The sequence below is a fragment of the Phragmites australis genome, chromosome 2 (genome assembly GCF_958298935.1).
Source record: "Phragmites australis chromosome 2, lpPhrAust1.1, whole genome shotgun sequence".
NCBI classification, from domain to species: domain Eukaryota; kingdom Viridiplantae; phylum Streptophyta; class Magnoliopsida; order Poales; family Poaceae; genus Phragmites; species Phragmites australis.
In genome coordinates this window covers 17328974-17399999 of record NC_084922.1, presented here as the reverse complement: position 1 = coordinate 17399999, position 71026 = coordinate 17328974, and the positions used below count along the sequence as shown (strand labels likewise).

The following is a 71026-nucleotide window of genomic DNA, read 5'->3' as shown; positions in this document are numbered from 1 at the left end:
CCGAATCGGTGTTCCGAGGAGGATTCCTGGCACGCTAAACACAACACGGAGGAGCACAATCACAAAGTCTTCCTGTGATACTCCCCCTATCCTGGTCCATATTTTTACTATCAATACATTAGTGGTGTTCCTTCCTCTCTGCCCTGTGATGAGCAATGTTGGCCTGATCTTCCGATAGGTAGCGATAAGTCGATGGGTGGAGAACTCGACGTTGATGATCCAAAGGCTTCGACCCGAACAGATCGTCTCCCTTGCAATCACTACACCACAGCTCCGATGGTTATCAACCGTGTCGCGCGGTTGACCTCGCCAAGAAGGCTCAATCCCTGCAAGCGTACCGAGAACACAAGCAAGAACGTAGAAGATGCAATCTGAAATATTGCGAATTGAATTCAAGCACTCGAAGTCGGGGTTCCACAAACACTCGCGGCGGCCTAGTCGGTCCGGAACAAGAGCGAAAATCTCACAACTGTGTGTAGATCAATATCTAAGCAAAATCCAACCCTAATTAGGGTGGCGGCTACTATATATAAAAGACTAGGGTCGGCCAAGGACCCCTGGATGCATCACTAATGGACTCCAACACGATACACGGCCCAACGGCCCAAAAGATGATGGCGCAGCACCCTGACAGATTCTGAATATCCACTTGTTTCAACAATTCCTGTTGACTCAGAAAGCATTTGGATATGGGACCAGTCCCGTTGGAAAGCTTGTCTCCTTAGCTTTCCAACCATGTGTAGAACGTCAAAAACGGAGTCTGTATACGTCCTGGGCGACGATTTTAGTGCAGGCTGGTCCTGGACTCCAAAACGGACTCGAACTTGATTGGACCTCCACCTTGGCTTGGGCGCCCTTGCTGTTCTTCTCCCGTGTTCCTAAGTAACAATACATCACAATTATTCAGTAGCATCCCATCCTCATCAAAATATAAAGGAACACTAAGGAACGAGCTCACCTCATGATTTAGTTGACGTGCACGAGCTCGTGTCAATGGACCTATTGTTGGAGGAATACTCGGTGTGTGTGTATCCGAAAGAGTGATGTCCTCATCACCCTGATCATCTGCAAAGCGATACAACAACGAGGGGGGCACGGGGCAAACAAATCATCCTTGCTATAACCGGCAGAGGGAGCTCTGGCTACGCTTCGAAATGGTAGTGACGAGACTACGCAAGCGAGGTGCACCACATTGGAGCAACTAACATCCATCGACAGGCCCCCGAATCGACCGACGCCCCTGTGACATTCACCATCAACGACTCTGAGGGGTGAAATTTCCCAACTCTGATACCCTGGTCATCTCAGCCAACATCGCCGATGTCGAGGTCCGGAGAATACTTGTCAATGGAGGCAGCTCGGTGGACCTCCTATTTATACATGCATTTGACCAGCTCAGAATCCCGTGAAGCCGGCTCTCGCTGGGCCTTAGACCCCTCTAGGGGTTCAATGGCCCCCCCATCGATGCCCTAGGCCAGATAGAACTCCCAATCATCTTCGGTGAATGCCCTGCAACACGGACAAAAGTAATCACCTTGGATGTTGTGGGCGTGCCTTACGCCTACAATGCCATTTTGGGATGAGGAACCCTAAACAACTTCGGAGCCGTACTCAATCACAATTACCTCTGCATGAAAATGCCTAGACCCCAGGGACTGATAGCCATCCATAGCGACCAAGACCTGGCTAGGCGCATCGAGTACAGATACCCTGCTCCACTCCCCGATCGCCACATCCATGTAGTAACCCAGGAGGGCTCCAAGGATCCTTCGTCCGCATATCCCGGGCACCACAGACCTCCGAGGCCACAACTAGAGGGAGACATAAAGCATGTCCCAATAAATCCAAACCAACCTGATCAGGCCTTCCAAATCAGGGTCGACCTCACCTCCGAGCAGGAAGCCTAGCTCCTAGCCATCCTACACCGTAACCTCGACACATTCGCATGGTCACCGCAGGACCTCCCGGGAGTCGACCGCATTATCAAACACTCTCTACAGGTCGACCCGAAGGCCCGACCCATATGCCAGGGGCTTCGCAAACTCTCCCCAGAGCGGGCAAAGGCCGCAAAAGAGGAGGTCCAGAAGCTACTAAAGGTCGCTGTTATCTGAGAGGTAATCCACTCTGATTGGCTCTCCAACACCGTCCTGGTCAAGAAACACAGCGTTAAGTGGTGTATGTGCATCGATTTCACATCGCTAAACAACGTGTGCCCTAGGGACCCGTACCCCCTTCCTCGCATTGACTAGCTAGTAGATTCCACAACCGGCTGCGAGCTGCTAAGCTTCTTAGATGCCAACTTCGGGTACACCAGGTGAGGTTGGCGATGAAGGATGAGAGAGACTAGCTTCATTACCCCATTCAGGGTATACTGCTACGTCCGGATGCCTTGCGATCTTCAAAATGCTAGGGCCACCTTATCTCGCCTAGTGCACAAGGTACTGCAACAGCAACTGGCCCGTAATGTTGAAGCTTACATGGACGATATCGTGGTAAAAAGTCGGCTCGAAACTAACCACGTCGCCAACCTACAAGAAACATTTGATAGCCTCCAGGCTGGAGCCATACGGCTGAACCAGGAGAAGTGCATATTCGGCGCCAAGGTAGGAAAGATGCTGGGATATCTCTTCTCCCGGATAGGCATCGAGGCCAACACTGGCAAGATTCGTGCCATCGTAGAGATGTCACCTCCCACCAATCCAAAAGAAGTACAATGCTTAGCTGGTCGCCTCGCAGCCTTTAGTCGCTTCCTCACCAAATTTGCTGAGCATAGCCTCCCCTTCTTCAAAACGCTGAGGAGCTCTGAACTGTTCAGCTGACTTCATAGTGCCAAGCGGCATTCGAGGCCCTCAAGACCCACCTTTCCCACTTTGAAACACTCGCAATGCCCCTCTCCAGCGAAGTGCTGCTCCTATACTTGTCCGCCTCTGCCTCAGTTGTTAGCGCCGCCCTGGTACGGGAGGAGAAGAGTGACAATCACTCTGCTCAGAGGGCCGTATACTATGTCTCGGAGGCCTTAGCTGGGTCCAAGACGGACTACACCGAGCTCAAAAAAAAAATAGCATACGCCCTACTGATGGCCTCACGCAAACTCCGCCACTACTTCCTTGCCTACAACATCAGTGTCCCAACCTCTTACCCACTTGGCGACATGTTTCTCAACCGGGAGGCGACGGGACACGTCGCCAAATGGGCAGTAGAGCTAGCCCCCTTTGTGGTAAGGTTTGTGGCCCACACCGCTATCAAATCCCAAATCTTGGCAGACTTCATCGCCGAATGGACTCCGGCGCCCGTCCAACCCACCACTACCCCTCCCTAAGACATCTCGACTATCTACCCCGACGGAGCATATGGATCCATGGTGCGATCCTCATCTCCCCCACATGCCAGCAAGTCCAGTTTGTTCCTCGTCTGGATTTCAAAACAACTAACAACATAGTCAAATACGAAGACATCCTCTTGGGCCTCCGGAAGGCCCAAGCATTGGGGGCATCCAGAGTCATCATCCGGACTAACTCCCAGATTGTTACTAGCCACATCGACAGAAGTTTCTAAGTTTGACATCTGGACATGGCAAGATACCTCGAAGCCATTCGCAAAGTCAAATCACACTTTCACAGCATATCAATATGCAACATACCACGAACGGACAATGGCTAGGCAGACATCCTAACAAAAGCTACCGCCATGGGCAAAGACCCACCGTTGGGCACCTTCCTTGAGACTCTACACCAGTCGGCTGCTAAAACTCTTGACGAGATAGCCACCACCATTCTCACCATCGAAACCACCGACTAGAGAGCTCCCATCTTATCCTTCCTCGGTGGAATAGAAGAGCCGGAAGACCCAATTGCGCTCCACCGCATTCAGAATTGCGCCAGGGGCTACCATCTCATAGAAGGTGCCATTTACAAAATAGGTGTCTACGCTCCCCTCCTTTGTTGCATCACCAGACAAGAAGGGGCCAACCTCATCCGGAAGATACATGAGGCCCTTTGCGGCAACCATTTGGCGCCTCACGCCATAGCCGGTAAGGCCCTCCGCTAGGGGCTCCACTGGCCTACAATCATGTCCGATGCAGAAGACCTCGTCCACACCTGCAAAGGATGCCAATGGATGGGACGACGAAGGCACTAGGCCCCCAGCTCCCCTACAACCAATCGCTCTTGTGTGGCCCCTGGCTCGTTGGGGCATGGACCTAATTGGTCCATTCTCCCATGCCAAAGGCCACCTTTAGTACGCAGTGGTAGCATTGGAGTACTTCTCCAAATGGATCAGGGCTGAACCCCTCACGATGATCACATCGAAGAATGTCCAGAAATTCTTCTTAAAAACATAATCTGCCACTTCGGCGTCCTACGACCGCTCACGGTTGACAACGGCACACAATTGACTATGGGCCTTTCAGACAATTCTACGATGACCTCAGCATCAAATTATGCTTCGCTGCAGTTCGACATCCTTAGTCCAATGGGCCTGTCGAATAAGCCAACAACAACATTCTCTTTGGCTTAAACCGCTAACTCATCGGCCTAGCTCGAGGCCTCTGGGTCGAGGAACTCCTCAAGGTTTTATGGTCCCTCCGCACCACTGTCATGCGAGCCACAGGGTTCACCCCTTTCTGCCTCCTATATGGTGACAAAGCCATGACCCCCACCGAGGTCAAGGGATGCTCGCTTCGGGTGTAACTTCCACAAACTACCGGCGAATGAGAACTCTCCGTCGATCTCACTGATGGAAAGCAACTCCGTGCCATCCAAAACCTCGATCACTACATCACGAAAACCAAGGCCTGGTACGATCCTAAGGTCGCGCCACAAAACTTAGAACCTGGCGACCTAGTACTTCGACATGCCGTGGCTCCGAAAAAATTGCACAACAAATAGGAAGGCCCATACCTAATCCTCAGGTCTAATAGGCTCAGCTCCTACCGCCTAGCCGACACAGAAGGAACCCCCCTCCCACACAGTTGGAACGCGGAGACCCTCCGCAAATTCTATGTATAGAGGCCCCCAGGCTCCGCCCTCTCCAAAGGTCCAAGACAAATAAAATCATAGATTACCCATCCATACAACCTTACCTAGAGGTATCAACTCCCAGAAAACACTACCCTGCAAAAGCAAACCCACACAAAGCCTACGAAGACCCTCCGGTATCTTGAAGGCACTGCCTCCGTGCTGAAGGGGTAAAACCCTCCGGCATCTTTAAGGCACTGCCTCCGTGCCAAGAGAACAAAATCCCTTCAGCATCTTGAAGGCAGTGCCTCCGTGCCAGAGAAGTATATCCCTCTGCCATCTTTAAGGCCTAGCTGACCTACGTGGCGGTGAGGCAAAGACCACTCCAGCATCTTGAAGGCTTAAGCCTGCGTGCTAGACAGGCATATATCCATCCACCATCTTTAAGGTCTAGCTAACTTACGTGGTGGAGAGGAAAAGACCGTTCTGACATCTTGAAGGCATTGCCTCCGTGGCAGACAGCCGTAAGACCCTCCGTCATCTTTAAGGCCTGGCTGCACTATATGGCGAAGGGATAACCTCCCCAGCATCTTGAAGGCCTAGCCTCAGTGCCAAAAAGGATTCATACAAAGTATTGATCCTCCGGCACCTTGAAGACTAAAAGTCTCCGTGCCAAAATCATGTCACCCCTACGGTATCTTCCCTGCTCACACCTAATGCTACGCTATACCCCTCGGATCTCGCACCCGGCGGCCACTAACAAACCACAAAATGCGAAGGGGCTGGGATAGGGGGCACAGGTGAAGCGTTGATACAATAACAAAGCATTGATGTGATAAATTATAAAAACACCAAAAGACAAGGCATACAAAGACTTTGCATTCAGCTAACCACTGTACATCAAATCTATGCCTAGCAAACTTGCTAAACTGTTATGCCTCCCCGGAACACTACATGAGGACGAGGGTGCTCGACCACCATGCCTCCTAGAAATACCATGGGACCTAGAGGATTGAACCTGGTAACTACGCACAGAGGGTTGACGCGAATCCCCTCCACGGAGGGAACCATTGCTTAAAGCGGAGCCCCTTTGGCCTCGAGAAGATGAAGGATCCGCTGGGAAGGGATACAAGTCAAAGGCTAAGAAGGAGCTCATCCTCGTCCTACTCTTTCGGTGGGGACTCTATAGCCTGCACCTCCTCCACCTTCACCTCGGCCAGGATATGCTCAAGGATTTCCAAAGGCACCCTTCAATCAGAATCCCAGGGGAGGAAAAAGCACTAAAAGAAGCGTGAACTGGCAACCTCCTGAGCTGTTCGAGCTACACACCTGTTGTCCTTTGCAAAAAAAAATACATCCGGGTAGACACAAGGGGGTCCACCGACTCGACCTTGACTAAGACATCGATGGCCACCTTCAGATCCACGCGCCCCACAGAATCACGAGGCATAACAAAGCAACTTCGTCATCAGGCAGATGGAGTGGCCCCAGACGCTCAGGACATACTCGATCCCTCCCTGGAGGCACCATCCCAGATACGAGTGAGGCCCCCTCCGGCTTCGGGCTGCCGCACCTATACACACAGATCGGACTCAAGTTAGCCTCAAAGGCACGAACACTCCAGAACAACATAGGCGAACCACAAGAAGGCAGACATGACTCCATTTAGATAAGAAAAAGCCCAAATACATAAAGCACAAGGGGGTAGTCAACATACTAAGACTTTGTGATGAGTAATGTTGGCCTGATCTTCCGATAGGTTGTGATAAGTCGGTGGGTGGAGAACTCGACGTTGATGATCCAAAGGCTTCGACCCGAACAGATCGTCTCTCTTGCAATCACTACACCACAGCTCCGATGGTTATCAACCGTGTCGCGCGGTTGACCTCGCCAAGAAGGCTCAATCCCTGCAAGCGTACCGAGAACACAAGCAAGAACGTAGAAGATGCAATCTGAAATATTGCAAATAGAATTCAAGCACTCGAAGTTGGGGTTCCACAAACACTTGCGGCGGCCTAGTCGGTCCGGAACAAGAGCGAAAATCTCACAACTGTGTGTAGATCAATATCTAAGCAAAACCCAACCCTAATTAGGGTGGTGGCTACTGTACATAAAAGACTAGGGTTGGCTAAGGACCCCTGGACGCGTCTCTAATGGACTCTAACACGATACACGGTCCAATGGCCCAAAAGATGGTGGCGCAGCACCCTGACAGATTCTAGATGTCCACTTGTTTCGACGATTTCTGTTGACTCAAAAAGAATTTGGATGTGGGACTAGTCCCGTTGGAAATCTTATCTCCTTAGCTTTCCAACCATGTGTAGAACGTCGAAAACGGAGTCCGTATGCATCCTGGGCAATGATTTTAGTGCAGGCTGGTCTGAAACGGACTCGAACTTGATTGGACCTCCACCTTGGCTTGGGCGCCCTTGCTGTTCTTCTCCCGTGTTCCTAAGTAACAATACATCACAATTATTCAGTAGCATCCCATCCTCATCAAAATATAAAGGAACACTAAGGAACGAGCTCACCTCATGATTTAGTTGACGTGCACGAGCTCGTGTCAATGGACCTATTGTTGGAGGAATACTCGGTGTGTGTGTATCCGAAAGAGTGATGTCCTCATCATCCTCCCCCTCTTGAATTGGAGTCGTTCTCGATGCAATGTCATCTTCTTCTCCCAAGTAAGACTTTAAATCTGAAATGTTAAATGTGGGACTAACCCCATAATCTGCAGGCAACTCAAGCTTATATGCATTATCATTGATCTTTTCCACAATTTTAAAAGGACCATCAGCTCGAGGCAGCAATTTAGACTTTCTCATATCAGGAAACCTATCTTTGCGCAAATGTAACCACACAAGATCAGCAATTTCAAAAGTAATATGTTTCCGACCTTGGCTACCATAAGTTCTATACTTCTCATTCATCTTTTCAATATTTTTCTTAGTCAACTCATGCATTTTCAGAATCAAATCAGCACGTGTCTTAGCATCAAAATTCAATTTCTCAGATGTTGGTAAAGGAAGTAAATCAATAGGGGCACGGGGGTTAAAACCATACACTACATGAAACGGACTTACCTTGGTGGTGGAGTGAACTGATCTGTTGTAAGCGAACTCAATATGGGGTAGACACTCTTCCCACATCCTCAAATTTTTCTTCAAAACAGCTCGCAACATGGTGGATAATGTGCGGTTCACAACCTCCGTTTGTCCGTCGGTTTGAGGGTGACATGTCGTCGAAAACAGCAGCTTTGTCCCAAGTTTATTCCAAAGTGTCCTCCAAAAGTGGCTCAAAAATTTTGCATCACGATCTGAAACAATGGTGTTAGGCACTCCATGCAAGCGAATGATTTCCCTGAAAAATAAATCAGCTATGATTGTAGCATCATCGCTCTTGTGACAAGGTATAAAATGTGCCATTTTTGAAAAACGATCCACAACGACAAATATACTATCCCTCCTCCTCTTGGTCCTAGGCAATCCTAAAACAAAATCCATAGAAATATCCTCCCAAGATACACTAGGAACAGGAAGAGGCATATAAAGTCCATGTGGGTTCAAGCGAGACTTAGCTTTATTGCAAGTAGTGCAGCGTGCCATGTAGCGCTCAACGTCGCGCCTCATCTTAGGCCAAAAGAAGTGAGTAGCCAGTACATCCTCGGTCTTCTTCACTCCAAAATGTCCCATCAAACCACCTCCATACGCTTCCTGCAAGAACAATAGGCGAATAGAGCTAGCTGGGATGCATAGCCTGTTAGCACGGTATAGTAATCCATCATTTAGCACATATTTATTCCAAGTTCTTCCTTCTTTACAATGTTCGAAAGTATCTTTAAAGTCCAAATCAGTAGCATATAATCCTTTAATTGTTTCTAAACCAAAAATCTTATGATCGAGTTGGGACAACATGGTATAATGTCTAGATAACGCATCTGCAATGACATTGTCTTTACCTTTCTTGTGTTTAATGATATAAGGAAAAGACTCTATAAATTCAACCCATTTAGCATGACGTTTGTTCAGTTTGGCTTGGCTTCTAATATGTTTCAAAGCTTCATGATCAGAATGAATAATAAACTCCTTGGGCCAAAGATAATGTTGCCATGTTTCTAAAACTCGCACTAAAGCATACAACTCCTTATCATAAGTCGAATAATTAAGAGATGATCCATTCAATTTCTCACTAAAATAAGCAACGGGTTTACCTCTTTGTAGTAGCACTCCTCCAATTCCAATGCCGCTAGCATCACATTCTAACTCAAAAGTCTTACCAAAGTTCGGAAGTTGGAGTAGAGGTGCATGCGTAAGCTTATCTTTCAACGTATTAAAAGCTTGTTCTTGTGCTGGCCCCCATTGGAACGGAACGTCCTTCTTTGTCAACTCATTGAGTGGGGCAGCAATGGTGCTGAAATCTCTCACAAAACGCCGATAGAACCCTGCAAGGCCATGAAAGCTTCTCACCTGTGTGATAGTCCCAGGGGTCGGTCAGCTCTTGATGGCTTCAATTTTAGCTTCATCAACTTCAATTCCCTGTGGAGTAACAACATAGCCAAGAAAAGCAACTCTATTCGTGCAAAAGGTGCACTTGTCAAGGTTAGCAAACAAACGTGCCTCTCTCAAAGCAGTAAAAACAGCACGTAGATGATCAATGTGTTCTTCATGTGACTTGCTATAGATCAAAATATCATCAAAGTACACCACCACAAATCTTCCTATGAAAGCACGTAAAACCTCATTCATCAATCTCATGAAAGTGCTAGGTGCATTAGTTAAACCAAAAGGCATCACTAACCACTCATATAGACCGAACTTAGTTTTGAAAGCAGTTTTCCATTCATCTCCCAATTTCATTCTTATTTGGTGGTAACCACTACGCAAGTCAATCTTCGTGAAAATAATAGAACCACTCAACTCATCAAGCATGTCGTCTAGCCTAGGAATAGGGTGACAATACCTTATTGTGATATTATTAATGGCTCTACAATCAACACACATGCGCCATGTACCATCTTCCTTAGGAACCAAAAGAACAGGAACAGCACAAGGACTAAGGCTCTCTCGTACGTACCCACGGTCCAAAAGGTCTTGGACTTGTCACTGAATTTTCTTAGTCTCCTCCGGATTGGTCCTATATGCAGCACGGTTTGGCAAAGTTGCTCCCGGGATCAAATCTATTTGGTGCTCTATCCCTCTCAATGGTGGTAGCCCCGGGGGTATCTCAGCTGGAAAGACATCCTTATACTCCTGCAAAAGGTTAGTGACAGCAGCAGGCAAAGAGCTAGGTATATCATCAATTGAAAATAAAATCTGTTTGCATACGAAAGCATAGCACAAAGTATCATTATCTTGAATTTCAGCAAGGTCAGATTTAGTAGCAAGCATAACACCACCCTTTAACTTAATGCCTTCGGACCTAGGTGTGTTCTTCTCTTTCTTAGGTGGAAAAACAGATTGAGCTACTTGCTGATTTTCAGATTCCAAAACATGTTCTTTCTTTTCTTTTTCAGCTAAAGCTTTATCACATTGCACAATTTCAGCAGGTGTCAAAGGAAGCAAAGAGATTTTTTTTCCCTTGTGCATGAGAGAGTATTTATTACTTCTACCATGGTGTGTAGCATCGGTATCAAATTCCCAAGGACGGCCTAACAAAAGTGAACATGCTTGCATAGGCACTACATCAAAATCAGCATAATCATGGTAGGAACCAATAGAAAAATGTACTATCGCAGATTGTGTTACCTTAACCTTACCGCTGTTATTGAACCATTGAATGTAGTATGGATGAGGATGTGCACGTGTTGGCAAGGAAAGATTCCTCACAAGATCGGAGCTCAAGAGGTTGTTGCAACTCCCGCCATCAATTATGGTACGAACACGTGCATCTTTGACAATGAAGAATGTCTGGAATAGATTATGGCGTTGTAGCTGCTCTGCTTGCCCCATTTGAGAACTCAAAACTCGCTTCACAATGAAGGTGCGTGCTGCATAACTCTCCGTGGCAGCGCATAACTCTCCGTGGCAGCGGTACCACTAATCTCCTCCCCCTCACTATCCATGTCATGATCGGCTGCAAGATTAGCTTCAAATGCATATTCTTCCTCGACATCACTATGACTAACATATCCACCATCTGCTGTTGCGGAGTATGCTCGCTGGCTTGGGAAATCCTTCATGACGTGGCCAATACCTTGGCAGCGACGGCACACAATGCCCGTTGTACGACCCGTGGTAGCTGCACCTGAAGAAGAGCGTGGCATTGGATCCTGCGAAACAGTAGATTTACTCACCTCACGTGATGGTTGTGGTGCTCCTGCTGAACGCGCCCGAGTGTTGGAGGAGGGGGCAGCAGATCGTGTAGATGTAGAAGAAAATGTTGTTGCTTGTACCAGTGGTACTCGTGAAGTAGATGTACTCCCAAAATTGTTCCACAATTTCTGCACCTGTTGTCGACCCTGCAGTTCTTTTTCTGCCAAGATAGCAAAATGGAACAACCTATTGGTAGTATTGTAATCTTTATAATCAACAAGGTCCTGAATTTCACGTCTCAACCCGGAGTAAAAACGAATCATAGTATCCTCATCATCCTCTTGTATACTACAACGAAGCATAACAATTTGAAGCTCTTGATAGTAATCATGCACAGATTTAGAACCTTGATTTAAGCGCTGCAATTTCTTTTTCAATTCATGTGTATAATCAGGAGGAATAAATCTATTGCGCATGGCACGCTTTAGTCTAGGCCATGATTCAGGTTCTAAGCCACTAGAAACTAGACCATTCCACCAAATAATAGCATAATTCGTGAACTCACAAGTGGCTAGTCGAACTCTATGCATTTCAGGAACCATATGAGAACTATACTTTTGATCAACCGTCATTTCCCAATTCAAATAAGCATCAGCATCATATGCACCATCAAAAGGAGGCATTGAAAACTTAATCTTAGAATAAGGATCATCGCGACCGTTGCGAGTAACATTATTACCTCCATTACCTTGACGACGTTGTTGTTGGTCACGACGTAATTGTTCAGCACGAGGACGTTGCTCAGCACGCGCATCTTGCCCAACAAAAACCTCACCATCTTCTTGGTCACCATTATTAGTATCATCATCATCATCATGTGAATGGTCATCATCCTGTGGTGGCTGTCGCAACTCAAGGTCGTTGACTCGCGTGACGAGGTTAGCAATGCTTGTTCTAATGTCTGTCAATAGCCTAGTATGATCCTGCAAGGCTTTGTTGAGTTCTTCCTTGGACACACAATCCTTAAAATCTGACGGAGAGCCATCACCTGACATGGTTAGTAGAAAACAAAGGACAACAAATATTATCCCTATCAACTACTAGGTTGTGGAAGGTGGAATCACACACACTCAAGCGTCTTACCACGCTCTTACAAATATTCTTACCAACGCAGCAAGGACGAACAACCGGTGACGAGTCTGGAAGCGTGAGATGATTGCAAGAGTGAACCTGTTCGGATCAAAGGAGGTGGAGCTTGGAAGGCACAATATGGTAGCAAGGATTAGCAATAACTGTAATCAGAGGGGCAAAGCTAAATAAGTGTCCAAAGTATGAATCACAGTTGCTGGTCTATCACGTGTCCCTAGTCCTAGCACAACAGCTGAAACAAAGCTAAAAAGGATGATCAGAGAAAGATACAGCAAATAGCACAATGATCTGAGTGTTCTCTGTGCTTCACTTTTTTGTCTTTTATCACTAGTAGGAATTACGAATTTTTTTTTCATATTTTTCTGATATTTTTTCTGAACTGGGAGCACACAAGCAACAACCACAGAAATTTTCAGCTCAAACGGATGCAAAATGTGGCCTATAGAAAATCAAGCACGTTCTCTAAAAAGCGTGCGGAAACTTCGCGGCTCGAATACTCAATCTTCCGAGCCGAATTTGGGAAAAAAATTTCGGCGGAACCCAGCAAAGCAGGGGAGCAACGGATGTAACTTTTTTTGTAGATGTCCGTGAAAAAATTTTTGCCTGATTCCGAGTCCGTATGAGAAAGTTATGGCCGTTTTACTGAACCCGTGTCGAGTTAGGGTTTTTTTTTCAAGCAACTCTTGCAGAAATTGACCTCTTTAAGGTATTGTAAGCAATAGGATCGCGAGATGAACAAGGCTGGCAGCGGTGGCAGGGCACTTGATACAAGGCGGCTTGCGACCTATCTAGGGTTGGCGTGGCGGAAAGTAACACAAGGCGGCTCGTGGTGGCAAATCGAGTAATGTGGTGGCTCGACTTGTTGGTGGGGATGGTGGCGATAGGATAGCGGCGTGATCAAAATAGCACGGAGCATTGACTAAAAACCAAGAACACGACTCTAAAACCAGCAACAAGACTCGACCACAAACACAAACTCAACAACGCGCAACTGAAAACAAAAATTACAAAGGCACAAAGGGTTCTAGGGCAGCGGAAATTGACGGAATTTTTTTGGCTTTTTCTAGACTCTAGGTAATGAAAAACAGACTAATCTAAAGGGGAAAACGAAATTATTTAACGGGCAACCTGAAAATCTGATACCAGTTGATGAGTAATGTTGGCCTGATCTTCCGATAGGTAGTGATAAGTCGGTGGGTGGAGAACTCGACGTTGATGATCCAAAGGCTTCGACCTGAACAGATCGTCTCCCTTGCAATCACTACACCACAGCTCCGATGGTTATCAACCGTGTCGCGCGGTTGACCTCGCCAAGAAGGCTCAATCCCTGCAAGCGTACCGAGAACACAAGCAAGAACGTAGAAGATGCAATCTGAAATATTGCGAATAGAATTCAAGCACTCGAAGTTGGGGTTCCACAAACACTTGCGGCGGCCTAGTCGATCCGGAACAAGAGCAAAAATCTCACAACTGTGTCTAGATCAATATCTAAGCAAAAGCCAACCCTAATTAGAGCGGTGGCTACTGTATATAAAAGACTAGGGTCGGCCAAGGACCCCTGGACGCGTCCCTAATGGACTCCAACACGATACACGGCCCAACGGCCCAAAAGATGGTGGCGCAGCACCCTGATAGATTCTGGATGTCCACTTGTTTCGACGATTCATGTTGACTCAGAAATAATTTGGATGTGGGACCAGTCCCGTTGGAAAGCTTATCTCCTTAGCTTTCCAACCATGTGTAGAACGTCGAAAACGGAGTCCGTATACATCCTGGGCGATGATTTTAGTGCAGGCTGGTCCTGGACTCCGAAACGGACTCGAACTTGATTGGACCTCCACCTTGGCTTGGGCGCCCTTGCTGTTCTTCTCCCGTGTTCCTAAGTAACAATACATCATAATTATTCAGTAGCATCCCATCCTCATCAAAATATAAAGGAACACTAAGGAACGAGCTCACCTCATGATTTAGTTGACGTGCACGAGCTCGTGTCAATGGACCTATTGTTGGAGGAATACTCGGTGTGTGTGTGTATCCGAAAGAGTGATGTCCTCATCACTTTGACCCCCTTCAGAAAGAAAGAAGGCAAAAAACAGATAGTCTGTAATAGAGCTACACCTCTGGGGCATCCACACACGAAGACTGCTCCTGCGAAGCAACAGCGTGAAGCGAGAGGCCTCTAGAGGGCCGCAGCGTGCCTGCAGGCTCTGGATGAAGGGCCGGACCTCTTGATGAAGAACACAGACGAAGAACTCCCGTGGCACCTGGAGTCACCTGACCTGCCATGTAGCGCAGCGTCACACCCCGGCCGTGCCTTGCCCATAATTTATGACGGATGTTCTCCAGAGCCACACGAATCTCCACCGGACGTACCTCGAGCCGAAAACCCTCGATCACGGAGTCCGGTACCTGCTACTCCAGTACTTCGAGAGGACTAACCCCCGCTTGGTGCAGCAGGGTCAGCTAGAGCGTCGCGGCCACACATGCGCTGGACCTCGTGTATGTCTCCGCATCTCTAACCATGACCTTCGCGGTAGACAGAAGCCAGAAGAGCAACATCACCGGCGCCCCCGAGTTAGAAGGTAGCGGCGGACACCTGGCCCTAAGGCCGCTCAGGGCGTCGGAGGTGATCCGGGCAACCTCCAATGCAAGTGCAGCTAACCGCTAGCACTCCGAGTGCAGTGCTCCCTCCGATGCTTGAGCCTCCTTCAGCTCTCGCCACACCTCGCCCACCGCGGCCCGAAGGTTCTCAACATCACCTTCGACTGACACCCGGGCCGCATTGGCCGCATTGGCGAACTCTTTTGCCTACCAAAGGTCTTTAGCAGCCTTTAGCTCTTGAGCCTCCACGCGCTCGCGCTTCAAAACCTCCTCCCGCCGGAGACCCTCCTCACGCTCACGGAGCGCCATCTCCTCCTGAAGACGACCCTCCGAAGACTCCACCTGCTTCCGGGCCTCCTCCAAGGCCTGATGAAGGCCGTCAACCTCGTCACGGGCTGCGGCAAAGGCCTGGTGCCACCCATCTCCCAGTGCCCTCGTCAAAAATATACTTGCTATGAGGGACAACAGAAGAAGGAAAAGACAAAATAAGCTACTCAAAACCAGACACCGGACCCAGTAAATCATGACTAACTACTGACCTGCAGGGCTGCCGCTACCAGACGTGCCTCCTCCAAAGGACGATGGGCCAATGATCACTCGACCTCTCTACTCCAAAGAAGAGAAGTGGACACGACAAAGGCCCTTGACACCTCCGGGCAAAGTACGAAGTCATCCAAAGTCAATACCCCAAGGCCGGGGCCCCCCTCGGCTGCGTAGAGGGAGCCCCGGTGGAGGGCACAGTGCCCCTAGCACCGACCGTCCGGGCCAAGTCACCAACCGGCTCGGGACTCCACGGAGATGAGGCCACGTCCCCCAAGGCAGCCTTCAGGGACACCTCCGGAGGAGTCCCTAGCCCCTATCAGAGCTCCCCAGCCTCTGAGGGAGGAGTCGAAGACACATCCACCTCAGTTGATGAGGACATCACTCCCTCGGATACATACAATGATCCTCCATTGAACTTTCAAGGTCCAATCACAAGAGCTCGCGCACGACAATTAAATTTAGAGGTGAGCTCGTTCCTAAGCAACTCTTTATATAATTTTGAGAATAGATTACTACCTAATGATTATGTGTTGCTTAGGAATCATGGAGAGGACAAGGAGACACATAGAGGAAGGCTTGGAGGCGTGGAGGAGCAGCTAGGATGTCCAACAACAGCAGGAGGTCTAGTCCAACTCGAGTCCGAATCAGTCTCGACCTCCAGGACCAGCGAGCAGTAAAACGGACGCCCAGGACGCATCCGGACTCCGTTTTCGACGATTCATATATGGTTGGAAAGATAATTTCATAAGGAAACCAATGGTGTTGGTTTGAGGTCCAAATTCCTTCTGAGTCAACGGGAAACGTCGAAACAAGTTAGCGTCTAGAATCTGTCCCGGTGCTGCGTCACCGTTTTTGGTCCGTTGGGCCATGTATTGTGTTGGAGTCCATTAGGGACGCGTCCAGGGGTCCTTGGCCGACCCTAATCCTTTATATACAGTAGCCGCCGCCCTAATTAGGGTTGGGTTTTGCTTAGATTATTCTGTCAAGAATAGTTTCGCCATTTCGTCAGTTTGTGAGACCCCAACTCGTGAGATTAATCATTCATCTGCAAGTTGGTTGCATTCTTTCTTGTTCTTGCTTGTGTTCTTCGATTCGCAGGCAAGGTTTTTAGCCTTCTTGGCGAGGTCAACCGTGCAACGCCGATTGATAACCAGAGGAGACGTGGTGCTGCGATTGCGGGGTTTCGGATCGTGTTGTTCGGAAGCCGGATCGACTTGTGTCTCGTTTCCACAAAATCGAGAGTTACCAGAACCTTTCGGAAGATCGGGAACCCTTGTTCATATTAAGTGGTATCAGAGCTTCAGGTATACCGTCAGGTTCATATCTACCCTTAGTTTCGAGTGTTTTCGCCTTCGTTCCATAGTCCACTGCCATATCGTTTTTTTCCCCTGTCCTACAACCCTTCCGCGCCTTTAGCTTTTGCATATTTCAGTTTCAGAGTTCGTCGTGTTGAGTTTGTGTCCTGGTCAAGGTCTTGTTGCTGGTTAGGTCATGTTAGAGTCCAGTTCGTGTGTTTTTCCCCACCGTTTCCATCAAACCCTAGCCTCCGTCGCATATTTTCCCCACTTTCTTCCCGTTTTGTCCTCTAATTCGGAGTCGTTTCTTAAATCGGGCATAACTTTCGCGTACGAACTCCGTTTTCAGAAAAGTCACAGAGTTTTTCGCATCGAAACGGCGTTTCGGATCCGTTTGTCCCCATCTTCGCCGGGTTCGGCGAAATCAGAATTCCCGAATTCACCTCCGAAGTTTGAGTTTTCAATTTCCAAATATTTTTCTCATTTTCCGGCTGAACTTCAGAAAATTCTACAGGCCACGTCTTTCACTTGTTTAAGCTCAATTTTTCTGTGGTTCCCTCTTGTGTGCTCCTAAGTGAAAAAAAATATCAAAAAAATAAAAAGAAAAAGTCGAATTTTCCCAAAAAAACAACGACAGCCCAAAAAAATAGAAAAAAGAGAGGGGCAAAAGAGAAACAATATCTAGAGGAGCACATAGAGAAGGGCAAAGTGAGCTGTGTTAGTGTGTGCTATTTAGTTCTTTGTTTCTGTTGCTCTTGCTATCCATCATACTTGTTTCTCCACCTTGTTTATCACACATACTTGGTACTTGCAACACTTTAGGCCAGCAACGAGAACAAGTACTTGGGACTATAATTCAGCATTACTATCTGTTTCTGATTTGTGTTCCACATATACATATTTGTTCTCTTTGTGTGCCTTCCAAGATCCACAGATTCTTCTGGACAGCACTGGTTTGCATCCCTGCAATCGCTCGCACGCCTTCCAGGTATCCTTTGCTTTGCTGGTAAGAACCCTGGTAAGAGCTTGGTAAGGTGTCTACCTTTGCTGATCTTGATTGAGAGGCACCACTCCACCTTTGTAGTACGATTATTAGGGATAACCTTCACTGTTTGTTGTTGTGTTTTTTTCCACAATGTCAGTTGAAGGAGATAAAACGTCAAAGGACTTCAAGGAGTGTGTCAGCCAAGAGCAGCTACAAGCTGTTGTAGACAATGCTCAGAAGGAGATGAAGGAGACAGTCATCAAGGCTGTCACTGAAGCGATAATTGAGATGAAACTCGCAAACGCGGTTGAGCGGGTGGACAAACGGTTATCTGAGCTCACCGACAGGGTAAATGCGTTGGAAAACCGTCCTGTGCACAACGAAGATGTGAATGGAAGCAACACCGGTGATGAGTTGTATGATGACGATGTTAATGTTGATCCAGCGGCGACATTGCAAAACAGATTACGGCGTCGTCTTCGCACTAACACCACAGGTATGGGTGGCGTTCCACATCACCACCACCATCGAGGTATGTATAATCGAGCTCCTAAAGATCCTTATGCTAAGGTTAAATTTACTATACCTTCTTTTTCGGGACATTATGATGCTGAGGGATATCTTGATTGGGAGATGACAGTAGAGCAAAAATTTAGTGCCCACCAAGTACCTGAACAACATAGAGTTAGACAAGCCACTAGTGAGTTTAAAGATTTTGCTATTATTTGGTGGACTGGTTTAGCTGCAGATGGTGCCACACCTCGTACATGGGAAGAGCTTAAGGTTGCTATGCGTGATAGATTTGTTCCCCCATCTTATCATAGAGACCTGCGTAAGAAATTGATGCGCTTAGAACAGGGAGATAAATCTGTGCAGGATTATTATGGTGAGCTTCAAAAGGGCTTGATGCGTTGTGGCATAGTAGAGGGAAACGAAGATTCTATTTGTCGATTTTATTCGGGTTTGAGACGTGAAATCCAGGATATTATTGATTATAAAGAATTTAACAATGTCAACCAGTTGTTTCAGTTTGCTATGCTTGCAGAGAAGGAGTTGCAGGGGCGTGAGCAGCAGGGCAAGTACAAGGCCAGCACCACATACACGCCGCGCACAGGACCATCCTTTGGGTTGTCCAAACCATCCACTTATAGGGCTCCCTCACCAGTGAGCAAGCAACAAGCAGCTACGGCACCAAATCCGGTCACTACACGACCTTCAGGCTCAGGTAAAAATTCTGTTTTGCAGGGACCTTCCAAGAGTGCTTCCTCTGTTGCATCAACGGGACGCACCTCTGGCATTCAGTGCCGTCGCTGCCATGGATTCGGTCATGTGCAGAAGGATTGCCCAAGTCAGCGGGCATACATTGCAACGGAAGATGGGTACATCAGCGCCTCTGACATTGAGGAAGAAGGAGAAGAAGAACCAGTTGTTGAGGAGAGCAACGAAATCTTGTGCAGTGATGACACAGCGACCTATAGGAGCATCATTGTGCAGCGGGCGCTCAGCACAAAGGTACAACAACCAGAGAAGCTGCAACGCCATAACTTGTTCCAGATTTTCTTCGTCATCCAAAATCGGCGAGCACGTGTCATCATCGATGGAGGTAGTTGTAATAATTTGGTGAGTTCAGATTTGGTCAAGAAGCTTGGCTTGACCACACGCCAACACCCCCATCCATATAACCTTCAGTGGTTTAATGATGCTGGAAAAGCTAAGGTAACACAAACTTGCAGAGTTTCTTTTTCCATTGGTTCCTATGCTGATTATGTTGACTGTGATGTGGTACCTATGGAAGCTTGCTCACTTTTATTGGGTCGACCTTGGGAATTTGATAATGATGCTATACACCATGGTAGAAGTAATACATATACTTTTATGCATAAAGGAAAGAAAATTACTTTGGTTCCTATGACCCCTGCTGAAATTGTACAAGCTGATAAAGAACGAGCTGCTAATTTGCGTGATACTAAATCTGAAAATCAGCAAGTTGCTAATTCTCTTTACCCACCTAAAAAGGATAAGTCTGCACCTAGTTCTAAGGTAGAGGGCATAAAATTGAAGGGTGGTGTTATGCTTGCACTAAAAAGTGACCTTGCTGAAATTTCTAATAATGATATTTGCTACACCTTGGTTTGCAAACGAGTTTTGTATTCGCTTGATGATGTTATTAGTTCGATACCTCCTGCTGCCACTAACCTTTTGCAGGAGTATGAGGATGTTTTCCCAGCTGAGATACCCCCGGGACTGCCACCTATGAGAGGGATAGAGCATCAAATTGATTTGATCCCGGGAGCAACATTGCCAAATCGTGCTGCGTATCGAGCCAATCCCGAGGAGACTAAGGAAATTCAGCGGCAAGTCCAAGAGCTTTTGGACCGCGGGTATGTACGTGAGAGCCTTAGTCCTTGTGCTGTTCCTGTGATTTTGGTTCCTAAGAAAGATGGTACTTGGCGTATGTGTGTTGATTGTAGAGCCATCAATAACATTACTATTCGATATCGCCATCCTATTCCTAGACTTGATGATATGCTTGATGAGTTGTGTGGCTCTGTAATTTTTACAAAGATCGACTTGCGTAGTGCTTACCACCAAATTAGAATGAAACTTGGAGATGAATGGAAAACAACTTTCAAAACTAAATTCGGATTATATGAGTGGTTAGTAATGCCTTTTGGTTTAACTAATGCACCTAGCACTTTCATGCGTTTGATGAATGAGGTTTTAAGAGCTTTTATTGGACGATTTGTGGTGGTTTACTTTGATGATATATTGATTTATAGCAAGTCTTTGGATGAACATATGGATCACTTACGTGCTGTTTTTAATGCTTTACGTGATGCACGTTTATTTGGTAACCTTGAGAAGTGCATCTTTTGCACGGATCGAGTCTCTTTTCTTGGCTATGTTATTACTCCACAGGAAATTGAGGTGGATGAGATGAAAATTGAAGCCATAAAGAGTTGGCCGGTGCCCCAAACCATCAAACAGGTGAGAAGTTTTCTTGGACTTGCAGGTTTTTATCGTCGTTTCGTGAAGGATTTCAGCGCCATTGCTGCCCCCTTACACGAGTTGACAAAGAAAGGTGTGGTGTTCCATTGGGGTAAGGCACAAGAGGAGTCCTTTGACACTTTGAAGGACAAGCTTACGCACGCGCCATTGCTGCAACTTCCAAATTTTGGTAAGACCTTTGAGCTAGAATGTGATGCAAGTGGAGTTGGCATTGGAGGTGTTTTGATGCAAGAAGGTAAGCCCGTTGCATACTTTAGTGAAAAATTGTATGGCCCTGTTCTTAATTATTCTACGTATGATAAGGAATTGTATGCACTTGTACGTTCTTTAGAGACGTGGCGTCATTATTTGTGGCCTAAAGAATTTGTTATACATTCAGATCATGAATCGCTTAAGTATCTTCGTTCTCAACATAATCTGAATCGTAGACATGCTAAGTGGGTTGAATTTATTGAATCTTTTCCTTATGTTATCAAACACAAGAAAGGGAAGGATAATATAATTGCTGATGCTTTGTCTAGACGATATGCTTTGTTGTCCCAACTTGATTATAGAATTTTTGGACTTGACTCAATAAAAGAACAATATGTGCTTGATCCTGATTTTAAAGATGTATTGTTGAACTGTAAAGAGGGACGTACGTGGAACAAGTTTGTGATCAATGATGGATTTGTGTTTAGAGCTAACCGTCTATGCATTCCAGTTGGTTCCGTTCGTCTTTTGTTGTTGCAGGAAGCACATGGAGGAGGATTGATGGGACATTTTGGTGCTAAGAAGACGGAGGATATGTTGGCCACATATTTCTTTTGGCCAAAGATGAGGAGAGATGTTGAGCGGTTCGTGGCACGCTGTACCACATGTCAAAAGGCTAAGTCTCGCTTGAATCCACATGGTTTGTATATGCCTCTTCCTGTTCCTTCTATTCCTTGGGCAGATATTTCGATGGACTTTGTTTTGGGATTGCCTAGGACTAAGAGGGGGAGGGATAGCATTTTTGTTGTTGTGGATCGTTTTTCTAAGATGGCACATTTTATACCTTGTCATAAAAGTGATGATGCCGTTTATATTGCTGACCTCTTTTTCAAAGAGATTGTTCGCTTGCATGGTATGCCTTCTACTATTGTTTCAGATCGCGACGCTAAATTTTTGAGTCACTTTTGACGCACTCTATGGAATAAGTTGGGTACAAAACTATTGTTTTCTACTACTTGCCACCCACAAACTGATGGCCAAACGGAGGTAGTGAACCGCACTTTGGGTACCATGTTGAGAGCTATTTTGAAGAAAAATTTGAAGATGTGGGAAGAATGTTTGCCCCACGTGGAGTTTGCTTATAATCGGGCAACACATTCTACCACCAAGGTAAGTCCTTTTCAGGTAGTGTATGGTTTTACCCCTCGCGCTCTTATTGATCTTTTGCCTTTACCTACCACTGAAAGAACACATAGTGATGCTAGTGCACGTGCTGATTTTATTCATAAGTTGCATGAAACAACTAAAATAAATATCGAAAAGATGAATGAAAAGTATAGAATTGCTGGTAGTGAAGGTAGGAAAGAAGTCAAACTTGAACCGGGTGATTTAGTGTGGTTACATTTAAGAAAAGATAGGTTTCCAGAGCTGCGTAAGTCTAAATTAATGCCAAGAGCTGCTAGTCCTTATAAGATAATTGAGAAAATAAATGATAATGCATATAAACTTGAGTTGCCACCCGAGTTCGGGGTTAGTCCTTCTTTTAACATTGCAGATTTGAAACCTTACTTGGGAGCCGATGATGAGCTTGAGTCGAGGACGACTCCAATTCAAGAGGGGGAGGATGATGAGGACATCACTCCCTCGGATATATACAATGATCCTCCATTGAACTTTCAAGGTCCAATCACAAGAGCTCGCGCACGACAATTAAATTTAGAGGTGAGCTCGTTCCTAAGCAACTCTTTATATAATTTTGAGAATAGATTACTACCTAATGATTATGTGTTGCTTAGGAATCATGGAGAGGATAAGGAGACACATAGAGGAAGGCTTGGAGGCGTGGAGGAGCAGCTAGGACGTCCAACAACAGCAGGAGGTCTAGTCCAACTCGAGTCCGAATTAGTCTCGACCTCCAGGACCAGCGAGCAGTAAAACGGACGCCTAGGACGCATCCGGACTCCGTTTTCGACGATTCACATATGGTTGGAAAGATAATTTCATAAGGTAACCAATGGTGTTGGTTTGAGGTCCAAATTCCTTCTGAGTCAACGGGAAACATCGAAACAAGTCAGCATCCAGAATCTGTCCCGGTGCTGCGTCACCGTTTTTGGTCCGTTAGGCCATGTATCGTGTTGGAGTCCATTAGGGACGCGTCCAGGGGTCCTTGGCCGACCCTAATCCTTTATATACAGTAGCCGCCACCCTAATTAGGGTTGGGTTTTGCTTAGATTATTCTGTCAAGAACAGTTTCGCCGTTTCATCGGTTTGTGAGACCCCAACTCGTGAGATTAATCATTCATCTGCAATTTGGTTGCATTCTTCCTTGTTCTTGCTTGTGTTCTTCGATTCGCAGGCAAGGTTTTTAGCCTTCTTGGCGAGGTCAACCGTGCAACGCCGGTTGATAACCAGAGGAGACGTGGTGCTGCGATTGCGGGGTTTCGGATCGTGTTGTTCGGAAGCCGGATCGACTTGTGTCTCGTTTCCACCAAATCGAGAGTTACCAAAACCTTTCGGAAGATCGGGAACCCTTGTTCATATTATCAGTGGTCGCTGCGAAATACCATGAAAGACAAGGTCAAGATCCCGGTGCATGACCCAAACAGGATATAGCTAACGAAGCAACAACGCCTCACAAAGTCCCCTAAACCCTCTCATAGAAGGGCCCATAACGTCATCGATGTCCGAAATGGTGAACGCAAAATCATATTCCACGGAGGCCACGCCTCCTCTCCAGCTCTGTCCATTGTTACCAATGTCCAGAGAGGCTAGGCCCTTCCCCCGGTAACCACCCTTGAGCTGACCCTCACCTCCAGACAGGTCGCTCGCACTTCCGGCCTGCCTCTGACACTTCCTACAGGCAAGCGACACCTCGGACGACTCAACCATCGAGCCAGTATGCGAACCTCCAGAGACAAAAGGCTGCCGGGCCCAGAGCGGCTTGGCATGGATCATGGGAGTGGCATGCGCTTGTTTCCTAGCATCCTTAGGCTTTGACAGAGCCCGCTATGCCAGAACCCCAACTTCGAGGTAAAAGCAGACGCGGTTGTACCGCTTCCTACTCCGTGTCAGAGCCACTCATTGCACCTGCTCCGTGTGAGTAGGTGGGCCCAGGATCACCTCGGTGATCTCCGTCGTGCACTCCAGCAGAAGGCAGCTCTCTGAAAGAAAAAGGCAGCTCACATCTACGAATCAAAAAACAGACAACAAAGAGGACTCACCAGAGTTGACTGGGGGGCCGTAGTACATCTTCGACCACTCTTCCGCACCTTTCTCAAAGGCGCAGTCCCAGCCCATTTGAAGGGGCCGAATTCTTGACATGGTGAACTCCTACATGAGATCACACATGTTCATCCTTTCAGCCACCCTCCGGAGAAGAGCCAGCCGTGAAGCAAACTGGTTGTCTGTGATCCCCGTCTCTGATTCCGGGACATACGTGATATCTAGGTTTGTGGAGCAAAGGGGGGGATGCGAGGCCAATGTTGTAGTAAAACCATCGCTACAACCAGCCAGTATACCATTGACCATTAATAGCCTTCGCCAGGAAGGCATCGCGGTACTATGACCGTATCTGGAAATTAACACTGCCGAAGCTGAGGGGCCTCTTTGTCCCCTCGCCCTTGATCTACTTCAGCTGATAGCTGATGAAGTGGAGGGCCGCAAAGAATTCTGCCCTCTCTTCGCACCCCTCCACCCGCATAGCCCACTCGAAGGTGGCCAAGCGGGCGATGGCATTGGCATGGAGCTACGAAAGCTCCACGTAGTAGAGGCGAAGCACCTCCTCGAACAGCGGCATCGACAAAAAGCCCAGGCCCGCTTCGAAGAAAGCCTAGAACACCACGACTTCGTGGGCTAGAGGCTCCGGGACCTCCTCATCCAACGGAGTCTGAATGACGGCTCTGGAGGTAATCTTCCCCTACCTAACCATCCAGTTAAGCTCCTCCTCATCGATGGCAGACGCCCCCAGCACGGTGGTCTACTGGGGATGACTTCTGCTGGCATGACAGAGCTCCACCCAAGGCGGCAGCCCAATTAACAATAGGGGAACCGGCGCCTCCTGAGTTCCTGCTCCACCCAGGGCACTCAAAATGGCCATACAGATCACAAGAAGATGGCGAAAGGTGCTGAACGGTAGAGAAGAAAGAAGAGCAGCAATTGACAGACACACGCACAAAGCAAGGACAACTAGAGGCAAAGGGAAGATGAGAACAAGGCGCAAGCGAAAAGGTCGCTCAAGGTGATCCCTCCCCTTATAAAGGTAAGGGAGAGATTACCCCCTAAAAAGACGAGCGTATGCCCTATCCCTTCGCCTGCCTGGCCACGATCATGGGGAAGCAGAACTACCCCCGTGACCCCCAACCATAAGATGCCATGCGTCCCACGTCAGCCTGACAAGGTGTAATCGTGCCTTCCCACAGGGCGCATTCAATGCCCCTTGTCACCAACATCATCGAATGCATAGTTCACATCAAGTGGATCGAATTTTCCCAGGCAAGTCAAGCGATATTAGGGACCATGAGCCATCAACAGCAAGCCAGGGACCGCCAGAGGCCTTGCTTTGAAAGAACCGTAGGCCTAACCGTTCCGCTGACCGCCCTTGCGAGGGGCTACTATTGGGGTCATTATTAAGGACCACCGATGGCCCCTTGGCTCAGCTAGCCTGTGCCCATGGGCCCACGCCTCCCGAAAACCTCTTTATGACTTCCATGCTTTGTTGTAACCACCTCCCAGAGCCATGCCTACCGAAGTCTCTATCTCTCGGAGCCATGCCTTCTGAAGCCTCCATCTCCCAGAGCCATGCCTCCCGAAGCCTCTATCTCCTGGAGCCATGCCTCCCCCTAGAGCCCTCGTCTCTGGGCCTCGGGCAAGCTTCCCAAAGGCTACGGGGTAAGCCATTGGGCCTCAAGAAAGATCTGACAGAAGACAAACACTGATCATCCTTTGCCTACAAGGAAATAACCGGCATTAAGTACCTATGCTAGTGGGCGTCGTCCTGACACCCCAGTACAATGGAGGTTATCCTGACACCCTTGACAGCCCAGCACTGGGCCGCAATTGGCGACCGGCTCACCCCTCTGGGTACAGGTACCATAATAGTTACCATAGTAGATATTTATCTTCTATGTAGGGTAAAAAGTAGTTATACAGGATAAGGCTATGTAACTTGGCCAGATCCAGGATATTTTGCACATAGCGGTAAATTTTACGCTAAGCTACGCACAACACTATAAATAAGGGGTCATGGTCATCTGAGAAAGGGGGCACGCTCAACACAACACGGAGGAGCACAATCACAAACTCTTCATGTGATACTCCTCATAGCCCGATCCATATTTTTACTATCAATACATTTGTGGCGTTCCTTCCTCTCAAATTTCGTCTCCAAGCTTGAGTCTCCTCCTTAGAAGAAACTCTTGACGTACTTACTGGGGCAAGATGATCTCTTGCTCTAACAAGGGGGATACTTTGAGTACACGAATCACAAGGGAAACACACATGGGTATTTAGATAGGTTTGATCCTCTCTAAGGATAATAACTCTATGTCTTGTTTGTCATGTATTGATCTGAGCTGGTTATAAGGGGGTGTGACTCGCCTAGATGGATCTAAACCTAGTCAGCGACTTGTTCCTAGGCTTTGGTTGGCTTGTATTGCTTGTAATGACTGGTTGTCTCTTGTGGTCGCTCCCCCTCCGTAGGGCCCCTTGGCTCTATATATATATGGGGGTGTCATATGTCCTTTAGACTCTTCCTTCCTATTTTTGGAGATATACACGCCTAGTTACGTGGTGCCATGGATTCTTGCGGGTAGTTTACTTTCTTCCCAGGATCCTCTTCCCGGAGATAAAGATATGTCTCGAGAATTATGGGTTACCAGGGGGTACTCGGATATGGTAACTATGCTTTATTCATCGTCAATAGGAAACCCTAGTGTACCCAGATACGGTAGTTTTATACTACCCATCGTCAAGCCCCTATTAGTATGTGAAATGAGGCTTTGACGGATCAAAGGCTTAGTTAGCAAAGATAAACATTTTGATCGACTGCATCCTCGAGTAGAACTTGGGTCCCCGTATAGTACGGTATGTCTAATTGGGTTCTCGGAGTCCTAGGGTCGTCCATTTGGGATTCTGAACACTTTCAAGTACTTAGGTGAGCCAGGGAAATGGTATTCTCTCGGAATAGGAATTTTGATTCATCCGAGAAATATCATCCCAATCATTTTGAAAGTACAGGGAGAAAAGACATATCGCTGACCGGGTTTGATTTTGTCGCAGTAGAGATTTTGCATGATGGTGAAGATATTATTTAACTAGAAAGAGATCATGATGACGCTTGGGGACTGTGCAAGTATGGTGAAGTAGTGTGTCATCCACTCTAGGATACTTTTCCAACTATCTAGCGTGTGTCAAAAAATACTTCAGGTATTGAATGTGATGAGATGTCGACGTATGAGATCACAGCCCATTATCGTGTTAATCGAAGATTCATGAAATGCCTCTTTGTCTACGTGGGTCAAACAATGCTCGAAGACAAAGAGCCACAAATGCCTCATGACTTGAAGGCCTTTATAACCCTCGGGTGGTGAGCCTTGTTACCTCAGGAAAACCACTTTAGCCTCCAAATTTAGTCATGGAGTCTTTGTTGTCATCTAACTCATGAAAAGTTAGGATTATGGTTTTCTCACCATCAAGTCCTCTGCCTTCATCATCGAGGTCTCCCCCTTTAGCACCCCCGCCCTCCCTAGTTGAGTTCAACTCCATTTTGGAGGTTTTCAATGTCTCTTCGGATGAGGAGGTGGAAGAGGAAGTGGCGACTGGCTCTACTGCCATTGAGGTCAACCAATACGTCAAGGCCCCAGTTGCCAAAAATCTCCCCAAAGCCAAGAGGACGTCAATTGGGATCCCTTGGAGGAATAGATACAGGAAGATGAGGCAACAACTGAGAAGAGGAAGGAGGCGGCCAAGGCTACCACTTTGTCCTCATTCCCAAGCGATGACGACGACAGCGATAATGGACGGCTAAGGAGAAGGAGGAGGAGGCCAAGGCTTCCACTTCATCCTCATCCCCAAGTGACGACAATGGAGACAACGGTGACGGAGCAGCCAACTACTTCCTCAGTTGCTCCAGGGGAAAGAATCTTAGGCGAAGGCTCTATTAGGGTGTTCACAGGTATTCGATGCTATTAAGGCATTCTAATCTTCTCTTTCTTCCTCTTTCTGCACGGTGTTGAGCTAGAATGTAGGACTCCTTTTGGATGTAATTCTCTTTAGCATATGTGTAAAAAGAACCCAAAATCTTGTTATTGAAATATCTACTTTTATTGCAATGCCTGTGTAGGAATATGGGTCTTCACAAATATAGGACACAACAAACACTCTTTAGCTTATCACGTTTAGCCTTTGAGATGTTTTCTTCCGATCAATTCAGGAATTCCATAGCCACTTATCAGTGTCATAACTTTTAGGCACTTGAGGACTCGATAATGATATTCATAGTCCCTATAAATGTTGTTTTAGATCATCATCCCTTCTCATCAGAAAATGTTTTGTGGTGCGCATGACATGAATTTGCAGCCATTAGCACCGAATACATGTGAAGCCCCTGACTGGTTATCGGGCAAGTGTTCCTAGATAGACAATCTATAACGTTGAGCGTGCACGTGAGCATTAGTGCCTGAATAGCAGCTTATCGTGTTGTAAAGCATTAGATTGCAATGTTGAATATAAAAAGATTTGAAAAAAGAATCATTAATCTTATCAAGTAATATGACAACTAACAATACAAAGTATATCCTAAGTACTTACACGTTTAACTGAAAAATCTGGTCAATATCCCAAGAGTCTTTAAGAACTTATAAATCTATATGACCCTGGACGATTGGATTCAACCACCTAATAAGGACCCTCCCACTTCGGAGATGTGCATGTCAAATTTGTTACTTATTTTTTGGATGTGTACGAGTCATAGAACCAAATCTGTAGGTTGGAAGGATCTCTTTTGGACGTTCTGGTCATAGTAGCGCTGAAGAGCTTGTTGGTCCCATGCCGGTCGAATCAGCACTTGAGTCCTTTTTACCTCAAGAACATTGAGGTCATCCTATCTTCTTGTGATTTCATCCTTATCAGCATATAGTTCGATGTAGTGAGATTTCATCTTTAGTTCACAGGGTAGCATGGCTTTAGCCCCACAGACTAGGGAAAAAGGTGTTTCACCTGTCGCCCTGCTGTAAGTTGTCTAGAGTGCCCAGATTACATTAGGCAACTCAGACACCTAGGCTTTAGCGTAGGTGGATCAACGGTTGAAGACGTGGGTCATGATTCCTTGCAGCACTAGACCATTGGCCCGCTCAACTTGCCCATTGCTTTTTTGGATGAGCCACCAATGCAAAGTAGACCGTAGTGCCTAGCCTTTTGTAGTAATCAATGAAGGCCGCGCTTGAGAACTGAGTGTCATTGTCTGTGATGGTCCTACTCGGGACACCGAATCTTATCACGATGAACTTCTTGGCTTCTACCGAGGTGATCTTCTCAACTGCATCAACTTTAATAAACTTGGTGAAGGTATCGATTGCAACAAATAGGAACATGAAGCCACCAAGCACTACCGGGAAGGGTCCTAGAATATCCAGCCCCCAAGTCACAAAAGGCAATGACAAGGGGATCGTCTGTAAGGCTTGGGCGGGCTGGTGTACACGCCTATTGTAGAATTAACAGCCGGTACACATTTTAAGCATCCTGCTTGCATCATGGAGAGTTGTATGGCAATAGAAACCTTGTCTAAATGCCTTTTCGACAAGGGCTCAGAAGGAAGCATGAGCTCCGCACACCCCTTCATGGATTTCTTCGAGAGGATCTTGACCCTACATCTGAGAAATGTACTTCATGAGTACTCCATGGGTGCCTTGTCGATAGATGACACTATCAATCAAGAAGTACATCCTGGATCGATGGGATATTTGCTCGAATAGTGCATCATCATTAGGCACAACTCAATCTCGAAGGAACTTGCAGATTGGATCTATCCATGACTCTTCATACTCGAGCGGAGCCATGAGTTCCCCCATGAATCCTTTTGGGGTGTCGATTCCTGGTGAGCCCTCGAGTTGGTTATAGGTCTCGTAGACCATCACTCCTTCAGCTGTGTCATATGATGATTTCACGGACGACTTCTAGAGTTTTGCTTTGAAAATTCTAGTTTGTCCTAAGGATCATGAGGTGGCTAGGTGGGCAAGACTATCGGCAAGGCAATTTTCCTTCCTAGGGATCTACTTGACCTCGAGTCAATGAATTTCTTTTCCATCTTCCTCACATCCGTGAGGTAGCTTGTCATGGTCTTATCCGAGGTTTGATACTCCTTGCTAATTTGCTTCACTACTAACTATCAATCCCCTTTCACAAGTAGGTGACAGATACCAAGAGCAGAAGGTACTCAAAGATCGGTGAGCAGACCCTCATACTCGGCTATGTTATTGGTGGCTGAAAAATCGAGTTGCAAAGTGTATTGTAGTCTTTCTCCTGTGGTATCCTTCCCAGGGATCTACTTGACCTCGAGTCTAATGAATTTCCTTTCCATCTTCCTCACCTCCATGAGGTAGCTTGGCATGGTCTTGTCTGAGGTTTGATACTCCTTGCTAATTTGCTTCACCACTAATTATGAATCCCCTTTCACAAGAAGGTGACAGATACCAAGAGTTGAAGCTACTCAAAGACCACCGAGCGGACCCTCAAACTCGGCTATGTTATTTGTGGCCGGAAAGTTGAGTTGCAAAGCGTATTGTAGTCTTTCTCCTGTGGGAGAGATAAGTCCATTCAACGCACACATCATTGCGGCTGTCCTGGGGTTGATTGAGTTATTTCCTTTCAGAGACAAAGTCAGTGAGTACTTGTGACATGATTGTTGTCCGAGGGACAAAGCGAACATCAAATTCCCCAAGCCCTGAACCTTGGAGCGTATTGTAGTCCAACCCCTGAACCTTGGAGCATAGGTGACCCATCAAAGAAAAGAGTCCATTCAACGCACACATCATTGCGGCTGTCCTAGGGTTGATTGAGTTATTTCCTTTCAGAGACAAAGTCAGTGAGTACTTGTGACATGATTGTTGTCTGAGGGACAAAGCGAACATCAAATTCCCCAAGCCTGACAGCCCACTTAGTGATTCATCCAATGGTGTGTCTGTTGTGTATGATCTCTCCAAGTGGGAATATTTATGGCATGATGATCTTATGTGCTTGAAAATAGTGCCTTAGTTTGTGAGAAGCCATCAACACCATGTTTAGCAGCTTTTGTACTTGCGGGTAGTGCTCGTTGGAAGCGTGGAGTACTTCGCTGACATAATATACTGGTTGTTGGCTTTTTTCTAGCATGTTGAGCACTTCTCTTTCCACCACTAACACTCCTCTTACGACACGTGGTCCGGCTACTATATATAACAAAATCTATTCATTTGGGTTGGGAATGACTAGAACAAGGAGGAAGAAAGATACCTCTTTAGATTTTTTAATACCTTATTAGAACTTGTCATGTTGGAGCAGTAATTTGGAGAAACAAAGCCCCTGGTTTCCGAGTCGGGATATAAAACGACTTAGAGCTATCATGCACTTAGTTAGTTTTTGAACTTCTTGTACTAACCTGGGGGGTTGCATTCCTTCGATGGCCTAGATCTTGTTGGGGTTGACTTCCAGGCCCCAGTATGACACCAGGTACCTGAGTAATTTTCCTGTGTTGACTCCAAACATGCATTTCATTCTCTGGGTTAAGCATGACTCGGTTCTTGCATAGATTATTGAAGGTCACTTGCAGGTCAAAGATAAGAACTTACTTCTTTTTAGTCTTGACGACGAGATCATCGATCATTGATGTAGGCTTTGACATGTTACCTCGTTGGTACTTGGCACCATTATTCTTCAATCCAAAGGGCCTTTTGACATAATAAAGCACTTTGAAAGGATAAATGAGGTTTTCTCTTAGTCCTCGAGATGCATACTAATATAGTAATACAGCTGCAAAGAACACAAAGTCCACCTGGCCAAAGTTGACACCAAGCATCCACACTATGGAAGAATCCATAGGGACAACCCCATCCTACCACCATCTGATTGCCGTGAACTGAGCAATTACAGATCTACGACAGAAACAAAGCATTGCTCTCAGTTACATAGATCGAAGCAAAACCAAACAAACTCTAACTAAACTACGATTGGAACCCTATGGTACTCGCTTTTCCGGTGTGGAAAAATCCGTAGTAGTTGTGTGTGTGGAAGATATGAACACTGGTATGGCAAGCGAGGAACATGAACGCTCGTCGTTGCTTTATATTAACGGGAGACAAGCGGGTTGTGTGTGTGGTAAGCCAAAAGATCCAGGAGGGACGAGCGATCAAATTTGAAACAGTTCTTGGGTCTTTAAATACAGATGGATTTTCATTATCGATCACAGAAAAATCTTATAAGAAACCATCTTTGACAATATCACAAATGAGTTTTTGTAAATGTCATCTGTGTCTATATGATAGAAATAGACAGATTTGTAAAAACCGTATGTGAGTTCAAGCACACCTAGACGACAGTCTTGTTACAGACACATCTATCTTAGCAAACATTTGATGGTATTTTGTAAGAGACAGGTCCTAGAAAACCGTCTGTGACATACCGTCTGCTTTCACTGATTCTATGGTAGTGACTCCCTATAGATGAATCACACCGCACACATGAAGTTTTATATAGGTTCATACCTCCCTTAGAATAATAGCCCTACATCTGTTGGTCTTGTATTGATCTTCGGGACTGTTTACAAGGGGGTTCTTGTCGAGACCGATTCAAGAAACAAACTAATCTCATCTATGTGCTGAGCTTAGGAATCAATCCCAATATATAGTGAATGATCATAATTATTACAATATCCATACTTAATCAAATTAATCGTCTTACAAAAGTGACCTTCAAGGGTCGAAGAACCAAATAAACTGCAGCGGAACTAAACAAACTATGAAGACTCTAATCCTTTATGACTCTTCCTCAGGCATTATTGACGTAGAAAGCATCTTAGAACGATCCACCTTCAGCGTACTCTTTGATACCTTCTCCAATTGAGTGTTTGGTGATACCAAGAGTGAGCACTTGTGTAACACCCTGATTTTCAGATTTCTCAAATTTCTAAAATTTTCCAAGAGTATTGAATAGCTTCAGTAGTAGTATAGGTTTGAAACCTATTTTCTTAATCAATCAATCAATATAGGTTATTATTTTGTGTGCATTGCATGCTGAGTTTTGTTAGGAGCCAGGTAAATGCATTAGAGTTCTTTTTCCTTTTCTTTCTATTTGGTGTTTTGAGTGAAAAAGATTTTGAAAAGCTTTTTACAAAACTCAGTAGTGAATAAGTTAAGGATCTTAATGGTTGGAATTCAAAGTCCTTGAATTCATCATCTATTCAATCCTTGATTATACCTAATCCTTCTCTAGTTCAATTCAAATCTTATCTAAATTTTTGTTTAAAGCCAATGTCTCATCTTTCTCAAATTCTACTTAAATCCAAATTCAACTTTCTTATCTACTCCTATTCTTGTTCAATATCATTTTTCGTTTCTCTTAAAATCACTCCAAGCTCAATTCAAATTCAAACTTCTTTGCAAAAGTTTCTTTTCTAAACCCTAGATATGTCTAAAGTGTCTTTGGGCCCAATCTTGCTCAAGTCCAAACCCTTAGCCAAGTCTTCTAGATGGCCCAACAAAGGATCCACGAAATCTGTAAATTTTCGCGGAGTCCTGGACAGCCTCATCTTCTCATGATGTTTCGGAGTTCAAAACGGCCTCAAATGCAAATCTTGACAATACCAAAATTGTAGGTCTCGTCGAGAGCTTCGATTTGAATCTATGGAAGTCTCTTTTGGATAATGGAGCTGGGAGTTATGGCCCCCGAAATCAGTGCTGCACAGAGAAGTTCGAGTTCAAATAGTTTATTTTGTGGCACATTTTTGGAAATCAAGATGACGTTTTCAGAAGTTTCAATGACTACCAAAGTTGCAGATCTTTTCGAGTACTACAATTTAGAATCAAGAAATATCCAATTTGGAGTCCGGACGATGGAGATATCATCCTCGGAATACAGAGCTGCGAAAAAGGAAACCGTAACCGACTCGAACTCGAATCCAACTCGTGTTTGGTTTGGACTCTACCTCAACCAGCCGTCCCTAGCCCTATATATATGAGTTGCACGCCCTCTCCTACCTCTATTCCACACCCCTAAGCCCTAGAAGTCGCTGCTACCCTGCCCGTGCGTCGCCGGAGCCGCCGCCGCCGCCACCGGTGATGCGCTACGTCGTCTTCTCCGTGAATCCTCCTTCTTCCACCATCAAAGCAAGGTGAGGACCCCTTCTTCTCCTCCCTTACTACTGTTTTAGCATCATACTAAGTCCCTAGCCAAGCCCTAGCCCCAATCAAAGCCCGATCTATGCCGCCACGGTCGTCGCCGTCGCGGACAGCCGCAAGACAGCCGCGCTGTAGCCGATTGGCATCGATGTTCCCGACCGATCAGAGGTCAAATCACCAAGCCCTTTCACCGGTGCATGTCCCATGATGTTCCCCACGCCCTCACCAACTGGTTTGGCTAGTAGATTAGCCAAACTATTGAAATCAAGGTCGACATACCCGCTGTCTGGTTTTTGCACGTGTTCTGCACGCGCACCGGATTTGCATTCGTGTTCCCCGTCAATCCGAAAGCTGTATGGATGCACCAACTGCGTCACGCCGTGTCCCATGGAGTCTTCTATGTTACCCTTAGAGCCCATCCCCGTTTGTGCAGCGACACGACCAAGACGCCATTGCCAACCACAGCATGTCGCAGCCATCACCCGTTTCATCTATGCTGATCATTCTTCCTCTCAGTAGATGATCTACCGAATCCCATGCCATAGCATCGTGTTCCCGGGTTATATGAACATCCTTGTTCAAACGGTTCCTCAAATTTCATAGCCAATCTCTAGGAACGCGAGCGTCTTCGTTCCTACATCTGTTCGCGGTCACCACCAAACCTAACATCAGTCATCGCTGTTTTGCCGCTACCTCAGATGACCCCTTCCAAAACCAACCATACCGCTGAGTTAGTCTTCCCACGTTTTACGCCATGCTTCCCTTGTTTCACTGAAACACCACTGAAGCCGACATCGATGTTTGTGGGCACATGCCTGATCGCCATCTCCGACGAAACCCGAACTACCACCGCTACATAGAGTCACCAGTAGTATCCTTAACTTAGAAGCTCAACCTTTAGCCTTTTTGATCCATCATAGGTGGTTGATACTAGATCTCAGCGTATCCCTTTTTTAATCCAAGATATTACTTGCATAGCATGCCAAGTCAGCGCCACATCATTCTCCGTAGCATAGTCAATAAAGTCTAGTCTGCCCTACACTTCTTGAATCTTGCATAATGGTGTTGTCAAGCCTGACACAGTGATTGTACAATAAAGCCTTTCCTAGAGGAAGATAGTTCTGGAAAATTAGCATTTCCTTTTCAGGCTAATCCATCTCTCAAAAGCTGTTCTCTTTTCATCTTAACTCCGATTTAGGCGATTCCTGCGTCTAAATGTTTCTAAAATCATCCCTATCCAACCATAGTGTTTTTAAAGTGTTTTGCTGATGTTTGGTATGTTGTTCTTAGTGTTTTCCTTTATGTTGTTTGTCGGTAGTTCTCGCGATTAGTCGATAACGTTCCGGAGTAGTTCGAGGGACTTCAAGTCCAAGATTTCGACAACACTGAGCAGCATTGGGAAAAAGGCAAGTGTCCTTGATCATATTGAACCTATATTTTTAAATATTTTATTTTACAAAACTGCATGCAATGTCTGTCAATATGATGGGTAGTCACCTATGTTAAGGTTTTCCCTAGATATTCCCTCATCATCCCTTGGAACCTAGATGGTTTATGGTTAGGAGTCTTTTATGGGTAGATTGCTTAGCCTTGCTTTCGGGATATTGGGAAGTGTCATAATTTTGACTAAAGAACATAGGCAGTAATGATGGTTAATATGATAATGTTTTAGCAACATGGAACCTTAGGTCTTGAGCATAGGGATGTTGGTGATGGTTGTCATGGTTATGATGTTGGTTTAGTGTTTGCTCAAGTAACCTAAGTAAGGATCGGTTCGTGGAGCGACAACCCAAGAAGTAACGTACCAACCACGAGGCTGATATGGGTAAGGCGTGACATACTGATTAGAGTCTGTCCAGTGTGTGTTGGGTCAGCACAAAAGGGGGCTTCTGGGTAGGAGCTTTGCTTGCGTAAAGCCTGGCGGTGAAACCTAGTGGGCAGACACATACTGGATTAGTCTCTGGTTAGTGGCAAATGTCATGCAGTGATTCTTGGCGGCACACCACTGACGTGTGTTAAGTGTTTCGCAAACACGGTAACATGGAATTCACTGACTCGTGGGGAAAGCTGGACAACCTCTGCAGAGTGTAAAACTATTATAACAGCCGTGCTCACGGATATGAGAGACTTGGATCCTCACATGATTAGTGGGTTGTGGTTACGAGTTGGTTGTGGTTATGGTTCTGGTACAGGGAGTACTAGATAGTTGTGGTTATGGTTCTGATACAGGGAGTACTAGATAGTTGTGATTATGGTTCTGGTACAGGGAGTACTAGACGGTTATGGTATGCAAGGTGGGGAGCCTTGTATGCTGCGGTTGGACTGTATGGGTTACATTCACTTAATAATTGCTTAATGCTTTTGAGTCCAAATATGTTTTCATTACTCGCATTTACGCAAAAATACCATTTGTTAGCCTATTCTTGATATAAGCCTGCATATTATTACTTTCCCCCACTTGCTGAGTACTCTATGTACTCACACTTGCTATTTTCCCTATACCATGCGATATGTATGCTGCTGCTCAGTGAGTGAAGATGTTGAAGACTATCAAGACGAGGTTGTAACGTTCTAGGCGCGTGTCTCCCGGTCAGTTGCCTGCGGTGTTGTTGGGCACCAGTGCTTCTGTTCCGCTGCAGATATTTTCATAGAAGACAATATATGTCAATTGCTGTAAGAGTTTAACGTTTATTTAATAGAAGTATTGTTTTTGTTACTTCACCTGTGACGTCCTTATGTGTGTTGAACATCCTGGGCACACATAAGCCGTATCTGGTTTTGGCTGTTAAAACTGGGTGTGACAACTTGTCATACTCAGCAAGTTATGAAGGAAATAGTATGCATATGAATGCTTTAACAAGAATATAGTTAAATGGCTCTTTTGCATAAAACATCATTTAAGTAGAAACATTTGAAAAGCAATAATAATTAAGTTAATGATAAACCACCTCAAGATTCCATCCATCTTGACCTAACCAACAACTGACCACCTAACCTAAAGTTTCATCCACTAAGGTTGAACACCTCAATCATAGTTCCCACCACTATGATCGACGACCCTCAACTGTGATTTCCACCATCACAGTTGACCAGACTAACCACAACATCAAGTTATAATCATGGTAGGTTTTTAGTGCCGCTCGTGACCATGAGCATGGCTGAATATTTAGTTTTAACTCTGCAGAGGTTGTACTTTACTCACAAGATGTTTCTTCCCATTTTGTCGAGCATCAATTGGCTGATGGAAATTTCATACACACTACTGAGGTGTGCACTAGGATCCACTACAAAGCCTTTATAATGCTCCCCTCAACACGTGTCTACTCGCTAAGGTTTCACCGCTGTGTGATTCCACTTCAACAATGCAAGCCCCCTCTTGTGCCTTACGGATCAAAAGAAGTCTATCCCTTACATTCCTCGTACTACCATATGGTCTACACTATGCTGAGAGTAAAGTAAATTATTTGCTAGGCTCATCCCATACCAGGATTGTAGTTGTACTATAAACACAGAAAGGTCACCACACGAACCGGTCCTTAGATTTGAGCAAGACTACCACTTTCCCAACCGTACATCACATACTAGCCTTATCATACCACTTGCTCAAATTCCTATGCCATGTTGCTACAAAAATTATTTCATCGTATTTTATCATTATTGCATAGGACCATTATCATGTTTGTGGAACAATTATCATGACTTCCATCTCTAAGCAAGGCTAAACATCATCTACCCTTCTATAACCCAAAACCATACTATGGCGATAGGGATGATAAGAGAAAACTAAGGTAAAACCTAACTCTTGGGATTCCCAATCTATTATTAGCATGTATGTTTGTAAAACAAAACATTTATAAAATTAGGATAGATATGATCAAGAACACAACTTGTCTTCACTGAACTAAGTTCGGTCTTCAAAATCCTAATCCTGCAGACCTTCCAGCTCCTCCTAAACATTGGCGTCTACTCACAACATACTCGGAAAAAAAACAACACATAAACACCAAGATCCCAAAAGAACCAAGCATCACAGAACAAACATCGTCACTCACAAGACTACATTATTTCGGACAATTCAGCGAAAGAACTGGTAAAAACGGAGCTATGGTTGACAAGTTATAATTTCTAAAGATTAAAACATGATTAAAAAGATTATCTACATATGAAATTATGTTGGTAGGAATTTTCTAGAATTTTTCCAAAGACATAAATGATTTTATGGGATTTTTATGGAATTTTCTAACATTTATTTGAATTATAAAACTATTAAATAGAATTAAATAAACATAATAAACATTATTAAATATTTTCATAAATTTCCTAATTATTATTATTTTTAGAATTATTTTTACATTAAAAATCTATTTATTGTGAAATATTTACTATTTATGATGTTAGCAAAACAATTAATATAATTAACAAGAAAAGAAAAGGTGATTGGGCACTACATGCTGACATGACACGACACGTCGGCAGAAGTGCTAACATGGCTTGATGACGTGGCAAGGCTGACTGGGATTATGTAAGACACATGACGCGCTACGGTTGGCTCGCAAAGGGGTATGAGCTGATCTAATCTTCACTGTCGAATCTAGATCCAATGGCTCAAATGCAATGGTGCTTGGCTCCGGGGGAACAGAAGGCGGCGACGACCATCCAGCGATGGTGCATCGCTAGAATAACGCTGAAACGACGCTCCGGTGATCTGAACTCGACAGCGAGCGGTGGTAAAGGATCGAGACAACACGGGGAACTCACCTAGGGCACGTGTCGACGTCAGTGCTACTCTAGCAAGGCTGGCGATGTTGAGGGGTGGCTCAAAGCTTTGGAGCTTATTAGAGATGCGTTCTAGGCGTCGATTTCTCGATGAGAAGTTAGGGAAAAGGCTCGAGATGCTCTAAAGAGGGTCTAAGGGCATATATTTATAGGTAGGAGGCTTTCTTATCTCAAGTTCGATTCAAATTTTGAAAGAGAGGTAGCGGCAGCGATCCAACTCGGTTCCGGTGGCTCAAACACGCTTGAGACTCTATATCTTGGGCAAAAGCTCGCACATAGGCCTTGGAATCTTCCTCCTTTTGATCCATTGCTCATCTCTATCTCTATCTCGCGAATTCAAATGGCATTTTGGGCGACCGGCGGATGAACTCAAGTGTCCATGTCGGTTTTGCCTTGAGCGCTGCCAAAAATGGCTCGAGCTTTAGCTTCTAGACGCTTTGGCGAGTCCATTTGGTGGTTAGGTGGTCGATCTCCAGCTCAGACATGGCGGCATCTACGCAGACGGATGCTGGCTGCTTGCTGCCACTACGTTGTGAGTTGAAGTAGAGAGGGGAGATAGTGGGCTGGGTTGGACAGAATAGAGAAGAGAAAGGAAAGAAAGAGAGAGGTGGGCTTCTGTTCATATAACTCTAGAAGCTTTTCTATTCTTTTCTATTTTCCCTCATGTATATACACATGTATATTTATACATATAGTGTATATACCACATATATATATATATTATATTAGCTCACAAAATCAAGCAATCAATGAAGCAATCAAATATATACACATATATACATGCATAATTATTAAATTTTGCAAATTCTTTTATTTCCTTAGGAAAAAGTTTTTTGCTTTCTTGGTTTTAAGAATTTGGGCTGTTATAGTTCTTGGCTAGCCTAGATAGATCCAAATCTAGTCGAAAGTCTCCCTTGCACATAGTCAAGATGATCGCTAATGTAGATCTAGAATACAAAAGGGTCAAGGGTTTAGAGCTAATGTAGGGTTGAATGGCTTCAAGTGTCCATTCCTCCGCAGGGTCCCCTGGCACTGTATATATAGGGGGGTCATTGTTCAGCTCCTGGAGTTCTTTCTTATCATTCTTAGAGATAAAATTCCATATTTACGAGATATCTTGAGTATCTGTGGGCAGTTTTGATATGTTAAGGGATTATCTTCCTAGGGATAGAGATATATCCTGAGAATGTATGAAACCCTAGGGTACCCATATACGGTAGTTTTATACGACCGATCGTCGAGCCCTATATTCATGGTGTATCATGGGGGAATATTTCCATGATAATAGAATGCATACATTAATTATATATGATGATCTAAGTATGTCAACAAGTGTCATTATTGTTACACCTACCACAAGGCCTGGCTTTCCCTGGGGATGTTTTCCCATCTCCTGAAAAGAGCTACTAAACTCAAACCAGACAGGTGAAGGTAGCTCGACTGCATTACCCGTGATCGAAACACAAGTTGGAGACAGATCGGCTTATATCCTGACCAATGTGATCCCCATTACAGATGGACAAATCTGTTCGAAAACAGAGCTCTTTTATTACGTGTTGGGGGAAAATAGACCAGCCTGAGGATAATGGTTGACGATCGCTATCAAAAACCCCTCTAGAACCTTCAACCTCCGGACTCAGTAGGAAGCCTTACCCCCAGAGACTGCATACCCCTTCAGCCCACCTCTCTGGCACGTACGTGGCCTTCCAAAGACTCGAAGCTACAGCAAGTACCCCCAGAGCCTTCGGCCTCCGAACTCAACAAGAAGCCTTATCCTCGGAGGTTATGGATCTCTTCGGGTCGCCCCTCTAATGCACAATGCGTCCTTTCGAAGCCTAAAGGCGCGACCGGCCTCTGGAAATAATATTGGGGAAGAAAGGACACTCCCCTCTGCAGCTGACCTGATGTGAGGTGATGGGCGATTAATGCTGGTATAAGTGGTGCTTATCCTGACACCCCAACACGATGCAAGTCGTCCTGAGACCCCTGGCAGAGCGGCGTCGTGCCGTAATTGGCAACCTGCTCACCCCACACGGGGCAGGCACCAAAATAGTTACACGGTAGATATTTATCTTCTACATAGGGTAAAAGGTAGTTATCTAGAAGAAGACCAGTAATTCAGCCAAGTCTTAGATATTTGTACATCATGATAACTTGTACACTAAGCTACGTATTACCTTATAAATAGAGGATCGTGCTCACCTGGAAGAAAAGAGATCAGAAAGAGCCCACTCAAGACAGCACAGAGGATCATAATCACAAGTCTTCCTATGATACTCCCCTAGTCCAGTCTATATTTTTACTATCAATACATTTGTGGTGTTCTTTCCTCTTAAACTTTGTCTCCGAGCTTAAGTATCCTCCTAAGAAGAAACTCTCGCCGCACTTGATGGGGCAAGACGAACTCTTACTCCAACATTACGGAATTAGACCTTGTAAACAAGATCGAACCCAATTGTTGACTGCATACAAGTTTGTTATTGTGGTGGCCTTTCGAAAAGCTCAACAATTTTAATTTGGATACGGTTGTTAGTTGATATCATTATTTTAATGTACAATGACAAAATCCAACTACAAATAGTAAATATTTCCGAACCTTACACGATATCACATCTTAGCCCAACGAAGCACAACAACTCTAAACTCATCCAAGTCATATGCCATGCCTGTATAGAAATTACAAAGGTACTAGGATGGCGAAGAGGATCTTTATGACATCTAGCCGGAATACAAGCCCAACGGAAACACTGCATGTCTTCCACAAGGTAGCATACTTCTATGGAAAGCTGGCAGCCAAGAAGATGCCGGCGTGGGTAACTGTGACACCTTTGCCGAACACACATCCTACTCGAACTCTACAAATTCACTGCTTAGCATGTAGTGAATACTTTTTCAAGGCGAGGGACGTGTTGCTTGGAGTATGATAGTCAGATCCGTTCAAATCACACTCAACTTAATCAACAGTGTCGGTTATCTATAATGATAAGAACTAGCACACACCAGTCATTTGATGTGTCGAGTGATAACACTTATCTAAAAACATCCATCGCAGCTACTATTCGATTAGAATGAGAGAAATTCCAAAGTCCTAATATACAAATCGTAAGATCCCAATATATACTATTTACAACATAGTTTCAACACAAGATATATATGAATAGAGTGCGAAGATATATTGCTAAGCAACACAAGTCAGATTCTAGTACACATAGGGGCATAATGTAACTAGCTTATCGTTATTACAATCCTTAACCAAAATTACTTCCTAGTATAGTGTTTGGGTGGATTTAGAAGGTATCATTATAGGGATTCCTAGCGAAGTCCTCCAGGAATTCATCCAGGAGATGATACTCGGGAGGGCATGTGTCTTTTGGGTTCCAAGGGTACGACAGCTATTGTAGCTCACCTAGAAGTGACACCTAGGTGTTACTCATGCGCAAAGATGGTGGCAGGGCACTCCATTCCAAGTCCCCATTAGGAAATCATGGACACTAGGTATCCGCACCCTGGGCACCACGGGAAAATGATAGAAAATGGGGGCCGACTCCTACGGTGTGGTACGATTCTCTCCATACAACACCCCATGGTTCACCAAGCCACGATGAACATATGCTCCCATTGCATGTGTAGCTAACTGTAGTGTCTATGTGTCTCCCTTAATTCTAATATTAAGCATAGATAACAACAGTCCAAGGAGCAAACCAGGTCAATGGTGCGGTGTTCGAAGAGAGAGGTCATATTCAGTACTTGCGCGAAGTTGTTGATGAGATCTCCTTAATGTATGGGGAAATAAAGAAATGGCCATCCTCCCATAACGGGTAACTCGCCGTGAAGGGCGGCCATCGCCTTATAAGCCACCGCCTATATCACCATATCCTCTAATGTCCCTTCTACATTGCAATGATGAGGGACGGCTCCTATAACCATACACTCTTGGATGTCCATTGTTGCCAAATAGTCCACCAACTCTTGTCCAAGACACTTGGAGTATACTACATACTCGAGCGCAAAGGTAAAATTTGTGCGCCAGAGCACCTTGCGGAGGAGGGAAGGAAACCCAGCTACACCCTCAGTGCATGTGGTCATCACCATATTGTATGTAGCCATCCTTAACCCATGAAGGAAATAGGCGAGTCAAAGATCAAGATTTTTCCAATGTGTTAAGCAACAAAACAACAATAGCTATAGGATAGAGAAGGAATAAAATAGAGCAACCATGCTAATTTCTAGATTTTAGCTCTGGTTAGTGGGTTAATTAATGGAGTTGTTTAATTTTAATTAATCCACTTACAAACTAAGCTATGGCTAACTCTACCAACCTTGGCTCTGATATAATGCTATCAGACCTGTCCAAATCACACTTGGCTTAATCAACAGTGATGGCTATCTATAAAGATAAGAACTATCACATACCTTGATCATCAACCAGCTTCTACTTAATATCAGAGTTTTCATACATAGCGGAAAATATTAAAAACAAAAGATAAGTGGCACCATTGCCCAAAAGGCTCCACCGAGATTAGCTCAATTAGACCTCCTCAACTCCTACCCATCGCCGGCGTTGGTAGGATAGAAATATTCATACTCTAGTTCATCGTTATCTACAACAACGTAAGGGTAGCACCCCTGACTACGAAGGTACTCGCAAGACTTACACAATATAGGTATATACTAGTCCCAACTCCAAGGATAATATATTTGGTTAATTGAATAGAAAGGAGTAACCATGAAGTTAAGTTGATTCAGTGAAAAAACACTTTAATCAATATAATGACATGAACAACAGATATTGATCGACAATAACCAAAACCTCTAAGAATGTAAACTTGCTCAACTCAAATAAGGATCAGTAGATGCTTCTTCTAAAAGCACACATACTTTCCATCTCCCAAAACTAAATGAAATTCTATGATTCATGTCCAATGGACATTAAGCGTGCTCATGACCGAGAGCGTGACTATTCAAATAGTTCTTACACCCTATAGTGAATTACTTCTTTAACCATATGACACGAGACCATTTGGCTCGTACAACAAATCATGTTATACGAGGGGGTACCCATGACAACCTTTCCCAAATAAGCTCCAACCATTTGGAGCATGTGCCTAACAGTGTGAAAGATACCTAGGTCTACTCCCAGCAACCTAGATACCTCTACAAGTGTGCATCGCTCACACCTTAGACATTCAAGCCAAAGGGTCATAACAGCATGAGGTATTTGGCTTGTCCTTCTCATATTCAGATATGTGTTAGGTACAAAAAAGTGCTTAAATCAATGGCACCAACGATCGGTGCTTAAACGATGCAAGCGGTCTATGGCACTCTAGTCTCCTCTCCCGAACTACCCCTAACACCGCCCACATCTCGTCACAATTTCTATGGCACCCAGGTCTCCTCTCCTGAACTTCCCCTAATACTGCCCACATCTCATCTCAACCAACTCATCATCCTAACTTGTCATTATGTTAAAACAGTAATTGAAAGTCCTATAGCTCACGAACAATGGGCGTTCCACCGATCGACTTCTGCCGATGACTTATGCATTACCTCTACTATGGAATAGCCCATCACTGTCGACTTGTAAACTAGCTATAGTGCTGGTTTTCCAGCCGACAGTAAGTAACAAATAGTGAAGCCTAGGATGTCATCACTGCCGGTGTTTTCGAACCGGCAGTGAAGCCTTTTTTCAGCACAAAAAAAAAGAAAAAGAAAATGATACCATCCAACATGCCACCACTGAACCTCGCTCTGCTCGCACCAGGACCTCGCCATGCTCGCCGTCACCAGACCTCACCGTATTGCTCACAAACAACCACAGAACATTCACAAATTCACATAACATTCACAAAAATCACTGAAAATCACAAATTCACAAAGCAATCACAATCACAAACATTCTCACCCACACACATTTGATAATCACAAACATTCACAAAAATAAAGAAAAATAATCACAGCTACTCGGCCGCCCACTATCGTATGCTACAGCTGTCGTGCTGTGCAGCCACTGGAACTGGCCAGCGACGAACTTGAGCTCCTCGGCGTGCAGCATGAAGGCCTCAACCTCGGAGATGGCCCTAATGGTGCACGTGGAGAGCGGGAAGTTGGCGTCGGCCTTGGGATTGAGCACCCACGTGAGTAGCTCCTCGCCGCAGAAGTCCCCTTCCTTCAGTAGGCCCCGGTTGTAGAACCTCATGCAGCCGCCATCGGTGGTGGAGCTCTCAAGGTGGCCCCGGATGATGAGGATAATCTCGTCGATGGGGTCCCCCTTGCAGACGATGTAGGTGAACTCCGTGCAGAGGCTAGGCTTGAGGTGCTTGCAGATGGCCTCGAGGCCGGTGGACTCCTTGGATTGGATTACAAGGCTGGTGGGGAGGAGGTCGACGGGAGAGGATAAGTGAGAGAGAGAGTGCCGGATGTGGTCAGTGGGGAGGATAAGGCAGCCAGACATGAGAGATAAGAGAGAGAGGGGTCCGAATATGAGCTTTTGCGAGTAAAAGTCGATTGGAATAGAAATTCGGGTTCGGCCACCCCTTCACTGCTGGTTGGTACTATAAATCAGCAGTGAAGGGCATCACTGCCGGCTCAATTATTCAGTCGGTAGTGATTACCCTTGTTACTATTCCATATTAGCTAATATTTCTCGCAAGGCATATGGACCGGTAGTAAAGCACCATCACTACAGGCTCATTACAAACCTGCAGTGATGGGCCGGTATATATGGCTGCTTTTGTAGTAGTGTACTAAGCATTCTGAACTTCTATTAAGTTGGGCATTAACATGGCTATACCCAGGTTACAAGGATGGAGGTCATTAGTATATCAAGGTAGGGACACATGCATCAGATAAGTTATATCCGATTCTCTACATCGACTCCCTAAAACATGCATATATGACTCATAGCAATATCAAGTAAATTGACCAACAATTCACTAAAATATAGGAGAAATATGATAGATGCTTGCCTGGTGCTTCCTATTTTTTACACACAAATTCCACTGGTTCGTCCTCGGGTTCTAGCACATGACTCTCCGAAACGTTGTTTTCTAAATAAAGGAATGATGCATCGCAATGAGTATGGATGATATACGATGAGAGATGCTCCACAATACATGACAATTAATGGAGGTGCAATGTATCATGTCATAAATCTAAAGCATCCATGACTTCTTAATTTGGATTAATGTTAATTGATTCACCTTTTTCCATGATCAGTTAAGCTTAAGCGAGAGCTTAATCATAAATGGAAAATTAATTATTACAACATGAGAGTGTATATTTTTAATGAACAAGGAAAAATGTATTAAGATTTAACAAATTGGTTTCACCAATTTTGGACTTACCAATAATTAATTGTGAATTATTAAAGCTTAAACACATTTTATTAACTAAAGAAATTTCAGAACACATTGCATGGGTGCTAATATTTTTAACATGTAGAGTATGATAATAAAAGCTTACAAAATTGGTTTCACTATTTTTGGAGCAATGTAGAATTTTCCATGCAGTTTTTAGCATTCCATACCATTTTACGTGAAATGATAATGCTTTTCTTCTTTTTTCCTCCCTTTTTCTACTTTCTTCCGAATTAAATAAGGCGGGCACCCTTTTACACCTAGGCACAACTAGCCTCAGAGGCTGCCAGTGGGACCAGCTTGTTGACTTGGGTCAAAATCATATATTTGTGAAATATCTGCAAGTCCTACGAATAATACCTTCAACAATACCAACAAGTGGGAGCGACTTCATACCCCGCATGACCCAGTTGTAGATCTCAGCAAGATTAATTGTTATTATCCCATACCTTGCCCCTCCAATCTCGTACATCAATACACATTTCTCTCTTGGCTCATTTTGTATCCACCACGAAAAGTTCCCAACAGCTGACCCTGACTTCCTTACTATTTGAGGAGTATATGTTGTGATAGGTTCAAGAGCAATTGGGTCATGTACCGTGTCTCCTAGCTCAACTGTCTATTTTGTGGTTAGTTCGTCTAGTCTTGCCCATAAGGCGTTGAACATTCTTTGCTAGTTTTGGCTGCATAATTTTTTAAAAAGATTAATCAAGTCCTTATTTTTGAATTGTTTTTAAAAGTTTGCACCCATATGCCTCATGCGCCACTTGCTCTTCAAGTCGGGCCACTTTGCTCTTACACACCGTCGAACACTGTCGTATTGCATATCTAGCAATGCCTGCAACAGCCCTGCATATCTATCACGAGTCAAACATACATCAGGTCGGTCCAGAACAATAGCATATTTCACCCGCTCGAGGAACCAATACTAGCTCTCCCCATTCCCACTCTCCACAAAGGCAAACTCCAGTGGCATGACTTAGTTGTTTCTGTCTACCCCAATTGTAGACAATATCGTCATTTATACTTCTCAGTGAGGAACGTCCCGTCCAAGCAAATGATGGGTCGACGGTGCCTAAATACCTTGATAGTTGCCGTAATTGTAAAAAAGCACGCTGCAATACTCGCTTCCCGCTATACTTCACATCAATCGAGGGGTAATGCTTGATGTCAAAGTAACTTCCAGGGTTTCTCGCACATATTGTGGTTAATTGACGTGGTAGGTTGTCATATAAATCTTCGTATATCCCAAACCTCATCTCAATAGTCTTTTGTTTTGCCCTCCATGCCTTGACGTAATTTATTGTGTACTGAAACCTTTCCTCAATAGCACGAATTATTGATCGTAGCTCATGCTTTAGATTGTCCACAATCTCTCCGTACATAACATTGGCAACAAAAGTAGATGACAGGTTCCGGTGTAAGAACTCTATTTCCTCAATGTGACAATTATACTCCCTAACTATTGAGCACTCCTAGTAGTCAACCCACTTCCCCCTGATTGCGTGCACCCACCACGAACAATCAGACACCAAACACTTGACGTCGTACTCACTTTTGCTCGACTTGACAACCTTGAATTTCCTCCAAAGAGACAGCGATCAGAATTTCACTGCATCAATAACAACCTCCTTACTAGGTTACATAGCACCCTAGGATACCTCGTTCTCATGATATTTCTAAGGTGTCTGATGACCCTCACTCACCATTAGCTTTGAAAATTCCTGATTCCTTCACTCTGTAGGAACAGGAGTATTTCCCTCCTCGTTGGATGAATCCTCATCGGCAATGGCTTCCTCCAGCTCTTGATCCTTCATCTCCATCCCTTAAATTATACTAGGGATGTGCTCCCCCTCATCGGCTACACCTCTCGGTTGCATCTTATGCACATCTCCAACATCTTGCTCATCCCCCACAGTTGCCGGGTCTGTTTCATCCACCATTGCCTGACTTGTTCAGGCTACTGCTTTCGCAAAGTTTATCTCTGTTGGATCCTTCTAATACACCTCAGCTAGCAGCACAAGAGGGAGACAACGTTCACATGATATATCTACGTACTGCCTCCAAGTAGATGTCGCATTAATTGTGACAAGCTTCACAGAGTACCCTGAGTAACACGTCTTAACACAGCTCTCAGGTTAAGGTCATGTTGCTGAGGATCCAGTTGAAAATGGCATATCAGCCACTTGCACAAACCCACTGTGGTTCTCTCATTGACTCTACTAAGTTCCTTGACGACATGCTGAAATTCAGAAAGATATACACCGTTAGGATCATAACTAATTTGATCTTCACCATAATATATTTGAAAATATAATTTACCAGATATCCATAGAAACATCTGAAAATATATCCAATATTAATACCGAAAAACTATACTTCTGATTATCGAAATTCTAACAAATTAACTGACACCGATGATCACCTAACAATACATTTATTTAATATTACTCCTAAACAAACTAACCAATTTAAACTAATTAATCACCCGTCTATTTAATAAAATTTCTAATTAGCTATAATTATTACTTACATCATTATTCTATAAAATCTAGATAACCTAAACTACCATACTCTAAATACTACTACGTATCTAATGGCTATCCAACCATATCAAAATTGATCTTTACAATATATAAAAAAGACAACATATCCTACATTTCTAAACCCTAGTCTTATATAATATAACTACTATTATGTCGCTAAACCCTAGATCTAATGGTGCTTTAATTATAATAAAAACATAAGTCTAAAAAAATTATCAGAAACCGAGATTCAAAATCCACAAATACAAATAATATAGCTTTGCCACGCTGCCCCTCTCTCCTCTCCTCTCCCCCTCTCTTTCTTTTTTTTCTAAATTTAAATGGTAATTTTAGTTGATTTTGAGCCTTTTTATACTGGTGGAGGGGTGAGGTCGCAAGCTAACCGTCTCTTTAGAGGGAGGCAAGGAACAACCCTTTTAGAGAATAATAGATGTCTATTTATACTTAATCTTATTATCAGTAATCTATTTATTTAAATATTTATTATAAAAAACTCGTCATTTCGCCCTATCCCCCGTGTAATACGGCCAGCCACGGGCCCACAACTCGACCGCGGTCCGTCAACGAGCGGTGCGGCGAATGCAATGCATACGCCATCCTGGCTCGATCACAACCCAACCCTAACGCTCACCGCCTCCGAAATATCCGGCCATTCCCTAATTCCGCCGCCGCCACCCCATTATTCTCCCATCCTCTCCTCACTAGACCATCCGTTCGCCGGTAGCCGCGGGCGGCGTGGTCTCCGGGAAGCGTGCAGCCTGAAGTCTCTACTTCCTGAGAACGGCCGGTACGGCCTCTCCCATTCTCTCCTTCGCTCCGCACCATGGTTTCGGGGTTCATGCTATTCTTGGCCGAGTGGAGATTCTAAGCTGTACGATTTATGCATGTGTGTGTATTCTAGTTCCCGCTCCATGAAAATAAAAGTCTTAAGATGTTAGTTATTTATAGTCACCGAAAATCCAATCAGTTATTTACCTTTCAATTTGATATTTTGACAAGATAGTGTTTTGAACGGTTTTTTTCGTCGCTCGTTACCCTTTCACCTGTCTGATTCCTCTGCTTTTCTGATTTTTCTTCCGGTGAATTTGATCTGCAGGTTCGTGTTAGTATCGGTAGTGGCTAAGGGAATCAACCATGGCGACCCGTAAGTTTCTTTTTCTCTGTCTTTCTTTTGTCATACTTCTTCAGTGCGGTTTTGTGCACCAAATCTGCCTGGGCTTCTCGAATTTCGTTGGCAATGCTGTGATCTATCTTTTAGTTCTTGTTGAAAGTTTTCATGTATTAGTTTCACAGCTAGATGAGTAATTCCTCTCATTTAAGCAGCATCGCAGAGATGGGATATGAGTTTGGGTCGAGAAAAGTGGTTGATTGTCTTCATGTGTTTTCCCGAGCACACCATGTTCAACATTTGAGTTAAAAGCTTAGGTGTGCAATGGATTTGATCAAGAGTATTGGCTACTACATGCTCTGGCGTAGGATGGCTATGAGCTTGTAGCATCATTTTTTTCAACACTGTTGTGAATTAGTAATGCAATTCCCTAGTATCGTGCAAGTATTTACTTGGATGGGTTACGATCTGTTCATGGTTTTTGCATAGAAGCTCTTTGTTTCAGTCTGAATTGGTCGGTATGCTCCTTAAAGTTGGTTTTTGCATTTTAATCTACTTGTTCTTGGATGTAAAAACTGTAGGCATTCAGTTCGAGAACAATTGTGAAATTGGCGTTTTCTCCAAGCTAACAAATGCCTACTGTCTGGTGGCAATTGGAGGGTCAGAGAACTTCTACAGGTCAGTGGTTCATATTTCTTTTCGTTTTAGTTGTTGTGAAACTTTTGGTAGAAGTAGATGGATATCTAACTTTGGAAGCATTTTCTTTTAATATTTTCCAGTGCGTTTGAGGCTGACCTTGCAGATGTCATTCCTGTGGTCAAGACCTCTATAGGTGGCACTAGAATAATCGGACGACTCTGCGTTGGTTGGTATTCAAGCTTGGCTTCAATAATCTAAGTTATCGTTTACTTGCTTTGATTTTTTAAAACTATTTTGATGACCCAGGAAACAAGAATGGACTTCTGTTGCCTCATACTACCACTGACCAAGGTAGTTCATTGAAGTATTTGCTTTAAGCTGCAAATGTTTGCATTGTTTCCATTAATAATATGATTTTTTTTTGTCAATAAAGTAGCTATCCAGGTTTTGTTTTTACATACCTGTGTTTTTGTCGTCTCATATTCTTTAGCTGCATTCCTTTTCACAAATTGACAGTACAATGAAAACCATTATTGTTTGAAACTACATATGTGCTACCAGCTAAGCAATTTTTTTCCTAATAGAATCCACTGGTAAGAAACTCAGAAGGATTATAGCTATCCTTGAACTAATATGAAAACTACCTAGATATTGCATAGAGATTCAGGATTTTGTTTAGGTGATTATGTTGTCTGCATTTGGATCCGTATTCATGTAATTTCTGAGGCCTTCTGGTCGTATCAATACTGTATCCGTTTTTAAGAGAGGGACAATCATTTCACTTTGGTAAACACTGCTTGGTTATGTTGGTGTTGCAATTTTTCTGTGACTGGAGTTCTTACTTTACTGACATAAAATTTTGATATGTTTCCTTTATCTAAGAAAGGCGGGTGAGGAATAGTCTTGTCAACTTGGTTGGACTATGTTGTTATACTTGCATGTATTTGTACCATGGGATACACAATTCATCATGTGTTTTCTTTTCTATGCTTATATGTTTTTCCTGTCTGTTGGAATGGCTCTAGAACTTCAGCATCTGAGGAACTGCCTGCCTGATCAAGTTGTTGTTCAGCGTATCGATGAAAGGCTGTCTGCTCTTGGCAATTGTGTAGCCTGCAATGACCATGTTGCACTTACACACCCTGACCTTGACAAGGTATGACTATGTATCTCTGGTGAACTATGTATCTCTGGTGATGCTCCCTGAACTTGTGCCTTTCCTTGATTATCTCAAGTTGAAATATTTGTGCTGGTCAATTCTCCAGGCAACTGAGGAGCTAATTGCAGATGTGCTTGGCGTTGAGGTGTTCCGGCAGACTATTGCAGGAAACATCCTTGTGGGAAGTTACTGCACGTTCTCTAACAGGGGTGGCTTGGTATGGTCTTACCTTTTGACTACATTTCCAATTTCATATTCTATTCTGGTTACAAATTTTCTATTTGTAATGTGCATTGCACTTGTGAAACAGGTCCATCCTCATACATCCATTGAAGACCTTGACGAACTGTCCACACTCCTGCAAGTCCCTCTAGTTGCTGGAACTGTGAACAGAGGCAGCGAGGTCATTGCTGCTGGCATGACCGTGAATGACTGGACAGCCTTCTGTGGCTCAGACACGACAGCCACCGAGCTCTCGGTCATTGAAAGCGTCTTCAAGCTGAGAGAAGGGCAGCCCACCGCGATCGTGGATGACATGAGGAAGTCTCTGATAGACAGCTATGTGTAACTGATGTCTTGTAGATGTGGGTCTAGAGTATTAACTGGACCAAGAGTAGCAAAACTTTTACCAGTTACAGTTCGTGCTGTATCTTTGGCTTTTGAATTGTAGACTCCGTGGTTCTACTTTGTTCAGTCAAAGCTCACGGTATGTTTGTCCGATCGTGGTGCTCATGCTCTTTGTTGTATTTGGATTTCGGTTCCACCCTGTAGATTTCCGGCTTAAGCAACAGTCTTCGAGGGTTTTTTTTTTTGGCTTCATGTCACGACAGCGTTTCAAAAGTCGATGCCTAGTTGCCTAGGCGCAAACTAGAAGAATTGCAGTGCGTACGCGTTGAATTGTGCTGAACAGTGTTTCAAAAGTTCTTGCATATGCTAAGCTAATGTCTCCGCCAGGAAAAATTTCGCACATATCTCCATAACGAATAGACTCAAGACAACGTAACACAAATTGAAGGATGGAAAGAAGGTACTGGTAAATATCCACTCGATTTGATGATGTGTCCAGAAACGCTATGAACTGTGTTGTTTTAAATTTAATCTATATACCTCGAAAACTGAGAGGGCATGGAGGGGAAGATGGAGCCACAGAAATAATTTTACAATTTCAGTCCATTCAAGACTGTCAACATCTTCAGTTCACTGGAGTCAGAAAAAACACAAGTTCGATCTTGGTATGCTCAACCCATAAAAATCAACTTGATAAGTACAACAGTCTACAAGTCACAAACAACTAACAACAGCATCATGACCAAACAAATCAAACTCTAGTGGCGAAGCAATTGATCCGGGTAGGTACCTCAGCGTCTTATTCAGAGCACCTCAAAAGTATTACAGAAGGAGGGAATCTGTTAACTCGGACTAAAAGTAATTGCTAGTGTAGAATTTCTTGAGGAAATCAGAGCTCCCTTGGTCTTTTGAGCCCAGATCCTGCACCAGACCCTGTTGGCCGATCACATACTGGCCAATCACGTGATGGCGCTGCTTTGCATGCTCAACTATGTTGTTCAACTCCTCCATCCCCTTGAACAGAAGCATATCAATAACCTGTGTGCAAACGAAATTGGCCGTCATGAATGAGATGTTGGAGTGGGATACTCTGTAAAAATCCAATTAGTAACATTTTCCCTTTTTAAGGTAAACAATGACATGAATGCTGCATTGGTATAGAAAAATGCTAACTCTACTAAAATGCCACCATAGCACAACCCTAAAACGCAAAAAACAAGCACATCAGCAAAGGGCTGAAACTTAGGAATTTAGATAGTTAATTAGAATTGACATATATCCAAAAAGAAGCATTCATTCCAAGTTTCAAACCTTACTGTATTCAAATGCAATGGAAGCCTAGAAACAAGCACACCAGACAAGGGCTGAAACTTAGGAATTTAGATAATTCGAATTGACACATGTCCAAAAACAAGCATTCATTCCAAGTTTCCAACCTTACTATGTTCAAATGCAATGGAAGGCTAGAAGCCTAGAACTCGCGGGCAAGGCCAGGATTCTACTCTAGATCCAAATTACTGACAGAGATATGGCAAATAATTATGCTAGTGGTCTGTGAAAGCCTATGAAACACGGATACTCCCAGATGGTAGCGTATCAGTATCCGATGCGGTATCCAATACGGATACAGCTCAGATACGTATCTGAGTATCCGGAAAAAAATAAATCAGAAAATGGCGAATACCTCTTGGATACTACGAGGATATCTTGAGGATACAGCCCAGCCCAACAGCAGTCCGGTTCGGCCCGGCTGAATCCCTAAACACTAGCGCCCCTCTCGCATCTCGCCAGCCGCCTCCATCTTACAACTCTTTCGCCGGTCGCCAGCCGCCACCAGCACGCGACGCCTCTTGCTGGTCACGACCATGCCAGCGGCGACCTCCACCACCTGCCAACAGCCTTCGGCCTTCCTCTCCTCCCCGATCAGTCGCCAGTTGCAGGCGCCCACTCCTCCTAGCCGCCCACGCCTCTAGCCTCCTGCACCTCCAGATCTGGTGCTCCGCTGATTAAATCAGGGATCAGGTACTCAAGCAGTAGACCATGTGTTAGTTGCTGCAAGTTTGTTTTTTCATCTTACTCCGCTGATAAAAATCAGTTTTGCAGGAGTTCTCGTCGGATCTTGGCTGTCTTACGGTAAAACGTATTGCTGATGACCCCGTGATTTTTTCTCTGATATCCAGGATGCTGGGCCTATGGCACATCCTACCCACCCCCATTCATATATCAAGGTGCTAATATTCAATTGTTCAGTCATTTGAATATATTTGTTCTGTAGCTTGCAACCACCATAAAGATCTGGTGTATAATTTATTTAATTTGACTGGCAGATGGACAACTTGTATACCGGAGAGCTATTTTGTCTATAAAGTTTGCTGCATGCATTGAGATGCTCAAAGCCGTCAACTGATTATTTTCAACCCCCTGTTGAATCCCTGAAACCTTATCTGATGAATCTTCCCCAGTAACTTTGATTGGAACAACTTGGCAGTGACGGTACATATTTTCATGCTGTTTCATGTTAAGCGAACACTGTGATACTGTAATGACTGGAACACTGACATTCTTTTTTGTTGCTTTCTATTTCTTCATCCAATCGACGATACCGATGCCCGTATAGAACTTATTACTGTTTTTTTTAATAGTAAAACGTATCCGCGTATCGAGTTTTTTGGAAAAATGGCATATCCCCGTATCCATATCAGTCCGATACCGATACTCATATCCGTATCGGTGCTGCATAGGTTTCCACTATATATACACACTCAATAATGCCACTTTCAGTTTAATCATATCAGGGTCTCCAGTTATGAGCAACATGATTACACCAAGAAACATATCTAACTCAGAATCAAATTATAAGTTGAGGTCATGTACATGCCTGATTTGTGTAAATCTAATGCATGTTTCATTGTGCTACATAGCACTGACATGATTAACTGCAAGTTGATCTGGAGTCTAAAAAAAGTTAATGTAACAAGTAATTTCAGATATTGTACTAATGTACTTCACACTTGAACTTAATCAAGGTGAAAATTGATTGCATCTATAATGACTCTCATTATACAAGATTTCAGCATTTTCCTAAATTGATCATTATCAACCATAGAAGCACTGACAGTGACAGACACCGAAACCAAATAATTTGTATCAGTATTACCATTCCAAACAAATGAAGAAGCTGCATAGCCCATCTCTTAGCACCTCTAGATGAATATCATGGCCAACAGTGCAACACCGCAAAAAATGAAGTCTGAGATATAATGATCCCACAATACAAATATTCAACTTAATAAAAGCAAATCGATCTAACCTTCTTTCTAGAAAAATAACTTTGTAAAAGTCTCCACATGTAGCAGGAGGTAGTCATTAAACAACAATTACCAACCTACCTAGAATTATTAAGAAATTAACTTTCTCTTTCCTAACATTAAAATCAACAATTGGATTCCAGTTTGCGCAAATTCTAAGCAGTGTAGCAAGCATATAGTTATAGCTTCAATGGATCTACAACCAGTCCTCGGAAAATAGTAGTAACACGCATTAGGTTGCATCAATGGCCAGCTAAAGTATCAGATTCATGCTTCTTTTTAGTGGGATTCCTGTTTGTACATATCTTCAGATTTTATTTGGGCGGACAGTCACAAATCACTTATGCAATGCTACGATTTGTCCTGTCAACCATTGACGACAATTCTGAAGCAGAAGGGAGTGCACAACCTCCTAAAAGAGTTTTGGTCTAACAGTTTTTTATTTTTTCTCTTGTTCCGAGAAAAATTAAAAGAAAGAAGAAAATATGAAAGAAAAGCGTCCATTGTCTAATGGATAGGACAGAGGTCGATAAAAATATTCTGTACTAAAATTGTCAAAAGATTCCGACGAAAAGATTGTACCAAAAAAAAAAAACATCATCGGATTGTTAGGCCCAATTGCAATACTGAACTAAGCTAATATTACCATTGACAAAGGCGTGGTTTATATTTAGGTATTAATGCAGTGCAGGAGAAGCAATGAGATTCAGGTAATATTGTGATATTGCCAGCAGTACCAGGGTGGTAATTTCCCAGAGGAAAATCTGCCTGAGAAACATTGCTAATCATTGTTTTACAGAGAAGCAGCCTGGCGTCAGTTTCTTGCGCAACAGAAAAGCAAGTCCATACCAAGGTTCATGTTACCGACCGGAGCTCGGTTACCGAGCTCCGGCGGTAACCGAAATCTCGCGGTAACCGCGGTTACCGGTCAAAAATTCAAAAAAAATTAGGAGAAAATTCATTCGGCAAAATTTGAATTTTTATGAAAAAATCGTGTTTTTGCCCTCTCGGTAACCGCTCGGTTTTGGTCGGTTACCGAGCGGTTTGGGTCGGTTACCGAGCGATTTTCTCGCATTTTTGATTTGGTCGGTTACCGAGCGGTTTGGGTCGGTAACCGCTCGGTTTTCTTGATTTATCGAGCGGTTTTATCAAATTTCAGTGCAGTTCAACAAAAAAACCTAAAAAAGGGCTCAATCTTGTAAAATCAATAACTAATTCATCTGAGCTTCAAATCAAGTGAAACAAATTTTGTTGGCTTCCTTGTAACATGATCTACATGATAAAAGTATTTATACTCATAAAAAAGTTCAAAATTTTCTATGAGAAATTTTATTTGTTAAACCAAGTTAAATGCATAGTTTACTCTTTGCTAATCCAAAAATCATGAAACTAATTTTGTTAGTCTTCTTACATGATCCTGTATCTTTTAAAAATACATGAACTCATGAATTAGTTATTGTAACATGCATGATTGTGTAAATATGTTGCGACTAGATTAATTCATAACTGACCCATCACACCTCAAAAATTAGTGAAACCACTTTCATTAGCTTATTTATACTATGATTTACGTAGAAAAAATAATAGTAGACATGAAAAAGTTAATTACAGTGTTGTTTCTTAACATATTCACTTTATGCTTGTGAACTTTGTAAAAATCATAGAGAATTTAATAAAACTCTAAATAAAGTGAAATCAATTTTAAAGATTCTCTTAAAATACGTTTTATACAAGAAAAATATGTGTTTGTATGTTACACTTTTCCTTAACGTGAGTTAATAACTGAGCCGCACGCTTCAATTTTTTTCATTTTTTTCAAACTTTCTCCCTATAGAATATGATGCAAACGACATTATTTTTGAATTTTTTTTTCACAGAAGGTCTTAGAATTGTGTCTAGTTTTTTTAAAGATTTTTTTGAATTGTTTTTGAATTTTTTCGAATTTTTTTAATTCAAATTTCGGTTACCGTTCGGTTTCTGAAACTGGACCGGACCGAGAAGGTCGGTAACCACGATTTTTGGGCTGTTACCGACGGTTTTTTGAACCCTGGTCCATACTAACGCTTTTGCAGTCAGAAACTATAGCGAGTCCAGGATAGCATGCAAAAAAGCACGAAAACCACAATGCCAATTGACCACCATCGATGAACAATCTACTGTCCACATCGCACCTAGCCTGTATGAGTGTGGTACAGTTCTACTTGAGGCACAAGCCACAAGGTTACAACATGCGCAGTGGAATCCTACCGATGCATCTTGCACAAAATTCCTACAATCCACCCCAACATCCATAGGGATGATGCATCCACGGTTCCCAACCCTTCTAACCGCATGCTAGATTCCACGGCAGGTGCCCCTCAGATCGGATAGGGACAAGATCGGAAAACCGCTCGTTCGGACCTACGGATCGATCGAAGACAGGGGGAAACGGATGGTATGGAGTAGGGGGGGCGGGGCAGGGACCTTGGGGTCGGAGACGGACTGATTCTTGCGGATCTGCTGGGCGATGCTGGAGCGGAGCTGGGCCGGGGTGACGACGTCCTCCAGGTTGTAGATCTCCATGATGGAAGGGATGGAGCGGCAGGCCTGCTTGAAGAAGTCGAACACTCGGTGCCGCGCCTCCTCCAGCGACGCCGAATTCGGCGGCACCTTCACCGCGCGCATCGTGAACGCCATCGCCGGCCCGTGCTCCGGCCGCCGCCTCTCTTGTCCAGTTGCCGCCGGCGTGAGCTGCGTGCGTGCCTGCGTGGTGGGGGCCGACCTCCGGGTGGGTGCCTGACTGCCTGTTCCTTGATGTCCGGTATGGTGGATGGAGATGGGCCGCACGAGTGCTGGGTGGGCCTACGATTGTAGAGGCCCATCTCGAGGCCCAGCCCAAGCTTGCGTGTCAACTGCCCCGTTTTGGTCATCAATCATCATAAATCTTCCAATCCTTTCCTAAAAAAAAAATTCAATTCTCCAATGCATGCAATATAAATAGTCACCGTCAATTTTTAATATTCTGCTTGTGGAACAGGTATACACACTAAATCATTTTTTTGGCAAATCATCTACAAACGATGATCAAGTCAAAGCATGCATAGAAGATGAATCTCCAAATCTCTGAGGAGAAGAAGAAGACTCGGAGGAACGAGACGAACTTCTATTGATGCGGAAGAGACCTTCAAGTGTTGCGCAGTACAGCACTACAGCCCAGCGCATCCCCTCCCCTTGCGGCACGCTTTAAAACGACGGTTTCTCCATCAGAAACAAAAGGGACGGACTCGCCTGCCTCCACCGTTGTCCTGCAACGGAAAACGTACGACAAGCTGCGCTCCTGGGATTGAGAGGCTGAATTCTCTTCCTGAATCACACCGTCTCTCGAACCCCAAAGGTGAGAACTCTGTACGGGAAATAGGCTTTGTTCTGATGGATTTCGGTGGGTTTTGAGGGGAATTCAGAGGGGCGATCAACGGTGGTGGCTTTGGTTGGTTGGATCGGAGCCTGGGTTCTTGTGAACTTTGTGCTGATTGCCCGCTCAAGCCTGGTCTTTCCGAAAGATCAGGAGTTGGGATTTTTGGGGGTTCGTGGTCCCTTAGGCTGCTGCTGGTTTTGGCTGATTTTGACGTTTATGCTACAAGGAGTTGACTGATAAGCACCATAGTGCTTGAAAGGAACCGCCTTTAATTATTTTTCTGCCTTGGTTTCTAGAGATGCACATCGATTTTAGGTAGCTTATACGTGATTATGCATATTCCGTGAAGAACTGAAAGTTCCTTTCTTTGAACATAGTATCATAGCTGGTGATTATCAGTCGATAATGCTCTGTTTGAGCTTCAGTTCCCAAGGACTGCTGCTGAGCTAGATTGAAAAGTGTCCGAGTCTATTTTGATGGCTGCTTGCTAGTTTCATGTTGGTAGGAACCTCGATAGCCAGAATACTCTTGTCTGTTCACAAATATATGAGTTGCCAGTTTGCCACAATGCTTTATTTATTTATTTATTTATTTCTACAATGTCGTGGTGACTGTTTTTTGTGTGGGTGACTCTGCTGATAAATACCTATTTCTTATTTAAATTTACCTGTCAATTTTGTTTCCGTGAGTATTACCTGTCGATTTACTGCACTTTGTTATCGTGCTGTGAACAATTTGGCTTCTGTGCTTGCTAATGCCAGTAGCTTTACTTGGGACTGTTAGGACTGTCGGTAGTAGATTCTACTCCTTGCTTTAGGATTTAATGTTGCCACATTGCTTTGTCTCAGAAAATGTGTGCCTTGCTAATATCTAATTCATCCATTTATCAATCTTTGCTCAATTCAGATTTCTGGAATAATTTAGTTGTTGTTTTGTGTTTCTCATAAGGTTAGATGGGATCAGAAGGACCTCCTGCTGTGACTATACATGTTACTGGATTTAAGAAGTTTTACGGGGTTGCTGAGAACCCTACAGAAAAAATTATGAGCAATCTTCAATCTTTCATGGAAAAGAGAGGGTTGCCAAACAACCTTATACTTGGAAGCTGCACAGTTCTTGAAGCTGCAGGGGAGGGGGCGCTTGGCACATTATATAAAGTTCTAGAATCTGCTATTGCAGACATAGAGAAAGGGTCATCAGTCCAGGGCCAAGTAATTTGGGTTAGTGCTCACCTTGTTCTTTATTGGACAGTTTGTTCTATGGTCATGCTAGCTGAAGCAGCTTCCCTTTCACGACTTTCAGATGAAAAGTTGTGTTCTGCGCTGTTTTCTGTGTTTGTATTCACTCAGTCAGGAGGTTAGCGTTAAAACTATCTCGGTTCAACTGGCATGTTTCTTCATGCATTGCTAACTGAATACATTACTTTATTGGACGACTTTATATAAAATTGTGCTTCCAAGTTTATTAAACGAACTTCCCAGTTGAGAACAAGGGATACCACAATTTCCAATCATCACCTCCTAGTCTGCTATTTTTATTGATTAGTATTTTCAGGAACTAGGATTGCAATTGACTGTGTGGGTACCTAATGCTGGAGCTTCACTTTTTAATACAGCTGATGTCGGTGGTCTTTGCTAGTTCACATACTTGGTCTTACGATGAAGCTTCAGTTAAAATGTATAATATTTTTTATTCTATGATGTTCAGAAGACAGCATTAAAAATTCTGAGAAAACAGATAAGTTTCGTAAGTGAACTGAAAATCAATGCTTCAGTTGCCATCCACACTTGAACTTGTGCATTGTCATTTTCCGATCTGAGAAGAACAAAAAAGTTTCTAGTTTGTATCCAGCGCCACTCGATTTATTTTCTTATGGAACATTTTCCAGGTCCACTTTGGGCTCAGCAGTGGTTTAACAAGATTTGCCCTTGAAAATCAAGCTGTTAATGAAGCCACCTTCGCTTGTCCGGATGAGCTAGGATGGAAACCTCAGGTTGCGTCATTGTCCAGTTGCCTATTTTTATTATCTACACCTCCAAATAGATCTTGTATTATGTTTAATCAGCTTCATTGTTCCCATGCAGAGGATCCCTATTGTGCCATCTGATGGAAGCATCTCACGGACGAGAAAGGTAAAAGTGAAAATGTTTACATCTTAGATTGATGGGTGCCTGTTGAATATACCTAGAACTTATAGCCTTATTTTAATTGTTCTGTTACTTTCCACATGAAATTCTGTTTTTATGGGTCCTCTTTCTGCACAAAATATTTACCTTCAAAGGTATCAGAAGTTCACAACCATTGACAAATGTGTTTGGTTGTACCTACCAAAAAATCTGAATGTAGAAAAACCAAAAATCTTCCCTCCCTGTTAGTTTTATTTCAATGATAAAGGACCAATCAGTGAGAAATTAATAGAAATCATCTTCAGGTGACAACAGCAAGGAATGATCATCTTTAGCTGACTACAGAAAATTATTCATCTCTGTTTTCTAAAGAGTTGCTCGAATAGAGAAGATGGTACTTCGGTCTTTTTTTTTCTCTCTCTCTCTCTCCCTGTTATGAAGAGAGCGACTTGTGTTCATCAAATAGAACGAAATAAAAGGAAGTTCTGTTTGCATGTGTTTACATATGAATCAAAATATCGTTCCTTGTAACAGACAATGATCCTGCTAGATTTACGGATTTTGCATGCACACTGTTACATGAATACAAGTTCAACCTTTAGGGCTATGAGTTTTCGCATCTGAAGCATTATTTATCTGAAGGTTAATGACAGTTTCATGAACTTTTCGTTATGAACCAGACTACCCTTCCAGTGAATGAATTAGGCAAGACTCTCCGAAAGATAGGACATGATGTGATGCGTTCAGACGATGCTGATAAATTTGTATGCAACTATGTGTACTACCACTCTCTTCGGTTCGCAGAGCAACACGGTATCAAATCTATGTTTGTGCATGTGCCCCTCTTCTCAACAATCGATGAGGAGGTTCAGATGCACTTTGTTGCTTCCCTTCTTGAAGTTCTTGCTTGCATGAACTAGGAACAACGATTTATTTAAAAGGTGGGTCTACCTAGTCCTGTAGTCTATTCTCCTACTGTAGGAAGTGTCTAGTGTGACCGTGTTCTGTATGGTTGATTTGTTGCTTGTAGTTCGGCAGTTGAATCTCAAATATGTAAAGCTGCAAGCAGACTGAACAAAATGGTGTGGTCATTAGTGATGTTGATCTTGCTCCAAAGGGTGTGTTTAAGGAAAAAGGGCTGCTCAGAGTGAATCTTCTATGTTGTCAGCTGCAGCTTGTAGGCTATCACATGTTCTAAACATATGCGAAAAGTGAAAACTTGGTTTCTACAAAATTGGCAAAAAATTTTGGAACGGATGCACTACTTGCGACGCAATCATTGATCCTGCGTTTTTATCGGTCTTTCTTTTTCATTTGTGATGTCGTTGCACTGGTGAATGCGTTTTTGTCAGTCTTTCTTTTTCATTTGTGATGTCATTGCATTGGTGAACGATGATTCACATTTCTGATAGCAATGCGAGCTCTCATTCTTAACAAATGAGATGTTTCGCTACCTGTTTTACTTGTGCTTTATTGTTCTATCTCATAGCTGCAGAAGTACCTTCTCTACTTTCTGTTACGTTCATGAAATTAGCAGTAGTTATACCCTGAACCATCAGAAAGGAGAAAGCTTTGAATGAGCACCGGCGTAGCTACATCCAGTTTGAAAAGTGCACCTCCAAAATTTGTGAGAAAAACATACACGCATAAAGTGCACTTTTTGTGCATTCTTCCAAAATGGGTCAGCCTGGCTGCACTCGATAGTCGATATGGATGCCTGTAACTAACCGCGTCACGGACCTCCTACCAGCCATTATACCAAAAAGTTGCTTTAGTGATGCTAAAACTCTGGAAACTTTTGTTTAGCGTAGTCTCAACATTCCCCTTTCAATTCCACAGGTTATATACGTACCCTAGTTGGCTGCCACATCTGAACACGCTACATGTCATGCTACTTTGGCTGATTTGATGTACACACTAATATCTTCCATGTCTACATAAACATATTTTTGAACTGTTAATCCTTCTGTCGAATCAAACTCTTAAACCATAACTGATCAAAGGAATCGAGACAATATTCAGGGCTAAACAATGTCACACTCATGACAAATACTTTCTAGAAGAAAAGAGAAATTACCAAGACAAACCTATAGCGTCATGGTTTATGTGTGCTCTGCTCCAATCTACTCTAGTATGTAGTCTCTACTGCTAGTCTGCTACTGCAACTTGTGGCTGTGTAAACTGCATTGTGCCTGTCATGTGTGCTTTGCTTCGCTCTACTTTCTCTACTCTACTGCCTGAATGTGAATGTTTACTTGTGATTTTCTGAACTCTGAACCTGAATTTTAAGTACTTAGGCTACTGCTTTGTGCCTGTGAATCTATCATTAAATGAATGATTGAATAGTGCCTCATGCTGCTCTGCTTTCCACTGAATTTCAGCATTTGTGAATTGAATATGCTGCTGTTTGGCTATAGCTTTGAGCTTAACCTTGACCTTGTGAATCGAATGAGTGATTCATGCTGGTCTGCTCGCCAATGTATGTGTACTGCTGGCCTTCTGCTACAATACTGCTTATTAGGTGCTACGTCTTGCCAAAGCCATGTTTAACTACTTGTTGCCTTTGTCCCTAGTGTGCAAAAATACATGGTTGGAACATTAGTTAAGAGTGCATTGTTTTTCTCTTTAAGGAACGAAGACCGTCTTTTTGAGCCAAATCACAACTAGTTCAAGTTAGTGAATTTCATTGGCATCTGGCCTGGATTGCATTCTAAATTCCTGAATTTTTTTTACTCAAATACTATCTGTTATCTGGAATAAGTAGCTAGCAACTGAAGAATTTGATTGGTTCTGTCGTATCCCAGTTTGCTGCTTTTCAATTTAGTATCTTGTGTTCAGAGGAGTTTCTTCTCTATCTTGAGACAATATTGATTTTTTTTTCCTATTTCCTTCAAACTCATTTTGGTTCATCTCCAGGTCAAACTACGCCAATATTCATGCCACCATCGTTTCCAAGGCCACTGCATCATACAAGAGCCGCTTCACATAGATCCATTGAATCATGATCTACTCTGTGAATATTTTGTATACATATAAACTAGAATAGCATGACTTGAGATTTTGATATAGTGCGTGACTGTTTGCTGTGGAAAAACATATTGTATTATAAAGAAGGATGTGTTGAATTACACATATAGATTGTTTTGTAAATCCTAGCAAGTTTTTTAGCCCATCTCATGAATATTGTGTTGTCATAATGCTTGAAGATTTAATATTATGATATATATGCAATAATCCATGTGTATGCCTTTAGCCACCATGGTCATATTATTGGTTGCTAGATATTAAGATATATGTAGTAACCAAGGAGACATAGGTGTCTTAGATAGTCTTGGTCACCAACATTGGCTTAATTGCTAAAATCATTTAGTCACCAACATTTACTTGGTTGCAAAATCATATAGTCACCAACATTGCTTGGTAGCTAAAATTCTATAGTCACCAACATTTGCATAGTAGCTAAAGCTTTCACCTATTATAACCAAGGAATAGTTGGTTACTGTTGATAGGGCCTTTAGTCACCAAGGTAGTCAGTGTTGGTTGCTAAACACCTATGCTCGATTGGGTTATTGCAACCATGATGCAACCAAGGTTTGTTGGTGACTAGGGGCGGAGTCAAGATTTGAACACGGGGGCCAAGATATCTAGTAGACAATGACCTCCGAAGAAATATATCATTGAAATATCTATTGACTCCATTATTTCATGGATTATAAATCACAACTATAATAAGTTTGGTGGTAAAAAAGAAAATTAATTTGCTCTCATATGACATGAATAACAAAGCACGAGAAGAAAGGTAGAGGTCTACATGTCTACCGAGCAGATCTTAGACTTTCACAATTTCATCATAAATGAATTTCACTTCTAGTCCCTTCTCAAAGTTGGATTGGTTGTACCAGTACTTGCACGTTGGTTGGATTTGAATATTCAGCACTGAACCGACTAACATAAAAATAATAATCGATTGTTTCCTTTCTCTTCGTGGTTTTGCCCTAGTGACATAAATTAATTAGGGCTAAAGAGATCACACAATAGTACATACCTCCATGCCTTTGCCCTAATGACAATGGAAGCCAGCGGCGCAGCCTGTTCTGGTTGGCGATGGAAATCAACGCAAGGGCTGTGGGCGGCGGTGTCCTGACCAGAGCCGACTAGACAAAATAGCCTCTCACGATTTATCTGCACTTGTGCAGGCTGCCTAGTTCGGTGAGCAGGCAAGGGCACAAGGTTGAAGTGGACTGGGCTTTGTGTCCTTGGGCTTGGCAACGAACTAGATGAGTTCATGAAGGGAGGCCATGTGTACAGAACTAGCAATGGTCATTAGCAGGTCTTCGTTGGGGGACCGGCCATATGCACTTTTAGCGACCAAGGTCCGTGGCGGCGGCTAGAACTCATGTTTCTTGCATCGAGATAATTATAGCCTGCACAGAAGACTCCTCTAAACGGCTAGTGGCACGCCGGTTGCAGTCTAGCGATGGCGTGGCCACCTGGCCCGGCCGGCCATCGGCGTCTCGGTGTTTCCCAGCACGCCGCAAGCTTGCAGTAGTGTTCCATCGACAGACCGCAGTGTTGAACCCAAAAATGGGTTAAAAAGAAAAACTGCATAAGGCGTACAGCTCTTGAATTAGGAAGGCACTTGAACATACAGCTCAGGATCATTTCTTTCGGCCATTTGGAGCGAGTCCTACTTCCTTCGAAATGACGTAGATTCCAAAAGCCGATGACTGGGCTGTGGCCTGGCCGCCAGTGGGCGCGATTGTGCCCATCAATCGCGATGTACAGCTCGGTGACAAAACCTTATAGAAATGAAGAGTTCGAGACATTGACAGCATTATATACTTGTATATCATCCTGTCCATGTCATGACAAAAATCCTCAACTGAATCCTGCATCTATAAATGGAGAATCCTTATGACCAAGAATTCAGCATCCCATCCAAGGTTTTACCTCATCAATCTTAGCTCTCTAGCTAACTGGTACAACCGAGCAAAGGATCGCAAGCCGGCCACGTACCGCACAGCTGCTAAGACAGCGACCTTGCCATGGCTGCCATTTTTAAGCTTGCCATCCTGATCTCATGCGTGCTGCTCTGGGCCGCCGCCGTGTGCCAGGGCGCCCTCGAGGTTAGCTATTACAACAAGACGTGCCCCAGAGCGGAGGCTATCGTGAGTGCCGAGGTGAGGAAGGCTGTGCGCGCCAACGCCGGCGTCGGTGCCGGCCTCATCCGCCTCCTCTTCCACGATTGCTTCGTCCAGGTACGTACAAGCTCGCTACACGTATGCCACGTACTTACAAAGGTACAAGTTGCACTCTTGCATTGCGTTGCTAAGTTCCTAGTGCGTTTTCTGCGCAGGGTTGTGATGCTTCCATCCTGCTCGACCCGACAACGGCGAACCCACAACCGGAGAAGCTCGGGTTGCCCAACAGACGCAGCCTAAGAGGTTTCGAAGTGATCGATGCGGCCAAGGACGCCGTCGAGGAGGCCTGCCCCGGCACCGTCTCCTGCGCCGACATCGTCGCCTTTGCCGCGCGCGACGCGTCCTACATCCTAAGCGGCCGCAAGATTGACTTCAAGATGCCGGCCGGCCGGCTCGACGGACGCTACTCCAACGGCACGGAGACCCTCGACTTCCTCCCCGCGCCGTTCCTCGACCACAGCGGCCTCGTCAAAAACTTCGCCAAAAAGGGGCTCGACGTAGAGGACATGGTCGTGCTCTCCGGCGCCCACTCCGTGGGCCGCGCCCACTGCTCGTCCTTCGTCCAGGACCGCCTCAACACGTCGTCCTCAGACATCGACCCGTCCTTCGCGAGGTGGCTGCGGAGGAGGTGCCCGGACGACTTGAGCGACACCAACAACCCGACGGTGAGACAGGACACGGTGACCGCGGCTGCTCTGGACAGCCAGTACTACGCCAACGTGCTTAGGCACAGAGTGCTGCTCACGTCAGACGCGGCGCTCCTGACCTCGCCGGAGACCGCGAGGATGGTGCGTGACTACGCCAAAGGCGACGGCCAGTGGGAGAGAAAGTTCGAGACGGCCATGGTGAGGCTGGCTAGCATCGACGTGAAGGCCGGCGCCGATGGCGAGATCAGGAAGAACTGCAGATTCGTCAACTACAACTACAACTATTAAGTGTTGGAGATTTTCAAAACAAAGTAAATTGTTTTGGGTTCAAATTCCATTGCTTTCTTATTTGTTTTAACACAAGTGAGGGGGAAATACTGTCATGGAGAAATGGTCTAATAGACTATGTTAATAACCATTTGTGTTAAGTTTAATATAGTATGTGTGCAGCCTCTATATTTGTAATCACTGGCGGTAATTGTTTTGGACGTTGTGACAACAATTTACACATGTGCTAAACGTTGAATAGTCATGATGGTTAATGAATCATTATACCCTTTTTGAATTTATAAAAAGTTGTATCTCTTAGTGATGAACTATCGGTCTATTGATGATTTACGAAAAGTTGTGTCTTTTAGAGGTAATTATTGGTAAAGTATAAATAGAGCATGGCTCTATATTATTCATGGCAAGAAAGGAGAAACCAAGAACATAAGATTATAATGCCAAAACATTCTCACTCAAATCACTAGCCCGTGATACTTCTACAGGGGTACTGTCTAAGAAATTGATAGGCCTGCAAAGTCTGAAGAGCATTCATTGTCATCTTGACGACTGCACGTATAGGTGATGGGGCTTTATTGTATCTTAGGAAGATATTTATTGGTAATTTGGTGCACACCTTATGATGATAACAAATAAGTCTTAAGGAAAGTGTCTCTGAGATATGGTTTGAAGTCGATCATGTGTTACTAAGAGACATCTCCGGACATCTACATCAATATTGAGCATGTTAAGTCGAAACCTAGTCATATCGAACGATTTGAAAGATTGTCTAAACGTCGTCTTTCTTGATTTTGTGAATTGATCCTTTTTTATTTCTTTTCTTTTCCTTTTTTTAATCAGAATTGTATTGATTCTATTCTTGCCGTTGAGTATTACTTAGATGCCTTGTTGGAAAGGGTATTTGGATCACAATCCAATGTTTTGTTTAAATTTAAGTCAGATCATAAAAAACTCTACAGAAGATATGTTTGATTGGAGGGATTGCTCCAAGAATTTCTAACGATTTAGATCTCAAACCCTCTTCCCCACATTCCCTAAAGATGTTTAAATGTTTTCGTCTTCCTGCTATGCTACAGTAGCTCAGGCATGTTTGTTTCAAGGGCCTGACTAGCCGTCCGCCGACAGATTTGGGCGGCCCAATTCTATCAAATTTTATGACCGTCCGATGAGGCTCCAACACTCTAGATTGCCTGAGCATCAAATAAAAAACCCTGCTTACCCTAATCCGCACTTTATCCTGCACCGCCGCCACCAGGCCTAACACTAATACCTACCGTCCTTGATGCCGGCAATCTCCCTGACCATCCTCTATAGTTTAGAGAAGATGAGGAGCTCACTGCAGAAGAAAAGCACTAATCTTCACGCGGATCCAACAATATGAAATTCAACATATTTCCATTTGCAATTTCTGTCAACAGATAAATATCATTGAGAAATCAAATGGAGAAGTGCCTTGTTTGAATGTGATGAGATATTGACAACAGTTGATGTGTCTTGAACTTGGTTAGTATGTGTTTGTGAATGCTTATTCTTGTTCATGTCTAACTCGAGTTGGCGGTCTTTGGAATTGGCGAATTCTTCTCTGTATGTAGAAAAATTACAAACACCGAAAGTTTCGGTGTTCACTAGAAGTTCTGGTGTGGGCAGCGTATACTTGCTGGACTATTTTTTGCAGAGAGCAATTTTTCGAGCGAAATTAGAGATCAATGCACCGGAAGGTCCGATGAATGTAGTGACTACACCGGAGGGTATCATCGGAGCATTTTCAGTGCTGAAGCAGAAATAAAAGCAAACTTTGAGATGTTTTGGAGAAATTTCTGTAGTGACTTTGAGAGCGCCGGAGTATTTTTTTTAAAAAGGTTGCAGAAGGGTGGTTCAGTGGATTGGCATACACTGGATTATCCGGTGATGGACATGAGATCACCGGAAACTTTCATCGTACCTTTTCTTGAGAGCAAAGTTTTTCTAGAATAGATAATGTTACACTCATCAGATGGTCCGGTGTTCAGGAGCAGAACATACCGGAACATTCAGTGTTCACGTTTTCTACAGGATGTGTCCCGAGTTGACGTTTTTGATTTTGTGCTAACCTAGAGATATTTTGGAGTGTGGAGAAATGTGTTTGCTTGTTTCAAGGTGTGTAGGTGACGGATGCAACTTAGTGGTCAACGGCGGGTGATCCGAGCTAAGCGGGTGCTTAGTGACGGACGACTAAGGAGGATCGGGTGGAATCAAGGGTGATCCTAGCTGTACAAATGAAGGTCAAGCAGAGCATGAAACAAATGATGAATATAACGTGTTGATAAGTCACGCGAAGGGGATGCCGGTGCAAGTAACAAGGCAGCACAAGGGATTGAGAGGGAGAGAGACTTACCGGCGGTTAAGATCGCAAGACGGAGGACACTTGCTTTATCATCGGAACGCTTGCTTCAGGTGGAAGTAAGTGGTGGCTAATTACGCTTTGAGAAGCGTGCTAGGGTTTTGCGGTTTGGTCTCAAAACCGTAGGAGGACTGAGGAGTATATGGCACCATAGCGAAGCTTGCATCGAGGTAAAGCTAAGTCGTAAAGGCACCACGGCCGTCCGATGAATGGAGAAGAAAATAGACTAAAATACCATCGATTGAAGGTAGAAGTGTACTACAAGAGAGGGTATTTTGGGAAAAAGCTAGAAAATTTAAGGGTCAAATTTTCTAGATCTATAAATAGAGAGGGTAGGGCTATGAGAGAGCTTAAACCAGAAATTTGAGCCCCTTGTGCTACCCATATGAGAGCATTGTGCTAGGGTTTTAGTGGAGAGGAAGATAAGTGCTTAGACTATGTATTAGGTGAGAGTTTTGAGAGTTAAATCTCTGTAATCCGCCTAAAATAGGGCTAACCTCTTTGAGTAATAAAGTTTATTTTGTTTCATGCGCTTGGATTCCCCTCCTTCTAGTTTCCATCTCTTGGTTCCCTTATCTTGTGTGCAAGTTTTTCTTTTCTAGTTTTGATTTTTATTTTTGTTTATGGATTAAAATTTTAGCACCTTATGAGATCATTCTTCTTGTTACTAGAGGCATAAAATTTGCATATACACGCTTATATGATGGTGTCTTGAATTCTCTTGATTCTAGAAAATCAATTTGGAGAGTTTCGTTGCTTAGTGTTCATCTTTTCTTATTTTTTTGGTAGTTGTGATTTTTCGAGTGCTAAGATACATGGGTTGATCTTAAATGGAACCTATAGTTCATATACTATATGTGGAGTCATGTTACCTCGATTTTCCCTTGTTAAAACTTCTCTCGATTTTTGTTTTCGCTTGAGTTTTGAGGTGCATTAGGTGATCCAAATAGGAGAAGGCTATCGATTTGGTAAGAAATTTGTTGAGCGCCTATTCACCCCCTTCTAGTTGTCATTCTCAGTCCTACAATTGGTATCGGAGCCGATTTGATCAATTATTGACCTTAACCGGCTTTGTGATCTATAAGCGACATGGAGAGAAGTGGGAAGATTCTGCTGTTTGATGGTCGTGATTTTTCGTACTGGAAGGTGCGCATGGAGGCTTATCTTCTAAGCCAAGGAAGTGCAATATGG

At 44.0% G+C, this 71026-nt stretch overlaps 5 protein-coding genes across 10 annotated transcripts; 3 read left to right on the top strand and 2 right to left on the bottom strand.

The window, feature by feature from the left end:
• Positions 1-44951: 44951 nt before the first annotated feature.
• Positions 44952-45571, bottom strand: LOC133903349 (putative cyclic nucleotide-gated ion channel 7). Its single transcript, XM_062344685.1, has 2 exons — positions 45076-45571; positions 44952-44974 (listed from the first exon to the last, which is right to left on the bottom strand). Exons 1-2 carry the CDS (start codon positions 45569-45571, stop codon positions 44952-44954), a joined length of 519 nt encoding a protein of 172 aa, XP_062200669.1.
• Positions 45572-49608: 4037 nt separating this feature from the next.
• Positions 49609-52645, top strand: LOC133901510 (eukaryotic translation initiation factor 6-2-like). 2 transcript variants are annotated; one of them, XM_062342866.1, is made up of 8 exons: positions 49609-49892; positions 50118-50165; positions 50711-50807; positions 50909-50994; positions 51075-51119; positions 51794-51924; positions 52034-52144; positions 52238-52645. In XM_062342866.1, exons 2-8 carry the CDS (start codon positions 50156-50158, stop codon positions 52493-52495), a joined length of 738 nt encoding a protein of 245 aa, XP_062198850.1. In that variant the 5' UTR covers positions 49609-49892; positions 50118-50155; the 3' UTR covers positions 52496-52645. The 2 variants fall into 2 exon arrangements, with proteins under 2 accessions (XP_062198850.1, XP_062198846.1); XM_062342862.1 differs by having other exon boundaries at positions 49610-49808.
• A 491-nt stretch (positions 52646-53136) lies between these two features.
• LOC133901501 (NADH dehydrogenase [ubiquinone] 1 alpha subcomplex subunit 6-like) lies at positions 53137-58591 on the bottom strand. Its single transcript, XM_062342857.1, has 2 exons — positions 58266-58591; positions 53137-53532 (listed from the first exon to the last, which is right to left on the bottom strand). The coding sequence occupies exons 1-2, from the start codon at positions 58476-58478 to the stop codon at positions 53347-53349; spliced, it is 399 nt and encodes a 132-aa protein (XP_062198841.1). The 5' UTR covers positions 58479-58591; the 3' UTR covers positions 53137-53346.
• Positions 58592-58804: 213 nt separating this feature from the next.
• On the top strand, positions 58805-64480 carry LOC133901469 (uncharacterized). 5 transcript variants are annotated; one of them, XM_062342836.1, is made up of 7 exons: positions 58806-59175; positions 60150-60416; positions 60499-60552; positions 61085-61189; positions 61281-61328; positions 62003-62263; positions 64239-64480. In XM_062342836.1, exons 2-6 carry the CDS (start codon positions 60150-60152, stop codon positions 62240-62242), a joined length of 714 nt encoding a protein of 237 aa, XP_062198820.1. In that variant the 5' UTR covers positions 58806-59175; the 3' UTR covers positions 62243-62263; positions 64239-64480. The 5 variants fall into 5 exon arrangements, with proteins under 5 accessions (XP_062198823.1, XP_062198820.1, XP_062198828.1 ...); XM_062342844.1 differs by lacking the exon at positions 64239-64480 and adding an exon at positions 62353-62606; XM_062342839.1 differs by lacking the exon at positions 64239-64480 and having other exon boundaries at positions 58805-59175; positions 60145-60416; positions 62003-62606.
• Positions 64481-66361: 1881 nt separating this feature from the next.
• Positions 66362-67458, top strand: LOC133903342 (peroxidase 2-like). The gene is made up of 2 exons (XM_062344670.1): positions 66362-66580; positions 66679-67458. The coding sequence occupies exons 1-2, from the start codon at positions 66368-66370 to the stop codon at positions 67456-67458; spliced, it is 993 nt and encodes a 330-aa protein (XP_062200654.1). The 5' UTR covers positions 66362-66367.
• Positions 67459-71026: the final 3568 nt, after the last annotated feature.

Excerpts from the sequence above, each read along its gene's own strand:
- LOC133903349 (XM_062344685.1), bottom strand. The coding sequence starts at position 45,571 with ATGTCTGGCTGCCTTATCCTCCCCACTGACCACATCCGGCACTCTCTC. Across the intron at positions 44,975-45,075 it reads TAGTGGGCGGCCGAGTAGCT|TGATTTTTGTGAATGTTATG; the intron begins GTGATTATTTTT and ends TGTGATTTTCAG.
- LOC133901510 (XM_062342866.1), top strand. Across the intron at positions 50,808-50,908 it reads GGGTCAGAGAACTTCTACAG|TGCGTTTGAGGCTGACCTTG; the intron begins GTCAGTGGTTCA and ends AATATTTTCCAG. Across the intron at positions 51,120-51,793 it reads TCATACTACCACTGACCAAG|AACTTCAGCATCTGAGGAAC; the intron begins GTAGTTCATTGA and ends GAATGGCTCTAG.
- LOC133901501 (XM_062342857.1), bottom strand. The coding sequence starts at position 58,478 with ATGGCGTTCACGATGCGCGCGGTGAAGGTGCCGCCGAATTCGGCGTCG. Across the intron at positions 53,533-58,265 it reads AGTCCGTCTCCGACCCCAAG|GTTATTGATATGCTTCTGTT; the intron begins GTCCCTGCCCCG and ends GTTTGCACACAG.
- LOC133901469 (XM_062342836.1), top strand. The coding sequence starts at position 60,150 with ATGGGATCAGAAGGACCTCCTGCTGTGACTATACATGTTACTGGATTT. Across the intron at positions 60,417-60,498 it reads TCCAGGGCCAAGTAATTTGG|ATGAAAAGTTGTGTTCTGCG; the intron begins GTTAGTGCTCAC and ends CACGACTTTCAG. Across the intron at positions 60,553-61,084 it reads TGTATTCACTCAGTCAGGAG|GTCCACTTTGGGCTCAGCAG; the intron begins GTTAGCGTTAAA and ends AACATTTTCCAG.
- LOC133903342 (XM_062344670.1), top strand. The coding sequence starts at position 66,368 with ATGGCTGCCATTTTTAAGCTTGCCATCCTGATCTCATGCGTGCTGCTC. Across the intron at positions 66,581-66,678 it reads TCCACGATTGCTTCGTCCAG|GGTTGTGATGCTTCCATCCT; the intron begins GTACGTACAAGC and ends TTTTCTGCGCAG.